The sequence below is a fragment of the Lytechinus variegatus genome, chromosome 5 (genome assembly GCF_018143015.1).
Source record: "Lytechinus variegatus isolate NC3 chromosome 5, Lvar_3.0, whole genome shotgun sequence".
NCBI classification, from domain to species: Eukaryota; Metazoa; Echinodermata; class Echinoidea; order Temnopleuroida; family Toxopneustidae; genus Lytechinus; species Lytechinus variegatus.
Window position 1 is genome coordinate 1,824,334 of NC_054744.1, and position 60,948 is coordinate 1,885,281.

General features: G+C 35.2%; 2 protein-coding genes and 1 pseudogene across 3 annotated transcripts; 1 reads left to right on the forward strand and 2 right to left on the reverse strand.

The window, feature by feature from the left end:
• LOC121415037 overlaps positions 1 to 10,708 on the reverse strand; it is a 24,054-nt pseudogene extending 13,346 nt beyond the window's left edge.
• Positions 10,709 to 25,832: 15,124 nt separating this feature from the next.
• On the forward strand, positions 25,833 to 51,229 carry LOC121415038 (mitochondrial import inner membrane translocase subunit TIM44-like). 2 transcript variants are annotated; one of them, XM_041608108.1, is made up of 15 exons: positions 25,833 to 25,938; positions 35,765 to 35,869; positions 36,691 to 36,786; positions 37,573 to 37,650; positions 39,148 to 39,228; positions 39,951 to 40,091; positions 41,092 to 41,161; positions 42,237 to 42,306; positions 43,394 to 43,479; positions 44,681 to 44,773; positions 45,730 to 45,854; positions 46,614 to 46,664; positions 47,256 to 47,345; positions 47,969 to 48,079; positions 50,323 to 51,229. In XM_041608108.1, exons 1-15 carry the CDS (start codon positions 25,906 to 25,908, stop codon positions 50,440 to 50,442), a joined length of 1,350 nt encoding a protein of 449 aa, XP_041464042.1. In that variant the 5' UTR covers positions 25,833 to 25,905; the 3' UTR covers positions 50,443 to 51,229. The 2 variants fall into 2 exon arrangements, with proteins under 2 accessions (XP_041464042.1, XP_041464043.1); XM_041608109.1 differs by having other exon boundaries at positions 25,843 to 25,920.
• Positions 51,230 to 56,961: 5,732 nt separating this feature from the next.
• On the reverse strand, positions 56,962 to 60,732 carry LOC121415039 (uncharacterized protein C9orf85 homolog). Its single transcript, XM_041608110.1, has 3 exons — positions 60,313 to 60,732; positions 59,017 to 59,136; positions 56,962 to 58,590 (listed from the first exon to the last, which is right to left on the reverse strand). The coding sequence occupies exons 1-3, from the start codon at positions 60,519 to 60,521 to the stop codon at positions 58,350 to 58,352; spliced, it is 570 nt and encodes a 189-aa protein (XP_041464044.1). The 5' UTR covers positions 60,522 to 60,732; the 3' UTR covers positions 56,962 to 58,349.
• Positions 60,733 to 60,948: the final 216 nt, after the last annotated feature.

Genomic DNA, 60,948 nt, shown 5'->3' on the forward strand with positions numbered 1-60,948 from the left:
ACCAGGGCCCCATCTAACAAAGAGTTACGATCGACCCGATCAACTACAACTATGGAAAGCCAGCAATGTCAACATCTAAAATACATGTTTGTTAAAAATATTTCCTAGATATGAAGGATATTCATACATTCATGGTTTTCTTGACAATTTAGTATGCTTCACTTTTTTTACAGGATGTTGTGCAAATAATAAAAAATTATGTCATTGATGGATTTCCATATAGTTGAGGTTGATCGGATCAATTGTAAATCTTTGTATGACCGGGCCCTGATTATTTCTGGGCCTCATAACACAAAGATTTGAAACCAACTACCAATTTAAAAGAGCAATTTTCATTGGTCAACAATGAGCCTGAAGAAAGACACTGGGCAGCAAGAACAATTTTGATTGGCCATTGCTGCTTTTCAACAATTGACTGCAAACCTTTGTGTGTATGGGGCCCTGTTTCACAATAGATCTTACCATCGGTACGAGCCTGTTAGATGATGTTATCATTCTACATGTCCATCCTGATTGATCCAATGAGGTTATATCACCGAGAGGACATCCATCAAAGGATGAGACCAGTTCACTTGATGTGGGCAAGGTACATGACACTGTCTGATAAAACAAGATGATTATTCAGTGTTTTCTGAAAATTGCTACATAAATCTCATGAGGTAAGGTACCCTCCCCCCCCCTCAAAAAAGTGCAAGTCACTATTCTGATCAAAATGAATTATTTTGACATCATACATGGTATTTTTTCATCTGGGTAAAATTTCTGATCAAAAAGCATCAGGTATCAAGTGGGCATGAAAGTATCCCATTTTATATATGATTATGAAAAAAAAAATTGCTTTCGAGTAATAGAATGAGAGCATATAGTTGTGCTCAAAAGTTTGTAAACCCCACCACAAAATGCACTCTTTCATGTGGAGTGTAGACAACAAAACTATAATGTTTGGTGGCAGGCCAAGAGAAACAAACATTATTGAATGTAATATTTTCTCACCGGATTTCACAATTAAATATCAAAAGCATGGTAGAACTTGAACACTTTGAATATGTAAATTTCTGGTCTTGTTGAATAGATTTTAAACATCACTGCTTGTATATGCTAAAAGGGACACCTACAATTGTGGAAATTAGCCAAAAGAAACACGAGTGCTTTAAAATCTGAACGAGGCCTTGATGGTGGAGAGAAAGGAAAGGTCAGGAAGTTTTATAGATGGCTGGAGCAGAATTAAACCTAAAATAGCCTATTTTTTATTATTTTGTTTCATTCAAAATCTCATATAGTTCTTCATCTATAGCATGCCTTAAATACAAGGTGGTTCATGAACCACAAAGTCTTGTCTGATTTACATTCAATAGACCTTTGATCCTGTCATCCTCATGAACATACATGTGGTATTACCAAAGTACCAAGTATGAATACAATTGATGCAGAAATAAAGAAACAAGAGTAAGTAGAACAAAAGCTGTATCATTATTTAAAAGACTAACAGACCAATGGGAAAAGTGATTACTCAGTCTCTTCCGAACTTTTTCTCATGAAAGAGAAAAAGCATTCCAATAAATAGTGACAACTTTTAACTTTCTTTGAGCCAAAGCATTAGAGTACATTTATTCATGCTACAACTTAAAATAGTTCAGCCACTATGCTTTTCAAAGCTGGTAAGTAATGGTGAGAGCTGGGAATCCCAGAAAAGGAGTTCTAAACTCATTGGCTTTCTATCTGAAATGGGATTGCAGCAAATCATTTCATTGGCCTGTAGTCTAGTTTAATAGACCATGGTTTATCTCTTTGCTTAAGTTATGGGAAGCCATAAATGTCAAAATTGTGTTTAAATCCTATATTTCTTTGTGTTTACTTTGCTCTTTCCCCATGCATTGATGGTGAATAAAAGTATGTTTTTTATCATTCTAAGACAATCATGAATGCAACGTGAGGTGGTAAATTGAATTTATACTGTCTGGGATTTGTGTCACAATTGGCTTTCCATACATGGAGTTAAACAGTAACTTCAGACCATAGTTTGAAATAAAACCAAGTTCATGATATGGGCCATTGGATCTAGAAGAGGGTAATTAAAAAGACAAGTGCATATAAACCTTTGGGATATCATTACTGGTGTGAGAGAAGAGGCAAGATGCATCGTGGGATAGGAAATCTTCATAAGGGTTTCTCTTCCTCTCTTTGATAATAGGAAGGTCATTAGAGGTCAACTTGATGGTCAAAAGCTGGATTAATACTGGAAGCACCTCCTTCAATCTGAAAAAAGATAAATGAATATGAGTAAAGCTTAGCTCAAGTAGTGAGCAATAATTTGAAGAGGGAGACTTCAAATCACCGTTCAACTTTATCAAACTATCACAAATATACATCTACTAAGTTTTTTCACAATTTATATAAACCAAGTGCTGTGAAATAATACAATTTACATGTAGACGGAAATTACCTTATTTCAGGTCTTCCATGGAAGTGAAATATTTTGGTTTATCTTTCTTATTTCATAATCAAAACATGGAGAGTGTCTTGTAGGAATCACAAAGATTTTTGAAATTACATTTTCATCACATAATGTTAAATATGTGAAAAAAAGAGGTATGAGGAGAATGCATACATAAAACGGCAATCTACTTACTTGATTACATGAGGGACCAGTTTCTGCAGCAATATTGGAATTGCTTTATCTCGTAACCATTCTAGAATAGTTAGACTAGGAAACAATTTACCACAAAGCGGTAAGAGTACACGCTGTATGTTGGTACTTTTTTCCTGAAAGAAAAAAAAATCTTAAGCATCACACATATTTCATTCTATTTTTTTCTAGGCAATTTATGAGGTATATTGTGAAATGATTTGAGCATGTAGTAGGTCCATGATGGGATAACATTATTGAACTGTCCTAACATATTTTTTCCCCTACACTAGGGCATATGGTCTAAAGAAGGCAAGCAATTTTTTACTAGCATTCTGTATATCAGTTCTATACAATATAATTGTTTTAATTTTGTTCATGTTTTTTAACTTTGAAAGTTAAGAGACAAGTATTACCCTTATTCTCAAATTCCATTACTATACCAGTGTTGCCCCAAAACAGCATGGTGGGTTATAATTCAACTAGTGCTGTTATCAACAGGCCAAATATCGACATTGTTATCGACATAAAAGGGTTTTCAATGCTACAGACATGTTGACATGAACGCACCCAAATCAACATGACAAGTTGAAATAAAGTATAAAGTTTACCCGAAATGTTAAAAGCACTTATCCAATTAAAAGGTTTATTCAGCTTAGCAGTGCATCAAATCAATAAAGAATGCAAGCAGAATGGCAGCAGAAATACATCAGAGTTGGGTGACCAGGTATACGCAAAGCTCTACCAGCATTCATCCATCTATATCGATGCATTCACTATGTGCCATGCTTGATAATACGCTGCTCCTCGATACATTACTTTTTACATAGACATGAGGAGCAGCGAACACATGGTTTTTTTTTTTTCATTTAAGTTGTGACCACTGTTACTGCGTGCTTATTTCATTTCACCAAGTCAGAGAAACTTGCATGTGGAGATCACATCATGGACTGCTGCAGAAGTAGTACTGATGTTATCAATATATTTTTATTATTTTTACTGTCAATTTGAGGAGCTTGCATTTGCAGCACATGTGTACCAGCATATAACAAATGATCACTGTAAGTTGCAATGGGCGATTTTAAATTGGATGCAAGTGTGATTGCCGACTGGTTTCATGATTGGTTAATAAAAACATTTACCTTCTTCAATTTTTCTTTCGATTTTTCTTCTATGTGGATTGATGTTCTCATACAGCAAACAATGCTTTCACCATCACAGACTGGTTCACTACTTCTGGCAGAAGCACACAATTTATGGGCATTATGAATGGTGACCTTTGACCCTATAGGAATGCTGGGAAGGTGCGACTTTCCATCATACTGGTAGGTGAGATAAAGCCTGTAAAGAACATTTGTACACATCAAATAATCAAAGACAATTCACTACTTGGCATAAAATATGTTCTGAAAATATATTATTTTATTTTATCATGTATTAGCACATTGAAAGAAGCTTGCTTCTGATACAAGCATAGCTTTTCTTCACAAGCACCTACATGATCTGTGTTTGTTAACTTAATTTTGATAGTCAGTTCTATCTGGTTAATTCCAATTTATCCTTTCTTCTATTTTTAATTTGTAATATTAAATGTATACTATTTTGTCATTTAGATGTATAAATCTTTTAAACTATTTAAACATTACTGTAGCTCCTGCAGATTGTATATGTTTAGTCTAATATATTTTATCATAAAACACTTAATAAATCTACCATTATCATTATCATTACAAATTGCTACAATTGTAATTCACATGCTTTTTGACATATTTGTAATGTTATGTTGCTTTGTTTTATGTCCATCAATAAATAAGAATACAATACAAATATTGGATCCCTTTTTCATAAAATGTAACAATAACTCAAACTTTGCTTAAAAAATATGAAACTGACATCGTATACAGAAGCCAATCAAAATCAACAATTCATGACAAAAATACAATAATATTCAGTTTGTAAGAAACCAAAGCAAGGTTTTGATATCAAACAATTCAAAATGGAATTTACCAAAAATATCTTAACAAGTGCAAAAATATCTGTTGGTATATCCAGAACTTGACTACAAAAAATGAAAAAGCAAAAATAATATTTAGTACTCAAAGCATTTTTGTAATGAGAGTGGCTGATAGTTCTTCATTCTCAATTAGTAATTATGTAGAAATATTGCTGACCAGTCACATAATTTGTGATCCATTCATATATTTTGTCTTCACACCTTTATTCTTAATAATGCTCTGAAATCATTGACATATATGATCTCCTTTGTAAATATCTATTCTGTATTTGTGTGATCGATTGGTTTGAGACCTTATAGAGTATAAATTCACCTATATCATCTACCGATATTATCCATTGTTTTACTCTCCTTGATACTTAATGCCTCATATTTTGAATTCAGGTTTAACTGAAACCACAGTCAAAGGCTTGACTACAGTGATGGGAAGCTTTTAATGTCAAGAATGTGTTTAAGCTTCTTGTTTTTACTAGGATCCTTCCTTGTTATGTTGTTTATCGTTTACTTTCAAGACAATATTTGTTAAGTTGAATGCAAATGTAATGATAAGTTGATCATCTAATTATAGAGATTCAAGTCATAACTGGCTATCCATAGTCAAACCCCAACTTAAGACCATGGTTTAAGAGTTCAGAATACAAGCCATTATGTTGATATTAAAATAATACTTAGATTGAACTGTATTCTTTATATTTACTGTCAAATAAACAATTATGATAATTTTAAATCAGCGTTTATGAAATGCAGCTGAAATTTCTTAGCAACAGAAAGCTCTCATACCATGCAGAGAAATAAATGTGGTTGTGATGATTTTTTCTTCATATGAAAATTGAATGGTTTATTCCTGTATGAGTGATAATAATCACATACCTGGCATTAGAACTGAGTTCATAAATCCCTAATGTTTGGTCTACACATCTGGTGATTGTTCCCTGTGCGAAAGAAAGAAACTTTATTTTCCCTTTGTCATAAACTCAGGCTTATATTTGTATTTTAAATGACTGTTCATGTATCAGGGGTGTGAGTAGTCACAAATAAAAAGATCTGAAAAAAGCTAAAGTGTTTAAAAAGTTTGAAATAGAAAGAGCTCCTATACATTAGGTACAGAGGAAAGCCAAAAATAAGCTGACATTAAGCTGAAAAAAAAAAAAAAAAGTCTGAAATCAGATAAAAATCTGAACTCTTACATCCCTGATGTATTAACTAACATCAGACTTAGTGAAATGCACAGGAAACGCCTGTAACATAACAGAGACATCTTTGGGGGTAAAAAAGTGAGGAATTATTTGGCCACACCTGCCAGGTCAAGAAAAAGTGAAATAATGACTATACTATAAGGAAAATTCAAGTGTCTAATATTGTTCTCATTGGATGATTTACATTAAAAAGTGTCAAATTTGCCACGAAAACACACAATAAAATGCCTTTAATCAAACTATCACTCAAAAGAGAACAAATCATGATTCCTTTGTAAAGTTACCTCGAGAGTAGAAATCTCTGTTTCTGTGGTAATTTCATCTTTTTTAAGAGGAATTATTTTTGAGAAAGCAGAAAGCAGCAAAATCTTTCTTGGTCTGTCTGTTCCCTGAAAAAAAGACAATCCAAATGATTTCAAATCACTCATTATTTTAAATATGAACAATGTCAATTTATAGGGCTTACAATGTGGTTTGACTTCATTTTGAAAGTGTGTCATCATTATTTATATTGTAACTCAATATCATTCAATCAGTAGCTTCATTATCAAATTTACAAAAAATTAAATAATTTTCAATTTTTCACATGATATAATACAAAAGAAGTAGTGAGTATGTGACATCATGGACTCACTCATTTGCATACCGCCTATGTGCATATAATTCATTGTGAAAAAAAAAGCCCATTGAAATGTCATAACTTTCTTATTTCACATCCTATTTTGACAAATATTTTGATGCTGTATACAAATATTTGTAATTATTTAAGTAAATTTATTGTCGGGCAGACTTCTGACTGTCACCTAAATGCTATTTTAGAATTTCACAACAAATATAATAACATGTATGGTTGAAAACAACATCAATTTCAGGGGCTTGTGCCATCACACTGGGTTATCGCGTCATGTCGGGCAATAGCGTAACCCGACCATTTGAGAAAAAGGCCCCCTAAATTCCCAAAATGTTGGGTCCAGTTTACCCGACCATTTGAGAATTTTGCTATACTTTTCAGAAAACATTGGGTAAACTGTACCTGACCTTTTGGGAATATAACGGGGCCCTTTTCATGAATGGTCTGGTTTTGTGATTGCCAGAACCAACAAGACAAACAGATATGATGACACAAGCCCAATATAAGTGTCAATCAAATGATTTTTTTAAAATCAAGCTTATTCTCACTTCACCGCTCATTGAAGTCATTTACAACTCATACGTATTTGATCTTTCCTTCAAGGTCATCAACCATACTGTCATTTCAAATCTATCTAATCCAACAAAGGGTTGAGGGACCGGGACGGTGAACTGCAAACACACCATTTGACAAGTTTTATTCTTTCAAGTCTGGCAATGTTTTGGGTACCAATCTAAAAAAAATCAAAGGGGTAATGGTTTACAGAAAACCTATATTATCGTGGACATTTGTGTATGGGGGGGGTTAATCCTTATATTTGTAACAAATAGTAATACCTTTGTAATAGTGGTTTGAGTGACATTATCAATGTCATAGAATGATGTGACATGAATATCATTGTAGAATGCAGATGCATCATCTCCCTGTAGTAAAAAAAAAAATGGTGATATTATGACATCACAATGGTAAAGCTCAGGACCTCATAAGCATGACACAAGAGAACCTAAAAGGGTGAAATATCTCCATCTTCATGATTTTGCTCCAGATGTCGGCTTTTGATTAAATAATAAAAATAGTGACTGGCTCTACTTTTGGGAACATCTAATACATTGCCATAACAAGTGCCATACTTCCATCAGCTAAAAACCTGGGATACTAGATTCTTTTGTGGGTACCCCCCCCCCCCCGGCCAGTCAATATCATCCAATAAATTCAGCCAAACCTCCATTCATCCAACTAGCATGATTCATTTCAACTTCCATATTATAAAACGCATAGTCACATAGTTATATTTGCTAAACAAGTAATAATTTGTAAACACATTAAAATGGGTTGAATTTAATACAAGTTACCGTATGACACAAGAAAATTTTATGTTTTTTTTATCATGAAATTGTACCCTTTTTTTGTAAGCTTTCATTTCATGGCTTCAAGCCTCATCAGACCTTCACCTAAGGGGGTGTAGTGATATAGTAAAAAAACAAATAAAAACAACCTTCGGGTTAATAGTGTTTTAATTCTACCTATAAATTAATATATTTTTTGCCTTGAATAATCTTGTCTTGTGTCTTGATTTGTCCTGCTTTGTTTTCTGTACTGTCAGCATATGAAAACCATGTGTACTTAATAGCCAACTTTATCAAGATATGTGGAAAATTTCTGACTCCATGAGCTTGCAAGGGTCTATTTAATTTGTGAGAAAAGAAGCAATATTTATTGTTGCCTCTCTTAATATCATTGTTGACGCTAAAATGTAATGCTGTTCCCTCTTCCCAAACTAAGTGAATACATTTCATTGTGGATGAAGAATAAACATTCAAACTCTTTGGCAAAAAGTTAATCTAAAATTTAAAATCATCATCATCAATGCTAAAACCTGTGCTTATGTACTTAATCTATTTAACAAAACAGGAGATATTAACATTTGTTTTGGCATGACTTTAATGAATTTATACCGGTTTTTATACAGAGCTAAACCATTTTGGGGCCCTAACATATGAGTATAAAATGAATAATAGGGTAGTTTTGTCATATATAGCACATAGTTAATAAAAATGCATACAGCATTTTTCATTTACTTTAATAGATAAAATAGCACTGTTAGGCATAGGTGCTGCAACCAAGGGTCATATCCCAGATTAAGAATACTTTTTGAATCACTATTTCCTCATATTCGATCAGACAGGGCTCGACATTAGCAGTGGCCTGGAGCAACCTAAATTGAGAGTTGGGCCATCAACTTTCTGTAAAAGCTCTCACTTGGTGGCCCGGTCGGGCTACCAAGAGTTTGATAAATTGTAATGTTTTCTATTTTTTTAGGGCCACCAAATTTGCTTTGCTGGCTACCAAATATATGAAATTGATGATTTTGGTGAACTAATCGAGCCACCAAGAAAATAAGTTAGTGTGGAGCTTTGGATCAGATATTTACCAAATGGCCAGACTCCTAAAATAAAAGCACCTTCACAGGACTAAACTGACACCCTATATCCCTTTCATACTCACCCTTGCAAGTAGAAATAGTTTTGAATCCGGGCCAGATCCTGTCTGGATCTCTGACAGGAAAAGTGTATTGCTATGGATCCTGTAATGTGCAAAGAAAATAAAAAAATATCAAGATTCATATCAGAATGAATCTGAAGAAAATTGAAAATCAGCTTTCTCTTGTTCATTCACCTGATAATTTCCCTAATGACTGGGTTTGGAAAATAAAGACTAGTATTTGGCGAGAGCTACCACTATTCACTACCACTATTCAGACTTTTTTTTTATTCTAATACTCAGGGGATCTTTCAAAGAGATGAAAGTCTTGACTAGAATTGCACTTAAATTCCAAGTTGTGTGTGGTATACACATGTACAATGTATAAAGCATGCTCTGGAGTTTAATATTTTTTCATGGCTCAGAGATATTCCAAGAATTATGGGCTATTGCACAAATTGAAGATGAGCGCAATACTGCTCTAACGTGCGTAATATTTTTTGTATTCTATGATAATGCCCTCTTATAGAGTTATAACCTAAAAAAAGTGATTGAATAAATCACATATATGTCACTTATTATTAACATACTGAGGTTTTTTACCCGACTGCTAAGAAAGCATGAATGCCTGTGAGCAAGCAACCAGGGGCCGAACGGCTTAAGGTCCTCTCTGAGGGACCTGGTAATGAGGATAAATGCCTTACCAAAGGGCACTAGCGCACCACTTGGGAATCGAACCCGGGTCACCGGAATCCGAAACCCTGCTCTACCGACTGAGCTATTGCGCCTCCTTATTAGGGATTTCATTTCATATAACATTTGGATCATAGAATGCGACAAAACATAAAAAATAACTCTTTATGAGGGAATTTACTTATCATTGTGCCTTGCATAGCATTGTGTACAGTGCACATTGTCGAATTCGCCCTCACTGATCAGTGTTAATAATAGGTGACATATGTAAGGGCACTGCGAGGTACCAGCATAATTGCATTTTACTTGCCTAACTCAGTTATATTGGCAACTACTGTAAGTCTTTATTCAAACAAATATTAATGAATGAATATTTCCTTAGTTAATACTATCAACACTGCCATGTAAAATTTCTTTAAGGTATACCTGTAAAAGGGAATATAACGTTGATCCTTACCTGAGCAGAGGACTTTTAGCAATCACACAGGCCCCTTTCACATCCATCTGTACGTATGTCCAGTTCTATGGCAACATCAAAACACACAGGCACAGTTTAATCTGGTCAAAAAGGAACGTTCAGTAATAGATTAATTTACTATTCTCATGGAAATGCACTTTAAAATGGAATTACATGTGTAGTACAAGTGCTCTTCTTAGTGGAGATTACCAGAAAGGAATGCCCCACCTGTTTCAGTACAATTTTTTAGGCCCACTGGTACTTGATCCCAAACCCAATGTCTGCAAGACCAAAACAATGAGTCAAAACCAAACAATTTCAAGACTTTCAAGAAAATATCATACATGTATAAGACATGTAGTAAACCACAACAAAGGTTACACTCTCCACCTCACAAACACTGAGCGACTAAAACAGTCATTTCTTGTGAGTACCTCCTTGGCTTGGAACCATCTCCCACCCGAGGTAGTGAACAGCACATCACTAGAGGTGTTCACGTCAAAGATTGAAAAGAGCCACCGGCGATATGACTAGGTATCAGCTGGATGGTAGCAAATGATGCATTTTTTTATACATATTTCCACACCCATCTGAGCATCCTCACGACTAGCACAAACTCAGACCAATCTGATAAAGATTGCTGCAAGAGGTACATGTATGGGTCCCCCCCTTTGAGAGGCACAATTAAAATTTGTAAATTTGTTAAGTAAAAATGCCATGATTTATAACAGAAGTGTGCCCCCCTTTGAAAGTGAAAACCTTTTCTTTTTCTTTTCAAATTTTTCCTCGGGGAAAATGTGCCCCCCCTTTCGGAAAATCCTAGATCCGCTGTTGCACTGGACTACGTCTTGTTTCACTGGCTCCTCGATGGGAGGAGAGATTTTAAAAAGTGCAAGAGAAATTTAAAAAGGGGAAAAAAAGGTTTAAAAACTCCTTTAAAAAACTTGGATTTCAGCTGTCTAGATTCAGACATTATATCCACAGTTGTTCAATGCAAATACTCATCAACTGTTGGGCTCAAATTTGTGAGTTAGCATTATCAATGCCAATATAGTTGTCGCAAATGCACATTCAACAGGTGTCAGAAGCCTTTTCAAACTCCCTTTTCCTAGCCAGTGGAAGAGCCTAGATATGACTGTGTAATTCTTGTTCTCTCCTTAATTTGTTTATGAATAGACCAAACCTTACTGCTAGAGTAGGCAACCCCTCACTGTGTTTGATAGCGATTGTGTGTGTGTGCAATGCATAGGGCCATGCAAGCAACTGTTCAGCAGACTGCAGATTTATAAGCATAGGGTACAGTATAACAGTAGCATCTTGTAGCAGCTCCTTGGCTGGTAAAGCCAGAAATTTGGTGCCACAAAATGTGGAGTGGCATGTCAGCCAGCAGTGGTTGGTACACTGGTTTGAGTTCAAGGTCAACACTGTAATTTGATGTGTCATTTTGCTATGTATTTAAGGAAAACTTTAACTATATTTAGAAAAAGAGATGTTAATTTGTATTACAATTGAATATGATCTCATTCTTGAAGACTGTGCTATTTGAAGATCAAGTTGAAGATATTATATGCAATCAACACTTAATATTAAACAATTTATTATACATTTGCATATCTTACTTACGTCATGAAGTGATTGTTTTAGAAAATGACTTAATATTCCAATATTTAAAAGATGAGGTTTTTCATCATTTGTGAAGACAATTAGTCCACTTATTACAAATGTTGAAATGTTTTGTTTAAAAACTTATTAAGTGAGATAACTGTTGATTTTATACAACATTTTATTAGCTTAATGTTTCACTTGTTCAGAGTTAGAACACAACTATTAGGTACTCAAAAACAAGTAGGCCTATATAGAAAACTTAATGACCTGTTTTGAAATGTAATCTCTGCATTTACTTTATTATAAAATATTTGATATAGAAGAAATTACATGAACAGTAGGCTATTAATCCTTGCGTATTCTCTTCAAGACAGCCATTTCTTGATGGTTCATCTATGTTTCCTGATGTTTAACTACGTTTCTTGATGTTTTCCCCCGTTTCTCCACGTTTGTCAACATTTATCTACGTTCTACGTCTTGTGATATTTTTACGGCTTCTACGTTTCACACTCTACAACTTGCTCTAATCCCCACAGGAAAGTCCAGAGTCCCTGGTTACCTGGTCTCTTGGTTTGGCCAGTTCATCGCATTTGTGAACTGATCTCCACATTGTTGTCCTTTGGTTGGCACTGCTCATCTGTTTATTCGACAAAGAATGATCAATTTAGATATTGATACGTAACGTCTGATACCGAATGAGCGAACCCTTGACTATATTAGAGGTGGTATACGTATACTTTATTAATGTTATTATAAACAAAACTTAATATTCTTTCCTTGATACTAAAAACTTAATGATAATAAAACTGAATTTTTTGTTGCGGCCTCTACTTATAACTTGCGCAATCTTCCAAATGTTCAACTTGATGTTGATGGTACACTCATTAGACCATCAGAAAAAATACGAAACCTTGGTGTCATATTTGATTCCCGCATGTCAATGTCGTACCATATCTCTCATATCTGTAGCACAGTCACTTTTTATTTGAGGAACATTTCTTGAATCAGAAGGTTTATTGACCAATCTGCCTGTCACAATGCTGTTCGTTCATTGGTTCTGTCTCGTATTGATTATTGCAATGGGCTCCTTTCTACAATTCCCTCTAATCAATTAGTCCGTGTTCAACTACTACAAAATTGGGCAGCACAATTAAATCTACAGGTTTCCCGCGATCATCCTTCCCAACCACTCTTTAATTCTCTTCACTGGCTTCCTTTTAAACAGAGAATTACGTTCAAATTACTGGTGATTGTCTACAAAACACTGAATAAACAGGCTCCACAGTATTTAAGTAACTGCCTTAATCTATATAGACCAACTAGAGCTCTTAGATCGGCCAGTGATCACCTTCGCCTCACATATTCATTAACTCGTACATTAGCTGGTGACAGAACTTTTACAGTGTCAGCCTCAAAATCCTGGAACAACCTGCCACTAATAATTAGACAGTCTCCATCATTAGCAATCTTCAAAAAGTTATTAAAAACTCATCTCTTTAATACTTTGTAGTTTTTAGAATATTACATCTTATTCATTGTAAGCGCTTTGGGCCTAATGGGAAAAGCGCAGTACAAATAACAAGTAATAATAATAATAATTGCTAGGTCACTACAAGTTAGATTATTCAAATGATACTAAAGTATAAATTGAATTAAAACAGATTATTTTAGCTTAATTCTTGAGTGGTCAAACGGCCTGATTAGATAAATAAGTCAAGAACAATCAAACACATGTGACAGGGGCGGCGAAAAGTATTTTTGTTTGGGGAGGGGGCAAAGCCAAAAAAGGGCACTTACATGTATATGTCAAAATTAGCATTTTGGTGCAAACAGATATCTTCACCATGAGATTATCATCTGTGTGAAGTAGTTGTATGTTTTGTAGTAATTAAGTTGAAAAAGCCTTTTTGAAGTGATCTATGATTGTTAATATACATGTATAAAACAGGGATATGCATATCCCTGTATAAATTTAGGCTTTATTTTTCTGTGAGCGAGCGTAGTGAGCGAGTGGTTTGGAAAAATTTTCAAATCTTAAGTTGTGAAACTCACTTTTTTGTCAATTATGGCGCTGTTTTGTCAATTACTGTTATGGGCATCCTCGCAAGCGCTAATTGCAAGCTCAAACTTTAGGACATTTCATTCAATAAGACATAATTTAATTTTCCAACTTTCCGAGCAGTTTTTATCATGAACGAGTTGTGTATCCAACTAAAATTGAAATTTTTTATATACTGACCAGAAAAGGGACCTAATAAGGACTTTATTTAGTGAACTTAATAAGTTACATATCTTACCAATCAAATACTACATGCGCAAATTTCTGATATTCCAACCTGAAAACTGGACATTCTAACGTTAAGCACTTTTTGTAACCAAGAACAAAATGAGTACCTTAAACAAATAATTGAGGCAAGCATGAACCAAAAATTTTGTGATTTTCTAACCTAAAATCAAAAGTAAAATATATTAGAATATGTTTTACACCAAAAAGGGCAGGCCTAAAAGTTAGACCCTATTTGAAAAGGGCACCTTTCATTTTGAAAAAAAGTCATTTTCATTTTGATTTTTTTTGGCAATGCCCCCCCCCAGGGCCCACTTCCACCACCACCCCTGCCATGTGAAAATGGGTGATTTCAAGTTTGGTGTTGTTATTTATGTTAATTGTTACTGTTAATACTAGTGTAAATTTTACACTTGAGATGTCAATAATGTAAACTGGATCATTTTTACAAACTCAGAATAGATTCTGGAGCTAGGGGAAGCAATCCAGATTCCAACACCGACATCAATGCCAGACTTAAAATCATCCAAGGCAATGGGCGAGAGAAGACAGAGAAGTACGAAGTCGGAGCAATAGTATAGGCAAGTATTGTATTACCGGACACTATCATATTTCCGGACGCGCATATTACTGTGTACGAAATCAATTTCGTTCCGTAAGACTTCCACAGATCAATTCAAAGAACAAGATTGCAAAAACAAGGCGAAAAAATCCAACTTTTACCTTATTTTTCTCTAAAATGACAGAAAACGCTTAAAATATCATATAACATAGTTTTGCATTAACAATTGATCCCAATTGATCTATTTTCTGATGGAAATACGGGCCTAATTATTTGCCGAATTTCAATCTCGTCCGCTCCATCGCTCAGATCGTCGACGGCTAGTTCTCAAGGTACTCGGTAGCCCGGCCGTGCGCGAGGTTTACCGTGATAGTGAGCCATTGACGATCGACAGCGCATCGATAGAACTTGATGACTGAGGGTCACGATATGAACGAGCATTAATACTGGAAAGTGCCATATCGAACGCGCGATAAAAAATGAAATTGGTTAGCAAACACAAATTTATTACAAAGATCTGTTCAGAATCGATATAAGAAAGCAAACAAAAACTTATAATTTACTCATGATATGATATATCATGAAAAAATCACACGCAATTCTTTCTTACATCAATATAATCAAGAATATTTTTACCCATCCAGCGCGCGTCCAGAATTATAATATGATGTAATTTGTCACGCACAAAAATAATTGCTTTTCGCGAAGGGAATGCGGCAAATGCGATGCAAAGAAAACGGTTGGAAAATATAAAATAATTTCGTCATATTTTCAGAATATTTGGAATAGCAAGTGATAATTTTTCTTGATTGAATTTCCTCTAGTTGTCATTTTTAAAGCACTGAAATAAAGGTGTCCGGCAAATAGGATACACTGCCATATAGATCTAGTGTTTATATTATTATTATAGTCTAGAGCTAGATGGTGAAAACCTGGCCCACATGGAATTGAAGACGTGGGACTAGGCCCACAATACAATTATACATACCGAATAATTCGGCAATTCGCTTGGCTGTAATATTTTCGGTTAGTTGAGCTATCAATCTTATTTCAGATGAAAACGGCAGTTCCCCTAACAGTAACACTGTAAAAGTCACTTCTTGATCCGGCTCAAGTCTATATTGAGGTCATTTAACATTAGAACTTGATGAGTCTCTTGTCAGTCTTGATGCCATTTCCCTGTTCTCACTCGATTGATCGCCCAGCTCCAGGCGCAATATGGACTTGTACTTCAAATTTACCGCGCGCGGATTCGGAGATGCGCGTACAGTACCACCGTGTATAATTCTCTTCCAAATGATATAGCCAAGGTATGGAAGCTTAATTAAAGTGCCACCGAGATGTTGAGATAATTACCTCGGGAAGTCGACATCTTGATAGCAAAAGATAAGATGACGAGATCCCATGCAGATCTCATCATGTCGACATCTCTTAGAAGAGATGATGAGATGACAAGATCCCGAATCTCATCATGTCAACATCTTTTAGAAGAGATGATGAGATGACAAGATCCCGGATCTCATCATGTCAACATCTTTTAGAAGAGATGATGAGATGACAAGATCCCATATCTCATCATGTCAACATCTCAGAAGAGATGACGAGATGACAAGATCCCGGATTTCATCATGTCAACATCTTTTAGAAGAGATGATCAGAGGACAAGATCCCGGATCTCATCATGTCAACATCTTTTAGAAGAGATGATGAGATGACAAGATCCCAGATCTCATCATGTCAACATCTCAGAAGAGATGTTGAGATGACAAGATCCAGGATCTCATCATGTCAACATCGTGTAGAAGAGATGATGAGATGACAAGATCCAGGATCTCATCATGTCAACATCTTGTAGAAGAGATGATCAGATGACAAGATCTTCGATCCATGATCATGTCATCTAATCATCTCTTCTTAAAGATGTAGACATGACGAGATCCAAGATCTTGTCATCTCATCATCTCTTCTAAAAGATGTTAACATGATGAGTTCCGGGATCTTGTCATCTCATCTCTTCTACAAGATGTCAACATGATGAGATCCGGGATCTTGTCATCTCATCATCTCTTCTAAAAGATGTCGACATGATGAGATCTGGGATCTCGTCATCTTATCTTTTGCTATCAAGATGTCGACTTCCCGAGATAATTATCTCAACATCTCGGTGGCACTTTTAAGCTTCCATACTAAGGGAATATGAAACCTTTGGAAATCGAAAGAATGTCTCTTCACTTAAGAGCAAAGGGGAGATCGATATTCAGATCAAGCATCGCTTCCCTGCCACTTATTTATTAAATATGTTTTATCATTTTCCGTACCGGTACTAGAAAATGAGTTTTCCAAGTAAAATTCCAACGAGTACCATATAGGCCCGAATTCACAAAGGTGGATTCTGCAAAATCCACGGATTAATCCACGGATTTTGTTGAGTCCACCTTTGTGAATTCGGGCCATAATGTCTTAATCCCACTTTAAATTGCTGGAATTACTTGTGGTCCTTTTTGGGGGGGGGGGGTGTGCTCCGGGGTGAATAACAACAATTCAAAACAACAATTGTGGTATTATTATGCACGACATATTATATCCTCTTTACATTAGAATTGAATTTCATTTCAATTAATATCTATCATTAAAGCTTGCACTATAAGCAATTAATCATTATGTTAAGCAATGCACTGAATTAGAGGGGTTATTCTTGTGGGAATTACAAGATAAACAATTACCGGACACAGAAAACAAATTTCCTTTCCCTCAAATATACAGTATTTATTTCTTTATAAAAAGCAGGGTAGACCCATCCAAGCGAGAGGCCTATAGCTGCTTTACAAGGGTGCCTATATATATATATATATATATATATATATATATATATATATATATATATATATATATATATATATATATATATATATAGATAGATAGATAGATAGATAAGTTACCGACCCTTGCTGCATGATCTTCATATATTCCTTGTGCAGAAAAAGATTGATATATTGTCTATAACAGGTCGGTGCACTATATCATGGAGGTAGTAAACATGAATGTACTATATATACCACGCGTTATAAACGCATTTAGAAACTACCTTTTTAAGGCACACCTCGTTACAACCGACCATCACTTGCTCTGTTATAATATGTTCTATTGTTAGATATGTTGACTCCTATACACATACAATCTTTTATAATAAATATTTCTCTCTGTATATATACAATTATACGGCAATTGTCAAAATAAGTCTCTTATCATATAACATGTTTTCTGTCTGCATTTCCTTAGATATGTTGGCACATTTATAACAAATCTATATATATTACATAAATATCTCTTTCTATAAATATATATCTTTATCTGGTATTTGTCAAAATAAGTCCTTTTATATCATATAATATGTTCTCTTGTTTATAATTCCTCAGATATGTTGACTCCTACACATGTATACATTTATAATAAATCTCTGTATATATATATATATATATATATATATATATATATATATATATATATATATATATGTTCTCTTGTTTATATAGTGTAAAATAATTAATAATTATAAGTAACCGTGAAGCATGTTTAGATTATTTTAGAGGCCATCATATTGTATTATTATATTATTGTATTGTATTTGTACTTTGTTTATATATTTATAGTCCTGAGGAAGATCATGCATTGATCGAAAGCTTGATTAAATGGAGAAGCAAGGAGCAACGACCACTTCGTAGTCATTTTTTCCTCTATATATATATATATATATATATATATATATATATATATATATATATATATATATATATATATATATATATATATATATACAAGGGTGCCTATATATATATATATATATATATATATAGCTGCTCCCTTGAGAGTTTGGATTATTCCCTTGAGATGTTTAGCATAGATCACCCCTTGAGAAGGGATGTGCGTTTGATTGATTGATTGCTTTTATTTCTGCATTCAATGCATCAGATAAAAAAAAAAGTACAAATGTAATATATAACAAATTAATTATATACACGTAGTTGTAGTAATAGCAATGGATCAATAATATATTTGATATTTAATAACTGTATTGCTCATTAAACAAAATAATTATGACAATGCAGGAGACAACCACCGTGAGCGTTTCAAGTGCTTTTCAAAAAGTATTGGAATAATTTCCAAGTTGAAATTTCTTCTTCCTCAGCCTTACAATTCGTTATAGCTTCCCATACTCATACTGCACAATGTCGTTTGGGCGAATTGCGTTTTTTCTAAACTCAACTCTATACACTTGAGTATGAGTTTAGTATGAACGGCATATTTACATTAAAAAAACGGGAGTGGCTGTTAGTAAAGGGCGCACGGGCCGGATGTGCCCCCCCCCCCCCGGCATTGATCCGCCACTGCATGGGTTTACAGGTCTGTGGGTGTCGCCGTGTATAGTAACTTAGTAAGTTTCACAAAGTATACAGAACAAAAAAATGGTCTTACAACAGAATCCATGACACATGCTCCGGCGACGATTGCTCCGGTGACAAATGCTCCCCAAAATGCGACATTTGCTCCGCGACATTTGCTCCTCGACATTTGCTCCGCCGACATTTGCTCCGCCGACATTTGCTCCGCCGACTTTTGCTCCGCCGACATTTGCTCCGCCGACTGTTGCTCCGCCGACATTCGGCTCCGCCGACAGCTGCTCAGCCGACAGTTGCTCCGCCGACAGTTGCTCCGCCGACAGTTACTCCGCCGACAGTTGCTCCACCGACAATTGCTCCACATTTAGCGACAAATGCTCCGGCGAAAAATGCTACCTGAACGACACATGCTCCGGCGACAATTGCTCCGCATGTAGGGACAGTTGCTCCACCGACATTTGCTCCGCATGTAGGGACAAATGCTCCGCCAATAATTGCTCCGTCCACAATTGCTCCATCGACAGTTTCTCGGCATGTTGCTTTAAAAGAATAAATATAAGACCTAAATAAAATACCTGCGACAAATGCTCCTCGAATAACAATTGCTCTGCTCACGATTACTCTACCGACAGTTACTAGGCCTAAAAGAAGACAAGACACTTGCTCTGATGACGTAAATATTTGTTACATCCTTTTGCGTTACATACTTTTTTGTATTGTTTTGTTTTACCATTCAAGTTGTTGTGCCACTTTATATCATAGGCGGATCCAGGGGCGAGGGGCCCGGGTCCCCCCTATTTGCGGAGCAAAAAAAGAGAAAAAGGGGGAAAAAGAAGAAAAAACAGGGAAAAGAGAGAAAAAAGAAGAGGAAGACAAGTGAAAGACTTGGAAAATAAAAAGAATCTTTCATATTTCACTATATAAAATTTTCGCTCGCACTTCGTGCTCGCATTGCCTGTTTGATTTACATAATTATCTTGTTCAATATGGAGCTTAAATATCAAGTTTGGAAGTCAATATGTAAAAGATATTTCGCCTCGGATATCGAACTTTCATTATTTTGTTTGATTTACAAATTGATTGTTTTAAAGTGATTTTTAAAAATGTTAGTTTTACGATCTGAACATTAATATTTTCTGCTCGTGCTGCACGCTTGCAAATGTTAAGTTATCAGTTACCTTTACCCATCCGAATCCTTAAAGGAGAATGAAACCATTGGAACAAGATAGCTTGTGTGAAAACAGAAAAATCAAAGAAACAGATCAACAAAAGTTTGAGAAAAATCGGACAAATAATGAGAAAGTTATGAGCATTTGAATATTGCGATCACTATTGCTATGGAGATAGCAAATTGGCAATGCGACAAAGATGTGTGATGTCACTTGTGAACAACTCTCCCTATTACTTTAGTATATATTTCACTTGAATTGCCTCTTTTATCACATCTATCCATAGATCATGTGTTCTTTCTACATGAGGGCATGTAATACATATTTTCTAAGAATACATCATGGATGAAGAGTTTGTATCATCATAAGAAAAAGCAAAAATTGACATTTTGAGGGTATTTTATAGTCCACCAAAGCGAAAGTTGTTCATCAGTGACATCACACATCCTTGTCGCATTGCCAATGGGAGGATCTCCATAGCATTAGTGATTGCAATATTCAAATGCTCATAACTTTCTCATTATTTGTCCGATTTTTCTCAAACTTTCTTTATTCTTATTCTTTGATTTTTCTGTTTCTACACAAGCCTATTTGTTCCAAAGGTTTCATTCCCCTTTAATTTCGTGTATTCCATAAAGTTTTCAAAGTATCCCTTTGCAGGTCTGATAGTCAAAACGTATCAGCTACCCAGGAACAAAATCCAATTGAAACCAGTTGGATTTCCAACTGGTTTCAATTGGTTTCAACTGGTTTCAATTGGTTTTAACTGGAATTTAACAATTTCCAATTGAAACCAATTGAAACCAGTTGCCAACTGGAAATCCTAACTGGAACCAGTTGGGTAAATGGATATGACTTCCAACTGGAAATGATTTCTAACTGGAACAAGTTGGGTAACTGGAAATCCTAACTGGAACCAGTTGGGCAACTGGAAATCCTAACTGGAACCAGTTGGGTAACTGGAAATGACTTCCAACTGGAAATGATTTCTAACTGGAACCAGTTGGGTAACTGGAAATCCTAACTGGAACCAGTTGGGCAACTGGAAATCCTAACTGGAACCAGTTGGGTAACTGGAAATGACTTCCAACTGGAAATGATTTCTAACTGGATCCAGTAATTGGGTAACTGGAAATCCTAAATGGAACCAATTGGGTAACTGGAGATGACTTCTAACTGGAAAGATGGGTAACTGAATCATTCTAATTGGAACCAGTTGGGTAACTGGAATAAAACTGGAACCAGTTGGGTAACTGGAAATCCTAACTGGATCCAGTTGGGTAACTGGACATGATTTCCAATTGGTTTCCAATTGGAAATTTTCCAGTTACCCAACTGGATCCAATTGAAACCAGTTAATTTGCATATTTTCTGCCAGTGTGCACAGATTAATGTTTTATGAGATTCATCATAATTTACAATTAATAATTTATAATTAAAAAAGATTCAAAGATAATTAGTACACCACTAACTGTTACCAAATTACATCAAATAAAAATACATATATTTGAAGAACTCAATATGAATATATACAAATGAAATTCTGTATTTTATCAATGCCCTTTACATTGGTATTAATAGACAAATAGCACTGCTTCTGTGTTGGCATGAGCAACAGTTAGTGCAAATGATAATTAATTTGTAACTAATTAAGTTCATTCCAACTGGAAGTTCCAATTGGATCCAGTTGGAAACCAATTGGTTTCAACTGGTTCCAGTTGAAAACCAGTTGCCTCCAATTGGTTTCAACTGGAACCAATTGAAACCAGTTGCCTCCAATTGGATTCAACTGGTTTTAATAGGGAAATTGGAACAACTGGAACCAATTGAAAACCAATTGAAACCAATTGAAACCAATAGCCAACTGGTTCCAGTTGCCCAATTGGTTTTAACTGGAACCAGTTGGCAACTGGTTTTCAATTGGAACCAGTTGTTCCAATTTCCCTATTGAAACCAGTTGGCCAACTGGTTTCAATTGGTTTTGCTCTAATTGGTTTCAACTGGATTTTGGTCCTGGGTAGCGCTGCACGCTCGCATTTTGATTGGCAAGTAATGTATGTCTCAATATTGATTATACAACAAGCTTCTTAAAATCCACATTTCGTGTCAGTCTATCAAAAGTTCCGGCTCACGATTTGCGCTTGCATTAATTGTTAAAATGTATTCACTCATTCATCTTATTCATAATTACCAAAGTTCTTGAAATGTCCGGTTTTCAGGCCATGATTTCGTGCCCTACTTAGGCATATTAGCTTAAGAAAGAGATAGAAGATGGGAGAGGTTGTAAAAGAAATAAGGAACAGAAGTCATGAATGTAGAGAGAGAAAAAAAAAATTAGTACAGGAGAAGAGAGGGACGGGGGAGAAAGTGGTTTTCAAGGAAAGAAAGGGAGAAATAATCGAGATAAAAGCGCTGATGGGAAATTTAAGTTCAGCCAAACTATTTCTTTTCGCTGAGCAATTCAATTAGGAATGTTAAAAATGTATAGAATAATGATAAAAACCATACAGCTTTGGAGAAGAAGCGTTGTTAGTTTTACAAAAAAAATAATTTTTCAGTGGATAGCATTTTCGACGGAGCTATTATCAGAGGAGCATTTGTCCCTACATGCGGAGCAAATGTCGGCGGAGCAACTGTCCCTACATGCGGAGCAAATATTGGCGGAGCAATTGTCGCCGGAGCATGTGTCGTTCGGGTAGCATTTATCGCCGGAGCATTTGTCGCCAAATGTGGAGCAATTGTCGGTGGAGCAACTGTCGGCGGAGCAATTGTCGGTGGAGCAACTGTCGGCGGAGCAGCTGTCGGCGGAGCAACAGTCGGCGGAGAAACTGTCGGCGGAGCAACAGTCGGCGGAGCAAATATCGGCGGAGCAAATGTCGGCGGAGCAAATGTCGACGGAGCAAATGTCGAGGAGCAAATGTCGCGGAGCAAATGTCGCATTTTGGGGAGCATTTGTTACGGGAGCAATCGTCGCCGGAGCATGTGTCGGGTTACCCTTACAACAATGTAGGCCTACTTTTTATTTCAGATAATGAGGGCATGCATACAAATATGGTTGATTTAAATATGTATATATTTGGCATTTATTCATCTTTTAAAATGAATTTGTATCTCCATTTCTTTTAGGCTCTTAAGTTCCTTACCCCCTCTCATAGTATATTGTCAATACTTATCACTATTATTATTATTTTCTGCTTACTTCGTTTTTCATGATATTTGTTACTTTATATTACCTGTTACGTTTATAATAATGGTTAAAATACGATAACTAAAAGTGTTAAGTACATCATTCTTTACTTTGAAAAGTCTTTTCTCCTATCTTCTTTTTCTTCTTCTTCTTCTTCTTCTCCTTCTTCTTCTTCTTCTCCTCTTCCTCCTCCTTCTTCTTCTTCCTCTTCTTTTTCTTCTTCTTCCTCTCCCTCTTCTTTTTTTCCCTTCTTCTTCTTCCTCCTATTCCTCTTCGATCCTCTTATCCCGTCCAGGTTTTTTTTAGGAGTACAGAGAATAAAAATTGCAACTTGTCAATAACAAACAAAAATAGAAAAACAGGGAAAAGAAAATATGAGCAAAAAGAGCGTATAAAGATTAAACAGGCTGAATTTGTTCAATGGAAACTCATTTGCTCACTGGCCGGTAAGAGGTGAGATGAAATAAAAAAAAATAATGGGATCATGATTATAAGGGTGCCTTAAATTATTTTAAGGCCATTAACATCCCATTATATAAACTTCCAAAAACGGAAATGGCAAAATAATGAAAATGAAAAGGAAAAGATTGTAGAAAGGAAATAATGTTTAAAACATATATATTTAAGATTATATTGGGAGGGAATGCAACTTTCAAACTTTATACCAAAAGTCATATTTCAAATTAGATTATTGCGTTAATGAATGTGATTGAAAGTATCCTACAAAAATAAACAAAATTATAAAGATATATTGGAAATAATACCTTCCTATATACATATAGAACATACCTAAGTCCCATTGTACACCAAACTATACGACAACTAGTATTATATTTCGTACAAATTATCCCCCTCTTATAATCCGAGAATATATGACCACCCAGGATGATGCTCCCGCCATTGTACTTATGGAATGTTTTGATTTGTTTATGCTCAGAGTTATATTCAAAAGTCATTTGAACCATATATTTCATAAATGGATGACCATAATAGCTGATGCAGCCGATGAAACATTTACAATAAGTTAGACGTATAGTATATCACGGCCAAATTATTTTAGTAAGATAGAATGACGCGGAAGCCGAGCGACCGCGTGAGAAATTTTGTGTTTTCAGAATACACAATCAGGCCACTGTAAAAGGATGCTCCAGGATGAAAATAATATGATTTGAACAGATAAAAGAAAATTCAGACAAAGTTAACGTAACACGGAAAATTTGATCGAAATCGGACAAGGAATAACAAACTTATGGCAATTTAAAGATCTGCACTATTCCGGGGAAACAGTTCTAGGCATGTCTTCATGAATATTCAATGGGCAAGCTGATGATGTAATATCACCACTTGTTCTTTTGTATTTTATTATATGAAATTAGGTTTATTTAATTTTGTTTCTCTAAGAACTAAACTACGGTTTAACAACTGAATATAGTGCATTATAGATATTCATTACTGCAACTTATTTCATTGTGATATACCATTCACACATGCATAAACAAATTAAACAATTATGATTTCATATAATAACATGAGAAAAAGAAAAGTATGCATGCGACATCATCAGCCCACCTAATGACGACGTGCTTTGAACTGTTTTCACAAAATATTGATAAACTTTGAAATTCAATAACTTCGTTATTTGTTATCAGATTTTGATAAAATTTTCAGCATTTTGCTTTGTGAATTTTACTACTTATTTTTCTTTTCAGCATAGTAGTGGCGCCCTTGGTTGCACACACACTGTGTAGCTCCCATGTTATCGCATATTTTGTTAAAATATCTAAGATTGTACTGTTTATTCCATGTATACAAAAATTCTACTTTACCCTTTTTTAAAACTTCACAATATAACATTGAATTTGTTACTTTTCACATGTTATTTTGTTCTAATTATCATTATTATTATTATATTATTATTATTATTATTATATTTTGTGTTTTACTTTGTAAAAAGAATTGCAATTTAGCCTTTGTAAACCATTTAGATTTAAATTTAAAAATAAACTATAATTTTTTTTTCAGCCAGAATTCTGAATCCATGCACGTAGGGCCTACGCTTGAAATAATTGTTTCTGTCTCGAAAAGTGTAGGGGGAGGGGGTGATTGTACATGCATGCCATCCCCCTCTCCGAACTTTAAGTGAGGGGATATTCAAAGGGTATTCAAAGGGGCACTCTAGGCTGAAAATTTTATGTGAATTGGTTGATAGAGTTTACCTTGTAAGATGATAGTCAGAGCACTTGACGACATGAATTGAATTAATCAGTACCTACATACCATACGCATGCAGCGCTTGGGCGCGGCCATTACTTTTCTTTGTGGTCGCGAACATTTTCGGGGCAAGAGCAATTTTTTTTTTTTTTTGGGGGGGGGGCTTCAGTCCCCAAAGCCCCCCCCCCACCCTCAACCCCCAAAAAAGCAAACAGCAACGACAACAAAAACCCAAAACCGCGCCTGTGATCATTGCTGCAACAATATAGTTGTTACAAGGCCAGGGAGTGATTCAGGATCGAAACAGTAGGCCTACACTTTTTCAGAAATTCTCTGCATCAAATGACGTCATTTTATTCCAGGCATACGGGTCCATTGCGTCATTATCCAACATGTCTGCGTCCATGGTAAGATTGAGCCGCCAGGTAAGTCGTCTCTTGCATTTGGTATTTCTGTTAAATTTCGTCCAAAAAAGTTTCATATTTATATGGGAAAAGAGCACGATTGGTCTATATTAACGTTTTACTAAAGGGATTTTGAAGAATAATGTTGAGTTCTGGTACTTGATCCCTGAAATTGGTCGCACGCGGAGGGTGGAATTATTCCTTAACATTGTCCCATGTACTGATATCTCTGTTGGTAATTTGCCGGCCAGATTTCGTGCCTGAGCCAGCGGCAGCGAGGCCGAAGGGTACCGGCACTCTAGGCGACACCCCAATACTTACCCGTGTTAAAAAACTGAGACTCCACTAACGCGCGTTTGGGCCGCCCTAGCTTAGAACTAAGTGATTTATAAGATTTTTTTTTTAATTGTACCCATTTATAAGATAGGTGTGAATAGTAAAATAATGTTTAATCGGTACTCACCGGTTCTTTTGTTGCATTTCCAGACCACTTCTCACAATTCTTGGCAAATAGTTGCGGTAAATTCAGTCGCCATAGACAGGCTAGTCATGCATCTTTATTTATAAATGGAGCGCCCTTTACGATAGTTGTTAATGCCGCGGAGAAATCGTTAGGCATTTTGGCCTGTGTTCAAGGCGTTCTTTCTGTTCTATTTTTTATATTGGAGATTGTGCATTTGTTGAATAGCGCCGTCTACGTCAGGTATGAGATCGAGCGTATACATCTCTATGAGTGTATTACACTCTTCCAAAATAATTATGATTCCGACCTAGAATCACGGCCGTCACTAAAATGAAGGGAGGTACAAGTAATCCCCCCGTAGCGGACCGTGACCCGGACGAGACAAAGCGTTGGGGGGGGGGACAGCAATGTCTGTGAAATGCTGTGCCCCCCATGCTTTCTCTCCTCCGGGTCACGGTTCGCCACTTAATCCCCCTCCATGGCCTAAATGCCCAAGGAGATGCGTCTCTTTATAAAAATTGTAGGGGGTACAATATCAAATATCCCCTACTATTTTTGGTATTTTATTATTGAAAGAAATATACATAAATCTAAATTTGAATGAAACATGTATTTTGCACCAGACGACCTGACTATGGGGTGATAAACCTTTTTCTAGCCCCTGGCCCCCCCTTTGGGCAGAATTTTCTGCCCTTTCGCCCCTTTTCTCCCACTATTCTGGATTTTGTCGGTTAATTTGCGCGGCCGCCGGGGGCTGGGGATTAGGAAAAGCGATGAGACGAGAAAAAAAATCGAAGAGAAAATAGGACAGAAAGGAGGTAGAGAAAGAAGAAAAGAGAGTAAAAAGAGAGCAAGCAAATAAAAAAATTAATAGAAAATTTAAGGGAGGAGAAAATAGTGAAAAAAGTATTGGGGTTGGTGAGATTGTATGTATCCGTGTAAAAGAAATACTGAGTTTGAGATGTTGTCCGTTTCAGCAAATTAATGTCTGCCTGTTTTACAAGAGCGGGGTTTGTTGGACTGTTTGCAAAAAATGAAAAGCTGATGGAATCGGAAAATGTTCCAATTGCTTCATGTTACCGATAGTGATAGCGGTTGAAGGTAAGTCGCACTCTGACGCTCTAAAACCAGCGGGGGTGGGGTGGCGGACCTGCCCCCTAAATTTGATTGGGGACGATCGCGCTAATTTTTTTGTTGATAACATTTTGTTGTTGCTTGTCAAAAATTATCGGTCCCAACCCCCTGTAAAGCCTTCTTTTGCTTGTACAAAATTTTTGGTGGTCCCCTAATTTTGCTGGCTTCGTCCGAAAATAAATTGTGTTCTTTATTGTCTTTTATATTCATTTTAGGAAAAGAATCCCAAATTTTCAATTAATGAATTGTCTATGTAGTTATCCTGTTTATAAAAAAATACTTAGAATCTGCGTTTCTCTTTATATGACTTAAGACATTGTATATTATAAAGGTTATAGGATAGACCCTGTCTATATAAATTGTATGCTCGCATAAGTCGGTTAATTTCATATCCATTTTGTTATTGATATAAAAAAAGTCGGAAAACGTAATTTTTTTAGCTCGCGCGTCGAGCTGGTATAATTTTATCTGTGATATATATTTTAAATGATATTCATTCTATTTTACGCTTCACAGCAATATATTAAACGTTGCAGCACGCGCTGCGCGCCCGCATGAATTAATGATACTTATCTTGTTTATTGGATAGATCTGGTTATCAGGTGAATGATTTAAATTACCGTTACACACTGAAACTGTTTTGCAATTGAAAGGGGATTTTTTACCCTGATAATTTTTTTTCTCACTAAGAAAAATCATTAAAAATCAGAAATTTTATTTGAACAAAATTAGAGTTAATAAATTTTCGTATGCTTGATTTCTGTCGTCATAAACGAGCTAATGCTCTATATTTTCCAATTTTAATGATCTCTAATGACTCACCTTTTTCTTTTTGGAACGGATATGAAGTTCTATTGATATATTGAAGGTACAGTGAATGTCATTAGCATGTATTTATAGAAAATGACATTTCCTTTATTTTTTTAAACATTAATTGTTTCCGATTTGAAGGAAAAGTGCTCGCATATATAGGCCTACGTCATCACTCAATTATCACTTTTTTTATTTTCTTTTGGTCAGGAATGGATTTTCCTTAATGCATACCAATTTCTTATACCATTGTTTATGCTATTTTCATAATAAAGTTTTAATGAATTCAAATTTGCACTACTTATTTTATTAAAAGACAAAATAACAAAACAACATCTAGTCATCATCATCATCATCATCAACGTCATTATCATGGCCATTACAACCATCATTATTCCGCCACCATCACCATCATCACCATAACCACCATCATCATCATTGTAATCAATCAACTTAATACAAACAATAAAAACACGTTAGTCAATTTCATGTGCTTCTTTCGTTGCAGTGGTCTGCTGTTATGGCTTGCGTTCGAGCAACAATGCTTTTCTGCAATTCACTATTTTTAATCCAATTTTATTTATGAAAACAAAGTTTTCAATTCAAATTGTGCTCTCTTTAATGATTTGCAAAAATAATACAGACCTTTAAACTATTACTCAGCATTTTTAAAAGTATTTTGTACATTAGAAATACATGGAAAAAAATCGCAGACATAACAACGAACGACACAGTGTTGCTTGGATCAAAAAATAATATGCATCAACATGATTACACACATTTTTTTCCTCATTATGCAAATAAAACACCTTTTCTTTAAATTGGGTTGAGAAGAATAATTGCTCTTTTAATATGAGTACATTAGGCAAAATTTCATAACATAAGATCCTCTTGAAAACTAATCTGAACCCTTACAAAAATATAATTTTTATTTAGACTTTTCATCCAGTGTCGATGATATACGTGCTAGGTAATCCAAATTGTGACAGTAACAACACATTGTACGAAATTGAAAGAAATGCGGGGAGGCAAAATAATTATGTGCATAAAGAAATGATTAACCCAAATGACGCATGAATATAAAATTCAAAAGAGAAATCACAGCACAAAATATATTTACTTCATAATTATGTCCACATCAGAGTTCATTTAAATCTTTGTGTTCGTGTCAATGTACTCTAAAATATAATTCACCTACATATGCTTTAATAATAATCTGTTAGGGCCTATATGAAGTAGGAAATAAATGTGAATAGAATAACAGCATATCCACGAAATTGGAATTAATTATTAAAAACATTTTATTTCAGAAACACCATAGAATAATGTTTTATTATTAAAAGGTCAAGTCCACCTCAGAAAAATGTTGATTTTAATCAAATAGAGAAAGTCAGTCAGGCAAAATGCTGAAAATTTCATCCATATCGGATTTGAAATAAAAAGTTATGACATTTCAAAGTTTCCCTTATTTTTAACAAAATAGTTATATAAACATGCTAAATGAGAGAGTCGATGATGTCACTCTCTCACTATCTCTGTACTTTTTTATTGTTGGAATTATACAATATTTCAATTTACGTTTAGGACCTCCTTGCCTGAACCACAAAATGTTAAAATAATGGAATTTCACGTGTTCAGGGATAAATGAAACTTCATTTCACATGACAATGTCGAGAAAACAAAAATATTTCATCTTTCATAAAATTAGATACAAAAGATATAGTGAGTGAGTGATGTCATCAGTTCCTCATTTGCACACCGACCGAGATGTTCATATAACTGTTTTGTGAAATGAAACGAACTGTTAAAATGCCATAACTTTCTTATTTTACATTCGATGTTGATGAAATTTTAAGTGTTATGCTTGTTGAATTTTTCTCTTTTTATTCTTTTATACTTGTCCTTTAAGGGGGATACTCTAATCGAAACTCTTAACACTTTATCTTAAAATCGCATTTTTTGTAAACTTTGTGAACAACGCAAAATTCATAATTATCTCACTTTATAAAGACAAAATGTAACAGCCCATGCAATTTTAAGCATATACATAAGGCATTTTTATATACATGAAGCATAAAAGTAGCACCCATAAAATGTTTCACCGTATTATGCACAATGAAAAATTGTGGGCTAATCATATTCCAGGTGCTAAGGCAGTGCTTCACACAAAAGAAAAGTCTGCGTTCACCATTTTCAATCCTTAAAGGGGTAGTACGTTTCACATACTCTAGCAGGGACGATATATAACACAAACTTTCTTATCATGTGGATATGAATTAAATTCAACAGTCTGGTTAATTAAACTGTTTTTGGTAGAAGTTGTCCTTTGTAACTCTGTCAAGTAGAATACCGCATGATTATTTGATATAGAAGAGGAAATATCTAAACATAATAACGTCTGAACCCGCTGGGCGGAAACAAGGGCCATCAAGGCCAGAAGTTTTTTACTTAACAGTGTTAGGGTTAATTGTTCATTATCGGGTAAAGACTTAATGTAGTTCAAAACAATTGACACATCCCACATACTACTGTACCTAGGCTTAGGGGGATTTTCATTGAATATCCCTTCCATTAAACGTGCGACTAAAGGGTGTTGACCCACTGAATGCATCCCAATGGGTGAATGGCAGAAGATAAAGCAGATCTGTAAGAATTAATTGTGGAATAAGCTTTGCCTGAAGAATGTTCATGGGCAAGGAAGTTAAGTGAACAGGGATCAATTTGTTGTTTACAACACCAATCACACCATTGATTCCATGCAGATTGATATTGTTTAGACGTTCCTTGTCTCCAAGATCGGGCGAGTAAGTTGGCAGCTGATTTTGAAATGCCTGCTGCATTCCATTGTCTGCCGAGAGTATCCAAGCGGCTAGGTGCAGACTTACTGGATAGTTGTTGGGGCGACGTAGTTTATTGGGAGAAGGGGTGGGGCAACCAGCATGTGGAGAAGAGAAGGGAACCAGGGTTGTGCTCTCCACATCGGGGCTATGACGAGGGCCAGTCTTGTTTGGTCTGCTCGAAGTTTGAGAAGGATTCTAGGGATAAGGCAAAAGGATGGAAAAATGTAAGGAGAAAAGAATTCCCACGAAATGGAAAAGCATCAATAATATATGCAAATGGGTCGTACTTCCAAGAAGCATATTTTGGAAGTTGTTTATTTTCAGATGATGCAAACAAAGCAATGTCAGGGGCAAACGTGGTATTGATAATGCTATTAAAAATACAGGGGAGCAGGCTTAATTCCTAGTTCATGTCCCTCCTTGAAAGGACATCAGCAAATGAATTATCTTTCCCTGCCACGTGAGAGGCGGAAATCCAAATTCCTTATTTAATGCACCAAAACCAAATGCGTAACGCTATATGTCATTTAAAAAGGGTACATTACCTCCCATCTTATTAACATAAGCGACCGAAGTGCTATTGTCAGAGAAAATACGAATATGGATATCCTGACATTGGCTACATAAGGTATGTAGTGCTTGTTCTATTGCTAGCAATTCAAGAGCATTGATATGCAAATCTTGTAACCCAGAAGACCAAAAACCTTGAGAGAAAGAATTATCTGAATGACGCACAGCTCCCCAACCTGATGTGCTTGCATCAGTGGATATTGTTATTATGGAAATCATAAGTCTCACGGGCCGGATTGAAAAGCTCCAAGGGCCGGATCCGGCCCGCGGGCCGTAGTTTGAGAACTCCTGTCCTATACACAGTAGAGCACTATTAGATATTGCAGTATATCACTACCTACTTGCTTACCTATATATATATATATATATCATTCATATATTTCTATTTCAATCTGATAAGCGGATATTTTGAGCAGGATTAAAGAACGAGTTATGTATCGCTATCATGCTTGCTGATTTTTGTGTGTCATTGCATTGATTGCAATCATATTTTATTTTTGCACATGCTGAATTATGGGGGGGGGGGCAAAACGATATCCCCCAATATTGCTAGGGCGATCGCCCCTGCCGCCCCCATGATCGACACCTCTGAATATTCTATTGTATATCACCATGAATGACGAACACATAGACCCCAACAAAATTATGTTTGATAAACATTCAACCTTTAACCTTAAATTAGTAATCCCTGTCAGCAGGTTCAAAGTTATATAGCAGGGTGAAAACATTTAGTGTGAGATGCCATGGTGAAGTAATTTAAGATTTCATATATATAAGTGGGTAGGCACCATGCAAGTAAAAAGTAAAGTTTCATAAATTATGACAAATATTTTCTTATGTAATAATTATGTGACACAAATTTTTCTTATCCCAATATGTTTCTCTCCCTCTTCTTCTCATTTCCCCTAGTGTTTTTTTGACACCCAATTCTTTCTAATTTTTTAATAAAAAGGGTGAAAAAAAAACACGAGCAAGACGAAAATGGGGGAATTGGCGAGGACAAGTAGCTGAGGGACCCCCCCCCCCCTCTCTCTGTAGTATGACACTCGCATACACAATGTTTCCACTCTTCCCGAAATTCAGAAAATTTCAAGTTCATGAAATTTTTGCTTTTTCCAGGAAAGGTTCGGGAAACGAAAAAATTCCAGGAAATTTCGGGAAATCAGAAAATTACAACCAAACAACAATTAAACGTAGAAACTATCAATTTCAGGTAACATTTACGTAGCTCAAAATTTTCCGCTCTCGCTCCGCGTTGGCATTTGAAATACTAGTAGATGATTTTTTTAAAGAGGACGTGAACAAAAAATAATGCTAAATAACTTGATTTGGGCAACCTAGGCCGAAATTAGGCTCGCTGTATTATTGCCCGATTTTTGTTTAAAATCAAACTTGAAAATTCCAGGAAATATTTATGAACGTGAGCAAATTTGATGTTGACGACGGCCTTGATGTTGACGACGGCCTTGAGGCCGTCGTCAACATCAAGCAAGTCGCTCATGACGACGGTCTCCTGCGTTCTGAAATTGAATTAAATAATATTTTTCATATACTTTTTTTATATTCAGAAAGAGATCGTAAATGATACGTGTGTCTAAAATGTATATACATGTAATTGTAAAATCTATGTAATAATTGATTATGTTGTATTATGTTGAACATGTTGAACGCAGAAATAAATTTCAAGCAAACAAACAAATTTTGGCTTAAGTTTCGGGACATTTATTTTGGAGTTGTGGAAATACTGCATATACAAGAGAAGAATCTTACTCATCAAAATATTGCGTGCTCAAAGCGCAAGCTGACATTGTTTAATAAAAAAAGAGACACGAATTAATTAATCTTATTAATCACTCATGAACTTACCAATCAAATCATAGTGGGAATTCATTAACAGCATAAAATGCTATCTCAGCATTATAAAATAAGGCGAGCGCAGCGCACCGAGCTAAAACTTTGTTTATCCCGATAAAAAAACTTGAACATTTTAAACCATTTTCGGTAATCATGAAAAACATTGAAATTTCATGGGAGTTCAACCGGGGAGCTAAAATCCAGACAATGAATATTTTTTTATTAATAGACTTTAAAAAATGTAAACCCCATTTGATATTCGATTGAAATTCGCGTTAAACAGCTAGTAAAAGCGGGAAAATAAAGTACTTTGTTTTCTCTACCATCATAATTCTCTTTCTCTTTAAATCTTCCTTTTTGGGGAGAGTATTTTGGTAAAAGAAAAAGATAATTGCTGGCTAGTGGGTGGCGAAATTTGAAACGTTGTTAGTCGAAAATTCAAGCTGGCGCTGTTTAACTTCAATTTCTTTCACCTAAATTCGCGATGAATACTAGCACTATCAAATATATAATTATTAACGTCTGGCGAAAAGAATAACAAACCGATCAGGTGACGAGAACGCGTATCACTTGATCTATATTCAGCTGCGATCGTGCGTCAGAAGGGAAGAGCACCTGCCAAGAAAATCAGGAAAAAGTCGTCAAAATGTAAGTTTCCCTTAATATCTTTAATTTCATTGTTGTTGGGATCAAACTATTAACAATTCTGAATTATAATTTGAAAAAAAATTGTTTAAAAAGCGCGTACTTGTCAAATAATATCGAAATATAGTGTGAGTCAAAGATTTCTAACCCCGCATTTCCACTGATGTCGCCTATGAGGTCCATACATGTAATGTTTGGACCTCATTGGTACTAGGAGTGGGCACCGGCTACCGCTCAGGACTCGGGGCCCGCTTCTTAATGTACTTTGCAAACTGTTCAAATACCAGTCGTTCGTTGAAATATTGTTGTTTTTTGTTGATGTTGGCCTAAATGAAAACGACAATTCAAAAGAATATATGAATAATCAAGACATCAAAGTTGGTGCTTATTATCTCAATATCTGATTAAATTTTAAAGCACCGTGTCACTTAAGTACAAATGACCTTCCTCTGATCATGCGTAGAATCTTTTGATCATGCGCAGAAAGGAACTACGAACTGGCTTATTGCCAATTTTGACCCCATGGCACACAGTTTTGCAAAGGGAACATCAAGATTCATTAAATAGACACTTCAGACCATTACAAAAAAAGTTGGTTAAAACTAGGGTGTCTGAAGCCACACTGAAAAGTGTCAGCATAAAACAGGCTGATTTAGGGGAAAATATGGCACATGTTTTTTGGGAAGTTCAGGCTACTAGAAAAATGTGATCTGAATTGATTATGAACTTGTGTTTGGCATGTATGGAAAGAGTAAATTCAGGGGCTTCTTTTGACAGTAAGGACAAGTTTATATGATCATATTAAATGAGGATTTAGAGATAAATTGCAAACCCTTATTTGAGATTGCCATTTCCCCATGCGTTTTCTATGGGAAAATGAAATTTCTGTTTTGCACAATTTTTTTCACTTTGTCGCAATTTTTCATTGTGATCTGGTTTCCAAATCTTTATAAAAATCATACCATCAGAAAGAGCATAAAAAATCCTATTTGACTCTTTATGGACAAGTTTTTGGCATTAATAATAAATTTACAACAGCTCTCGGAAGCTAAAAATTTGGATTTGTGTGTGTCCATTTCTTAACTACACAGTCTATGGCAGAGAAATGCTGAAAATTGACCTACATGTAATATCATTCTTCTTTTTTGTAGCCAATAATTGGATTTTTTTTCAAAAATATTACATTTCTGTCAGTAAGAAGGTAATTTCTCTTCGAATTCACAAAGAAAATGTGACATTTTCTTGAAATAAGAAAAATAATTCTTTTCTCCAGACACCCTATTAAAACATATATCATGATGGTGCATGGGAACCCCCATTTCTGACTCGACTATATTCATTGACAATAAGAGTGGCACTTTGGGCAGTCACCAGGCATCCATAACAATGTGTAGCTCTATCCCCTGGGATTGTCTGTTTGATATCATAACAAATTCTGTGATATGTGCTTATACAACCAATTATATAAATCATTAGGAGTAGATCCGCTTTGTCATCTTATTATGTCTGGATGTTTGTTTATTTATACTAGGTTCGCATTGTTTCAAGATGTCAGAGGCCACATCCCTTCCTAACTTCAGTCAATCATAATGGAGACACATTCATAAATGACCAGCTGGATGTCAGGTTAACTCAGGTACAGTATGTCACTGCATCAGATTCATACCTATATGAACATTTCAGACTATAAAACTTTGCTTAACAGGCAAAATAGGTAAGGCTAGGGGAAGGGGGGGGGGTGTTCAAAGCCCACCAATTTCTTGGGGTTAATGCTTAGCCCACTTTAGTTTCAGGAGGTACATGTATTCTAGTGTTATTGACCAGAGAGCATGAGCATTGCTGATTCAAATTTATCATCATTATAATATAACTAGGATCAATTAAACAAACACTTCAGTGACAAGAATGAAAATAACTGTTGCAGTAACACAAAAATATTTAGATACAGGATGCACATGGATTAGTTGCTGGGCATCAGGCAAAGTTAACCCAATATCTGTAATCCACAGACCGCCCAAACTTATACCCCATCCAGGTGAATCAAGTGTTGTATTTTTGTGTGACACAAAGAGAGTGTAAATTTGCATTTGAAATAACATATGAAAAAAAAAAATCACTCAAACATTCCACAGAATCTAATGGCATACAAATCATATTGTTGCTTAACACTTTTCCTTGTGAGACCCTACACCTCCACCTGTATGCTTATGATTGAATTTAGATATGTTGTGGATGAGTGGATAAGTCTTTGGACTATGAACATGGGGTCTTGGGTTCAAATCCTCTGGCAGCACTCACATCCTTTGCCATTCTCCACCCTGGTGTAATATATGGATACCTGGTAGGAAGAAATTTCTCAAATGCCTTAGTGCAATCTAGGCAACCCAGCTAAAGCTGAGGATATTAAAATAACATTATCATGGTGAGCATATTGTTTTTTGTTTATCTTCTATCCAGGCGAGATGTTACGCCCAGCAGTCTCAGAGGAAAGGCTTTATTTCTGGTTTCATTGATAACATCAAACAGGAAATGAACAAAAACAAAGAGATGAAGGTATTGGAATCATTTTAAAGTTATAAAAATATTTAAGATATCCGCTGTATATTCATTGTACCTAATTTCAAACTGTTAAGAACTTACAGACAAAGATAAATGCCAGTGGTGGTAAGGGTTCCACAATTAGCTTGTAAATAAATCAATAAAATCACAACCCAAGTGTTAGTGTGTGTAAATGAAGGATATCTTGTTTCAAAGGAATCTGAAAGAAATTATAATAATGATGAAAGTTATATTTATAATAATAATTTGTATATCTTTTATGGCTGGTCAAAATCAAATACCAAATATTTGCTATATTCTGAGTCTTATTTGTTGATATGTCTTCCTTGTGAGTTGGATAGTGGTTATTCATGTCATTCTTCTACTCTAATTATCTAATCTGATCTAGAAATGAACAAATGAATACAATACCCAAATGAAAGAAATTCATTTCGCAAATGCAACTGCTACAATTTCTTGACAGGAAGGTGTAAAGCTCACAGAAGTTTTTTAATCATTCCAAAAAGTTTCATTCAATGAAAAATTTTCCCTGAATCTGAACCCATTTTTTTTCTTCAATCTAACACTTAGTGTGATGTCTTATGCACAACTTCATCTGTTATTCAAAGAAAAATTACATCATTATTGTCTTGGCATAGTTTAAAACAATGATGATGACAGATTGAGAATTTCTTAATTTTCTTTGGATTAAAGAGACAAGAAAATGTTATACTCATTTATTATGTGCTGTGTGATTTAGGTGTGATTTAATTTCCATCACTGAATAACTCTTTTTGACAGGATAATATCAAGAAGTTTAGAGAGGAGGCAGAAAAACTTGAACAGTCAGATGCCTTACAAGAAGCAAGAAAGAAATTTGTGAGTTTGATTGATTTTTGTCACACCCGTATAGCAGAGCGAGACTATATGTGTCGCTCGTATGATGGTGGCAGTGGCGGCAGCATCTTCAACACTAAAATCTTAACCAAGGTTAAGGTTTTGAAATGTTGTCATAATTTTGAAAGTATGTGGATCAAGATCATGGAGCTTGGACATAGGAGTAATCAAATATCACTGTTTGTCTTGCATCACATGATTAAGGTCAAAGGTAATTGAGGGTCAATGAACCTTGACCACTAATGCTGGAGGTATTTGTTGAAATGCCTTCATAAGTTTGAAAGCTTATGGATCTAGTTCATGAAGCATGGACATGAGGTTAATCACCGATTGTCTCGTAGTCGTCTTAAGTCACATGATCAAGGTCAAAGTTCACTTAGGGTCAATGAACCTCATATTTTATTATCATTTGAATGTTGTTTTTGTGAATAATTATTTGTCATAATAGTTTTCAAAGTCAGCACTTATAAAGCTCCCTTACAGTATAATCTGATAATTATTTTCCAAGCTGTATACATGTACTTGTATGTAGAGGTAGGGGGCGTAAGTTGTGACACTTTGCATTTTGCATGTTAGAATTGATATGACTAGTACTATTGTAGAAATAAGTACCTTGCCTTTAAATTTGATTCTTGGGAAATGTTTTTCACCTACATATAACTTTCTACCCCCCACACTGAAAGTCATCGTGACCTTTGAAAAAACCGATGTCAAATGGCTCAACTTGCCCCATATATGGGGTAAGTTGTGCCACCGTCTGGGGTAAGTTGAGCCACAAAAACTACGTACAAAATGTATGGGGGAGAACCAGCATGTCAATTTCTTGTTTAAAGTCTTTTCACTTGCTAATTCTCTATAAATACTAACATCCTTTAAAAGGAACAGAGCAGTCATGTAAATTTGCTCCTTTCAGGCTGCATTTCAATCGATTTTTATGGTTTGTTTGTTTTTTAAGATACATTACCATAAGAATTACCATGGCTCAACTTGCCCCATGCTGTTTGGCTCAACTTACCCCAGTCCAAACTTAGTGCGATAATTTTGTATCCACACATTTATTATGCATCCATCATATAAAAGACTATGACAAGAATGAAGATCCATACCTGGACTAACAATGTTGTTATCATGTCTTTACTATATTTAAAGACGTGTGTGTGTATAAAGCACTTATCTATTTCACACTCTTTTACTTTTTTGGCTGAAATTCATACTTTTCCCTCTAAAAAACTACTTTTTGTTTCAAAGTTGAAAACAATGTGGTAGGGTTAGGGGTTATGCTATGGGTCATCAATACATGACACCACCACAATGTCTGACTCATTCATTATTGGCCTGGGGCTGGTGGCTCAACTTGCCCCTATGCTCAACTTACCCCACCTTCCCCTATAATTTTATATGAAAGATGAAAGTGAAATTCCACGTACTTATTGTTAGTAATTGATGCTATTAAATATCATTTGTTGTATAATTGTATAGGAAAATTTAGAGAAGGAGACAGCTCGAGGATCAGCAGCAGTTAGACATACTTTTGATGACATCAAGGAAAAAGTATCGAAGGTATGAAGAGAGTTGGAGAATGAGTGTTATATCATTGTACCATATTAGCGCTCCTAAAAATGTCCATTCTGGACTCTTCGGAAGAACAGCCATTCGGATAAAGAGGGCTATCCAGCTCATATGGGGGGGGGGAGAAATTCAGCTGAGTTACTGAATGTACATTCATTTCTTATGTGGTGAATCAATATTATTCATATGCCTCCAACCAACGTGATTTGCTGGATTTTTTTTCATACAAAAAGTAATCCAAGTACAATATTTATCAGAATGTAATTTCTAATTGACTATTGTATGTATATTTGCTTTGGTATGGATTTCATGAAAAGTGCTTATATAAGACTTAGTTATTGTATTGGTGTCTGTAAAAACAGGTCACTATCTTTGATTATTTCTCCTAACTTTTGGAATGTAACTTTTATTTGAGACAAAGCTTTTTGTCATCTTTTTATTGTAGCTTTTAAACAGTATAATTGCAATTTAAACCTCCATTTCAAATCAGTTGAGGTACATAAGTTATGTGTGTATAGTGTATTCTTGATCTGGCAATTGCCAAGGCATAAATTTTCAGTCAATAATCCAAATAGTTCTTTATGTTTTCTAATTCAAGACATCCATCTTCATCAACTGCCATCTTCGTAGAATGCCATTAGAATATGAAATGCATCAATTGTGAAATGACTGCCTAGTTTTTTTTTCTCAACTTGTTTGTTGATATTATACAGGGAGTAGAAGAAGCTCAGAAGCAGGAATGGGTAAAGAAAGGAATTGATGACCTTTCAAAGAGTGCTAAAGGTGCTGCAGAGAGGGTCAGTAAATCAGGAGAGGAAATCAGTCAAAGTGCTGCATTCAAGACTATTTCACAGGTTTGACATTTATTTCCATTACATTTCTTTATTACATCAACTTCTTTGTAAAAAGTTGTGGCACATAATAATTTTTTTTCTTTGTGTAATCGTTAGTCTTGTCCTTTTAGTATTTTTTTTATATTTATGTATGTATTTCATATATCCAAAGTTGTGACAACAGCTCAAGCATTTGCTTATGTTGTCATACCACTGCATGTCTGCAACCTTGGTATAATCAGTTATGTAAATGATTATAATTATACATCTTTTTCTGTAAAATTTAATGTATTATATTTTGTGATGGTCACACCATGTACATTGTCATGACATGCAGAAATGAATTAATAAACAAATAAATAAATGAATAAATAAATTAAGGATTAAATAAGTAAGTAAATAAATAAATGAATACTACCTAATGCTAATGAATGAAAATATTTACACCTCGAAAATCACCATTGTTTAAAATGAAAGTCGTCATAAACACATACCTATTCCATATGTCCTGAAAGCATATCTTCCCCTGAATATTTGATCCCATTTTCATACGTTCACTCTGTGATAATCAGGAGGTATTCTTTGCTGTGATGTAAAATTTGATTTGTAGAAGGTAAGACATATCTGCAATGAATGAATCCAGATGCTATTGAAGCCTTAATCATACAAGAATACAAGAGATTGAGTGTACTTGGTAAACTTCACGGCAAAGTACTTTGTTTTCAAAATTTAATGTGATAACACTTTAATGCTATAATTGTATACTGTCGTTTAAATTTGGCATTGTAATGAGATTGTAAATTGAACCTTTCAGCCCTTACTGCTGGTCTGTTTTTATGTGTATGTAATGCATGAAAGAATAAATGAATGAATAAATAAATAGATAAACAAATATTTTTTGGGGATGTATATCAATATGTAAGGACACATGGAATCCAAAAAGTAGTGGTTGTTAGTCATTGTGAAATGCATTATTTTTACACAGTGACCATCTTATTTCAATGACCTACTTGTTTCACAGAGTGTTAAGGCAGTAAAAGAGGAAATAGATGAGAGTACAACATCCAAGGCAAGGCCTTACAGGGCACCAAGTAAGTCATTATATCATCATCGTAATGATATCATATACTTTTCTGTAAGGTTTTTGATGTGAACATATTACCCCAATTCTAAAATAACTCCTCTGGCTTCCTGTGTCAAGAAGAATTGAATACAAGATCCCAACATAAGCGTTCAAAGTCCTCCATGATGCAGCACCGATACATCAAAGGTCTTGTCGTGAAGCAGGGCCATTATTCGTTATACGATCTTCCACATCTAACACCCTAGATATTCCGCGTAGCCGGACCAAGCATTATGGAGATCGGGCTTATAGTCATGTGGACCCAAGCATATTGGAGAAATCCTAATATTTTCCGTATATTTATGTTATGTTTATGATTTTGATTATGTCCCATGTTTCTGTTTATTTTATATGTAGCGCCTGGAGCGATGATTTATCAGAAAGTGTGCATTAGTACTATTTTCCTACATTTATTTAAAGCTAAGTCGGTAGAGTAAGGATTTGAACTTTGGTAACTCAGGTTCGATTCTCACTTGATGCACTAGTGCCCTTTAGTAAAGCATTTATCCGCATTACCAGGTCCTTTGGAGAGGACCTTAAGCTGTCAGTCCTCTGGTTGATTGCTAACAAGCGTTCATGCTCTCTTAGCAATCAGGTAAAAAAATCACCACCGACATTGTGACAACATCTGTAAGTGCTTTACAGATATATTACAAAATATGTGTTCTTTCTCCACTCCCTAGAGAGCATTCCAGCAAGATTTCCATGCTCGATTGCTAGACATACTATTTTAATATATTTTAGGAATTCATATTTATTATTTTATTGAGAAATTGTTTTCTTAGCAAGTCAATGATTTTTACATTCTCTTGGAGGAAACAAACGATTTGTAACGAAGGGGATATGAAACAGTGATTTCAATGATGCATTGAATGCCTTAACCTTACCATCTTTTTGGGTTATTAAACACTGAGTGTGTCCTCATGTGTCTGAATCCAAGTCCTCGAGGAATTAATTCTCATGGACAACTTGGAGTGAAGACTGCAACGATCTTATTCAAGACAAGATTCCATCTCAGCAAAGATCTTTTGAATTTATTTCAGCTCGGTTACGAAAAAGAACAGAAGGCTTAAATACAGAAGATGGAATGACAAAGACATTTGAAGCCAATGAGTAAGTTTGATAAAGGTTTTCTTCCCAATAGAAATGCAGTAGTCAAAGTTGCTGGGCAACATAGTTATATAGAATAATAGTGCCATATTTGCTCAATGTACATGTATAGCCAAATTTTTCTCAAAATGCAGATATGTGTCACAACTTTTTTCTTACCATTTTCAACATGATTTCCCTACTGCAAATTCTTGTTAATAACTTCTCCCAAATATTTAGAGCTTTTAACTTGTTGAACTTTTAAATCGTCAATTGAAATTTCAGTTATTTAGCTCCAGTTACATTTCTTCGGGCATTGTGCTGACCCAATAAACATGGCCGGACATTAAACTGGGATTAACTATCAGTCTATTATCAGATAGCCAATTGGATAAAGATCGTTATTTAAATTATGTACAGCTTCCTCTGGGCCTTTTGTTAATGTGAATATGCATGCCAACATAAAGTGTGATTTCACATCATTTAACATACAATCAGACCAAATGTTTTGGTATCACACATACTAGAAGTAGTTAGTTTTAAATCCAAGATTTCTTGGGTGGTCAGATTCTCCTTGCACTTACAGAAATCACCCTCACCCCTCCCTCTACTTTACTCTATTTAGTGCATCCTCCTCCTTTAACCAAACCCTCCTACTCTCCTCCACCACCTGCTTCCATGTCTGCTTCTGTCGCCTCTTCCCCTCTCGCATAGTTTTATTAAAAGAATAATATGTCCAAACTAGCCAATAGTTTGGTGGTAAGCCATTGAAATTGAGGAATCACTTTATACTTACAAGATCTACTAATCAATGTTTTTTCCACTGCAGGGGTGTGAGAGTTCAGATTTTTAGCTGATTTCAGATTTTTTTTAATTTTCAGCTTAATTTCAGCTTATTTTGGCTTTCCTATGTACAAATAGTATGGGATCTCTTTCTATTTCTTGCCTTTTTCAATACTCTTCAGCTTTTTTCAGATCTTTTTATTCGTGACCACACACACCCCTGCCACTGTGAGACAACTGATTATTTTTTCTTCTCAATCCATCGCCACGATGAACCTCTTCTACATCATCTATTAATCATTGTTCTCACACTTCCTTCCTATTATAGAGATGCAACTGGTGTGGTACTACACAAGGATTCTAAATGGTATCAACAATGGAAGAACTTCAGTGAAAATAACCAAGTATTTAATAGTAAGTAGTAATTGTTAACATCCTCTTTCTTGTTTCTTAGAATGATTAGTTAAATAAGAGAGAATCACCTGGATATGAAAACCAAGTTTCAGTTATAGCCATGCTGTAAAGCAGAGCCACAAGGCCAAACCTCAAACTGCTATAGGAACACAACATATATTATTTTGTACCTATTTGTTGATAAGGAGCTGCAATTTAAATTAATTCCAGTTAATAGAATGTCAATGATGTAATGATTCCTAAAAAAATGTAAGACTTTCAATCACTGGAGTCGTCGCTCTCAAGTCGGTAATACTCCTTCATTCTCATCAATCTGGCTTATTCAGCATTTTTCCAAGAAACGTGCTGGTAAAAATGTTCTTCCCTATGGTTGCTGCAAAACTATGGAATCACCTATCTGTTTAGTGAAGATGACCTCTGTTGACCAGTTGAAAAGAAAGCTATTAAATTCCATCTTTTTTACTTATTTAGTTGCCCAAACTTACAGTGCTTTGTAACTTAGAGGAAAAGCCGCCATATCAAAGTACTATTTGATTGGATTGGAAACAACAATATTTTTAACAATAATATTGAAAACAAAATAAAGAAATGAAAGAAAAATACAGAAAAAAACTAAGCAATGCTAGGAAGCAGTCATAATGCACAGATTTAAATGAATGCACTAAATATTCACTATTAACAGTCTGTCCTGAAGGACTCAATGTGTTGAAGTGTATCCCTGGGAAGAAAACCAGAACTGCATTAAAAAGGAAGGAATAAGAAGCAAAACAAGCACAAAAAAACAAAACAAATAAATCATCCTGTTTTTAGATGGAAGGAAAATAAATCACTTAGATATTATTGTATTGAGATACATTTTAGAAAAAAGGTGCATTTCATGATTATCTTTGAAAGGCAACAAAGAGGGCATTATTTTATTAAGTTTTAATCGCTATTGTGAACTATTTGTATTTAGATGTGTGATATTATATTGATCCTGGCATGGCAGAGATATAGATTTTGACTGCATTGAGTTGAGCAACCATCTGACTCTTATTTATTGTGCAAAGCTATTGAAATACACACACAATTAGGCCTGGTAATAAGTATGTGCCGTAATAAATCCCATTTTATGTTGTATAGATTTTATGAGATCATTTATAGGTGGATAGTTTCAAACTAATTTCTTGTCTGCTTCTTTATTTTTTTGTTTTTTCTACAGAGATGTTTGACCTCAAAATGCGTTATGATGAAAGTGATAACATTATGGTTCGTGCTTCAAGAGCTGTTACAGACAGAGTTAGCCAGCTATTAGGTAAGAGTACAATGAGATTTATAATATTATGATTAATAACAATAATAATCCGATTTTATATAACGCTTAATACATCGGAACGACACGTCTAAGCGCTTTACAGATATATTATTACCCTGGTCATCGGATTAAATCGGTCATTCCTCTACACAATGTATGCAAATCCTCCATTCCTTTTGGAGTATTCCACGATTAGGGCATCTAGATCTGTTAAAGACTCAACAAGCTATCAGTTATTCGACAGCTGTAAATCCATAAACATATGAACAATAATTGTTCGTCATAGTTTAAGAACTAAATTGTGCATTGGATTGCAAAATTATTTTCACAAGGTAAAATTTCACATAAATCTTTTTCCAGGGTTTTGATCAAATGTGCATACAACTTTAAAATAACCAAGATATTTTCGTATGCATCCTATTTTTTTAATGGAAATTGTAGCTGATAATATTCCAATCATAAACGTCATGAAAATTAAGGATTTTACAAGTAACTATTACGATTGGGTTGTTAGAAAAAAGTCATGATTTATTGAGCAGACTCGAGAAATTTCTGTTTTCTACTTCCATGCTATTCCTTATATCTATTAATATTATGTAGTAAATGTTATTATTTAGTTAATTTTTTTTCTATACTTTGTACTATTATGATTGTATTTTAATGTATACATTTCATAATCTTGTGTAATTTCTTAAACTGAGATTAACCGTAACCAGGCCGGGCTTTTTGGGTGTTAGCTGGCCTTGAGATCTTGGTTGCCAATCCACAAAGGCCTTAAAAATTTGCATGATAATAGTGTGGAATGTATTATCTGCAAGGCTGTATGGTTAACTTTTTTTGGGGGGGGGGGGGGTCCAAAATTTGCATTGGCCAGGTATTCAGTTTGTGCAATATGTAAATTCTGAATTGTAAAAATATTAAATAAATGAGTTATGTATATATTTTTCAATTATCAGGAGGAGTATTCTCACCCACTGAGATGTCTGGGGTCCTGACAGAAATCATTAAAATAGATCCTTCTTTTACCAAGGAAGGCTTTCTTAAAATGTGTGAGCATGAAATTATACCAAACATTCTAGAGGTGAGTTGAGTTGAATTGAATAGCATTTTCAATGCTTTGAGAAATAAATTCAAGCATTTTTATCATTAATAATAATAATACTTTATAATAGTGTCATATTTAAACCTTAATAGCCACTTCAGTTCAGAAAACCAGTGGGCCCTGTTTAACATGATAATGTTATTGTTACAAGGTTGAATCTCATTGATCTTTAGAAGCAGGGGGCTTATTCCCCCATCCATTTTCATACACGTAACTCCTTATTTCTTCCCTTCAAGACTTGAAGAATTTGTGCTTTTAATGCCATCACAGAAAAAAAAATTATGCCTCGGCCCACTATAGGTGGTTGCCGGAGGCATTTAGTTTTCAGGTCATCCATTCGTAGATGAAAATATACCATTTATGGTGATAAATGGAGAGCCTTTTGAGGGATCATCTTCAGATTTAGCTCATGTCTGCATATTGGAAAGATGATGATGCATCATTGTTTGGATCATGGAGTAAAAGGTCTCGCGGGTTGTAATACCCTTGCCAAAGAAAGTTTAAGGTGATATGTAGGAGTGAGCTTACTGTTGGTGATCAGTCCGTTGAACTACTTCCTCACTTTCTGCTCAGTGCTTATGGGAGTTTTAATGAAACTCAATTTAATTTTATTGTTATGCCATTATCATTCATGATCTTTTTATATACTACCTGCAAGTAAAGGAATGAAAATGAGTTATTTTGCTTATGCCAGCCATATTTGATGACATGATATTCTGAACCTTATGTTACCTGCAGGCAATGATAAGAGGAGATCTAGAAATTCTAAAAGACTGGTGTTATGAAGCTGTGAGTATTATTTTTAACTATGTTCCTCAATTATCATTAAGTATTATTTTTCTTTAACCCCCCCCAAAAAAAAAAACCAAATGACATTACCACGATTTAATGGAAAAAATTAACATTGATTTCACTTTAATAAATTTGAGCTTCAAGTTCCCACTTATCACCTGTTTCTATGATATGTTATCAAAATGAACCAATAAAATCATATGATTATTATTGCTTAAAAAAAGTGAAATATAAAGGGACTGGAAATAACATCTCAAGAGCTAAAGCCGATTTGGACTTTACTTCAAACACAGGGCTTGCCGCAAAGTAAAAAATATGATTTTAGTATTCCTGACATTATGCCAAACTCTGAATGAAATAATTTTACTTCTTGGAACTTTCATAGTTAATGCAAAATCCCATTTCATGAAAAATTGCATTGCAACAAATCGCATACTGTGAGCCGGGCTTAAATCTGACATTTTTCTGTCGTCCCAAGATATTTGACTGAGGCAGAGTCACTTTAATAGAATCATGCAACAAAAGTAATAATAATTAACAACCGACAGGAACATCAGTGAATAATATTGTTCTTTGCTTTATTTTCAGCCGTACAATCAGCTAGCTACACCAATCAAACAAGCCACAGCCATGGGATACAAGTTTGATTCCAAAATATTAGATGTTGACATGGTAGAGGTAATTAATTTTTTCTTACATCTTAAGTTAATGTCTTTCTCATTTTTGTAGTTTTCCATAAACTTCTGAAACCATGCTTAAATGGTAAAAAATTATAAACATTGAGACATTTTCAAAAATTCAAAGGCAAACATGAACTGCATGTGTTAATCACATTCAGCTTACTCTATTACCTAACATCATTTATTTCAGTCAATATTACTGATGAACAATACTGAATAAAGACTTATGATTTCAGAATTACCTTGAAAATTCAAAATCTTTGATACAAGTCTGTTGATTCCAGATAACTTTTGACCATTTTGTAGTAATATAGGCCCTTACATGCATTATAGTGATCTGCAGCTGGTGAATTTCTGACCAATCCATTTATGCGTATTCCAACTCAAATGAGCGAAATACACAACACGTGCACTAAGCAATGCAAAGCAATACGTATTAATATTATATGGCATCATGTAAGTTGCATTTTAATGCTCAAACTGATTTTTGTTTCCTCTCTTTTTAATTTGCATGCAAATAAGTGGTTGGTATGTATAAACCAATCTAGTGCATCCAATACATTTCAATCTATTTGACATTGAATTGCTACAACAGCTAGATTTATTTTGTTTTATTCTCAGCTCTCTATGGGTAAGATGATGGAGCAAGGTCCTGTGTTAGTGATAAGCTTTGTAGCACAACAGATTATGGCTGTTAGGAATGCTAAGGGTGTTGTAGTCGAAGGAGACTTGGTAAGACCATCTACTTTTCTCTAACTTAACACGTAACATGTAATTACAACAGTAAGGGGGCCTACATTTTGCAAGCTCTGCTTTTCAGTTGGTCCTCCCTCCCTTTCAAATTATTTATATATCTCGATTTGATGATTGTCTATTGTAATTTAAGAAATGAGATTATATCTTACTATGTCAATTGTATCATGATTGTAAATATAAAATTGAAAGTGGAAAATAAAATAATTGAATTGAATTGAACTTCAGAAGATTTCCTTGATGATTAAATAATAAATGTGATTTCACAGTGCACCATGTATTCGTATTTTTGTTGGCATGTGTTGTCCTAAATAGAACCACCCAAAATGACATTTTGACAAGTATGTTTTTATCGTCTTCGAGAAGAATGAGCGGAAGATTTCTGGGTCCCGTTTCTCAACACCTGGACAAGTTAGTCATATCTTTATCCACCAACCACGGAGTTAGTTCCAATCTTACTAAACCTGTTTCACGAAAGGCTTCCTAACTAGAATACCTTTATGTCGATACTATCGGTAAAAAGAGCATACGAGACGTAGCCTTAGTAAAAAAATTTTGAAATAATTTTAAAAAAGAAAAATTATGACAAAATTGCAAATATTGTGATGAATTGGGAAATACAACTTTTCAAAATAATAGCACAGGTAAATTATGCATCATACATACTTAAAATATGAAGTCTGGAGTATTCAATTGCTGAGAAAATTAAATTATGAATAATTCATTCATGACTAAAAAATCACATGTGGACGTTGAGATGGGTACCCCCGGGATATCCAATGTTAATAGTTTACGAAAGTAAACCATAACGGTTTCCTTTGTGAAATGATGATAATTCTACGGTCTTTTATGATTCCAAACATCAAAATATAGTTTTACATGAATTTTTAAATCGTTGACACCGAAACATACAATTTTCCTTTGTGAAATGATGATAATTCTACGGTCTTTTATGATTCCAAACATCATCAAAATATAGTTTGACATGAATTTTTAAATCGTTGACACCGAAACATACAATTTGACAAATTCTATGCATAAAGTAGAAATAGAATTTATCCAAATGTTAATAGGGGTCTGAAAACAACAAATACGAGTCAATTTATGGATGACCTGACGTTGTAGAATCTTTATCGATTAAATTATTTTACTATTTCAAAATGAATGGTTTTGTGGCGTTTTACCAACAGTTTTTATAGTTTCCTTGTATTGCAATTATCATTCAATGCATTATCCCACTTGTTTTGTGATGTAATTTCAAACTCTATGATTGATTACGTATAAGATCATAATTTTAAAATTTCTCGGCACTTTTGCATGTCATAGTCTACCCATGTGATGCCACTATGTCATTAAAAAAGAAGTTATGACAGGTTCGGAGGTGTCATAAATATTTGGTGAGGATGTTGTACCCGATCTTGGTAAAGAGAGCTTCGTGAAACGGTTAGCGGACAAATAGCTCACTATCTCCGATTTAGCTAAGAAGTTAGTCTTATGACGGTGTTGGGAAACGGGCCCCTGAAGACTACAAGAACATCCTTATAGAAAGATGCCTCCTAAAGAATACATGGTGTACCATGAAATCTTCACATTAATCCACACTCATCTGAGGGTGCAACTGCTCTCCTTATGATTTTGTTCAATAAGTAGGTGGAAAAAAGGGGGGAAGCGGAAAAAAAGGAAGAAAGTGAAAATAGAGAGTTCTTTGCTCTTTAAGTAAGCATATACTACACATGTAAACTATCAGAAGAGAAAAATTATGTCGGCTTGAGGCCGTCTAGCCCTCCTGTAAAAATACCCTGGCCTACCTCCAACTGACATATGTACATATTTTCCTCAGTATTAATAATAATAATTAACATTTATTTAGCGCTTAATACAACAGTTTCTAAGCGCATTAAAATTAACATTTATATAGCGCTTAATACAACAGTTTCTAAGCGCATTGGAAAAAATAAGTAGCAAAATACAGTGAGAGAGAACAAGAAATGGAATTAAGAGGACTGCTTTAAAAGATTTGAGGAGTGTTTCAAAAGATTCGACAGTGGATGCATTACTGGCACCAATTATGAAATAAATACACTTTCTTGTACCAGTAACTTTTTTATCAATTCAGTTCCTCATAGATGGTCAGACTTAATCTTACTAATTATTATCAAGGGAAACAACAGAAAGAGAAATTGATTTTGAATCTGGTCATGTTTGTGTTTGTTCCTCTGCAGGAGAAGGTGATGAGGGTAACATACGTCTGGGTTTTATGTCGAGATCAGGAGATCCTAGATCCTTCATCAGCCTGGCGCCTTTTAGACATGTCTGCTCATTCTGCTGAACAATGGGTCTAAGTCATATAGGACTTCTTCTGTACCTCAAATGCAGTATTTGCAGCCCAGCCAGAGAACGGGTCCAGATGCAGCCACCCTCAGAGAATTGGTCAATATAGTGAGCTACATACCAGCTCCCAAAACTGAATTTGATCATGATATAGGGGGTTTCCTCATGACATCAGCAATGGAGAACATAACAATTAGAAAGCTGTGCATTAGATCATAAAAATTATGATTGATCACATATTAATGCACAGGTGCTTATTGTTTGCCTTACAACATGGCTTGTTGTGGAATCCTCTACACTGAATGAAATAGGAAAGTGACTTCATGTAAATTTCACATTTCCATGAGTAATCTTACAGTGCATACGTTAATATTATTCAAGATGAAGATGATGATGGTGCCAGCTGCAAAAATATTGAGATTATCAAATTAAAATTAGTATAATTATATGGTTGGCCGAGTGACACTAAAATGTGATACAGGAGTGTAGCATTGCAGATTGTTCTACCCAATTCAGCCAGGTTCTGTGATTGACCGAATTCTGTTTCATTTTAGATGAAAATCAATGAACATAGAGGGCGTCAACACGTGATCATTATGAGGAAGTTCCTCTTTGCTAAAACTTTCTACCCCCCCCCTCCTTGTGCCTGAGTTGAGGTGGTTTGCAGGGTTGGTATATTTGTTTGTGCAGCATCATTTAGCAGAACGTATCAACCTCGCAAATAACGGAATATGTTGATATGTAAAATCATATCATACTTATTTTTAGATCTTTTTTTAAAATACATAAATGAGAAAACAAGTGGAATGCCTCTGGCCGTCTCACCTGCATCACGCGGTTCAATATAGCAGCAGTGCTGACTTTGAATACTACTCTAACTCGCACAAGATGTTCAGTGATACATGGTTACTCTTATGTCCACTTTTTATGAACTAGACCAATAAACTTACAGAGATTCACCAAAAAACCCCAACATGGCCAAAGTTCATTGACCTTACATGACCTTTGACCTTGATCATGTGACCTGAAACTCAAACAGGATATTCAGTGATACTTGATTACTCTTATGTACAAGTTTCATGAATCAGATCCATAAACTTTCAAAGTTATGATGGTAATTCAACAGATACACCCAATTCGGCCAAAGTTCATTGACCTTTGACCTTGGTCATGTGACCTGAAACGTGCACAGGATGTTCAGTGATACTTGATTACTCTAATGTCCAAGTTTAATGAACTAGACCAATAAACTATCAAAGTTATGATGGTAATTCAACAGATACCCCTGATTCGGCCAAAGTTCATTGACCCTAAATGACCTTTGACCTTAATCATGAGACCTGAAACTTGCACAAAATTTTCAGTGATGCTTGATTACTATTATGTCTAAGTTTCATGAATCAGATCCATAAACTTTCAAAGTTATGATGGGAATTCAACAGATATCCCCAATTCGGCCAAAGTTCATTGACCCTAAATGACCTTTGACCTTGGTCATGTGACGTGAAACTCATGCAGGATGTTCAGTGATACTTGATTAACCTTATGTCCAAGTTTCATGAACTAGGTCCATATATTTTCTAAGTTATGATGACATTTCAAAAACTTAACCACAGGTTAAGATTTCGATGTTGATTCCTCCAACATGGTCTAAGTTCATTGACCCTAAATGACCTTTGACCTTGGTCATGTGACATGAAACTCTAATAGGATGTTCAGTAATACTTGATTAACCTTATGGCCAAGTTTCATGAACTAGGTCCATATACTTTCTAAGTTATGATGTCATTTCAAAAACTTAACCTCAGGTTAAGATTTGATGTTGACGCCGCCGCCGCCGCCGCCGTCGGAAAAGCGGCGCCTATAGTCTCACTTTGCTTCGCAGGTGAGACAATAAAAAGGGCACAAAATCTCCAATCTAAATGAGAGGGGCTCTTTCCCCGCTTCTTTACTTTTCATGTGGTCTAATCTTCCTTAGACCCAGGTTACATCTGAAAAGTGCTGGCCCGGGCCGGCCCAAGTCTGGTTGCATCCTTGACGACAATTAAGGTGGATTAGCTTTGCAAACGGATGTGGTCCGTAAATATGTACCCGTTTACATCACAGCACATTCATTTACCCATTCATTCACTTTTGACAAATGGGGGCAAGCTACTGCAAGGTAGGGTTGCGAGGTGGTCTCGGGTAGATTCACGGTAACTTGACCTGAGGTTGGTTTGATACGTTTCCATCCGTTTTCTTTCCTACCTGAGGCCAGGCCCAATGCCAGCTCTCTTTCCAGATGTAACAAGGGTCCAAGTCTCCTACTAACCATTGAGTCTATTTATCATTTTGCCTAATTTCCACTTATTATCAAAGGGTATTGGTGACAAGTTTGTTATAAAGGTAGCATCATTTTATCAAAAGCAGGGATTTCACTTGCTATCCTGACAACCCTTATTATGTAAAGGGATTGAAATGAAAACAGACAAAACTTCAAATTTCATTTTTTACTTTTTCAGTATTTTACTGTTTTAAAATGAAGTCCTGCTTCAGATTCCGTTGTGGATGATAAAGAGATAAAATATTTTAATATTCTTATTGTAATGCAAACACCAAATTATACTGTTGCATTATTATTAAATATATTGTGAATTGTACAATGTGTGTGAACATAGTGTTCCTGTTTGGATTTGTTTTTAAAAAAAAGAGAATGAAAGTGACAAGGAGAACCAGTCATGAAGAAAATGATATTGTTAACATGTGTGTGGTCACTGGCTTATTGTTAAAGGGGAAGTTCACCCTGACAAAAAGTTGTAAAAACGCTAGAAAAAAATCATAAAACATTGGTGAAGGTTTGATAAAAGTAAAACTCCATCAAAGATTAATAAAGTTATAAGAATTTCAAGTTTTTGATTTGTGATGTCATATATGAGCAGCTGCCCCTTATGTCATATATGAGCAGCTGCCCCTTATGTCATGTAATATAAAATGCATAAATTTCATTTTTTTAATGGTCCATGGTGACTAAAATATTTTTCAATCAGGAGCAGGTGTGAAATGATTTGTCCGTTGGTATATTGAAGGTGCAATAAAACCATTTTTAAAATCCTTGATGGAATTTCCTCAAACCTTCACAAGTATTTATTTTCCTGCTTTTCAGTCAGTCGGCAAGCCCTGAAAAAGTAGCTTCTTTTATCCAAGTGATATTCATGTCTATAGGGTTTTTGCATTATTAATGAGCTTGGTGCGAACCAAAACACCTCTTTTTATTCTGCCATTGCTGCTCTAAATATTAACCAAATTTCATGTTTTTGGTATCTTTGTAAAGAAGAAGAATCATTCTTTCAGGTCATGTGTTTGGAATTTTTAAAAATGTTGTAATATAGGGAAAACTTTTGATATAAAACATGAAACAAAATGATTTTTTTCATGCAACAAATGTTGTTTTCACACTTGATTTCTGTTTGAGCACAAATGATTTTTAGATCATAATAAAGCTGAAGATCTACGCTTTAATATGATATAATTTGTATAAGAAAATGTATCTTAGATGGGTCAGCAGCCAGCTTTTCATAGGCCAAGTACATTTAGCAGCTCAAAAACAAGAATACTGCACTCTGATTGGTCACAGAGACCACACACCCACGCAAATTCCAATGTTCCCCACACTGGGCCTCTGCAAGGTCACACTCACCATGTGGTAATCTCTTCAAATAACCCGCGCCTGTTGTTGTGAAAACATTCAGCCAATCAGAACTCTGGATTTTATGTTACTCAGAAATTTTAGAAATCTCGTCTTGTATCTTGATGGAAAAAGCTGGCTGCTGACCCATCTAAAAGATGCCACATATCAAGAGTGACATTGTAAGAAAGTATAGAGTTTGAGCTTTCTGATGATATAAATAATGTTGGTACCTAAAACACAAAATGTTGCACAATTTGCAAGTGAAAACAGAGGAAGAAAATTCTGTTTGATGCATCTTTTCTGGTAAAAAAATCACTTATTTATCAAAATATTTTATTCAAAAGAAATAACCAATATGAAAGAGTAACATTTACTCTTCCCAATGGTACAAAAATAATCAATTTTACTCCAGGAGAAAGTGGTTAAATTCTTTGAGAAAAAAGTCTCACAATTCACGAGATTTTGCAGGGACATGAATTCAGCCACGAGAGGACTTGGATAAATCTTGCCCATTTGCTCATTAACACAGGGGCTTGCCGACTGACTGTTTTACAATAAACTTTAAATCAGAGTGAACTCCCCTTTAAAGTCTGGATAAAGCTTTGGCTAATATGAATTCTACCATTGCAATATTACAAAAGTGTAGTAGTATTTTTTTTTACAGCTGTTAGATTTCCAATTAGGCATTTTTTTCAGTTGCTGCAATTTAAGTTTGGCATAGCACCCTCTCTTTGTATTTTTTTTCAATTAAAAAATAGCCCTTTGAGCAAACCCTATACCAATGTAGTAATTTAATATTAGAAAGCTGAAGACAAAGATTACATGTATGTTATGAAATTTTCAGCCCATTTTGTGCTTGAGAATGGGTTTTATTAAAAACCTTCACATCATAGGGTACACACACACATTCATTTAATCTACAGTGCGTATCAAAAAAAGTTTACACTTAGAAAAAATCCTGTAAAATTTTATATGTGTAATATCCCGAGTATTTTTCCACGTTTTAACATTGGTACAGGTCCCTTTAAGCAAATGACGATATAACTGTCGAAAAATATTTCCGCTTGAGTGAGCACCACTTACTTTTGAAAAGTTAGTGAAAAATGATTTGCGCAGAGCTTTGAAATATTTTTGCGAATAAAAGTAGACCTTAATCATGAAGAACACGTGGTATTTAGCCAGTAAAATTGATTTGAAGATATCTTTTACCTTTTTAAAATTGTTTCCTTGTCCAAAACACTTTGAAGAGTGCATTGCGCCCCACCCCTTTCCCCCACACACCGAGGCCATCGTGACGATATTTGCTTTACACTGAGCTGTGATTTACATGAAGTGGCTTAGGCTTGATTTTCATTTTGTTAATCATTGTGAAGCTTGAGGAAAGTGTGGAGAAACAAGTATTAAATGAAAAATAAAATGTAAACCCACTTTAAATGATAAAAACTTAGTACAAAAATGCTGGAGATGTCTGATATAAACTTTTGGTCAGATTCGGTTATGTCCTGAGATCCAGCTGGCACAAAAGGGTAAGTGTTGTGCTTACTAAGTGTTGAAATTTCAATTTGGGTGGCAAAATTGTTACAAATGCTTGAATGTATCCATTTTATTTCTATTTACTAAAAGTGCAAGGGAAATGTATGAGAAATGTTTTGCAGGGTAAGTTTGATTTCGCCCTTTCCCCTCAACACAGCGTGAAAACGAGCATTTCTGCGCAAACAGATTTCTGCGAGCTTTACAAAAATGGACAGTGCTCACGCAAGTGTAACATTCTGTCAAAACTTTTACTTTCATTGGATAGATGAGACCCGAACTCAAGATTATATGTGAAAAAAATACCCACATGTTTTATATTTTTTAATTCCCAGGGCTTTTACAAAGTGTATACTTTTTTTTGATACACACTCTAGTACGGTAATGAATTGGAATAGTGACATCCACTTTGGGGGATTTACTTAGTCCAGATTGGACCTTGTTGTTTGGAAGTGCCCTTTCCCAAAAGCTAACATAGAGGGCACATGTCTCCCAATCTCTAATCAGCGACAATCCACTCTTCTTCGCTCCCCTTGGTGGGGAGCGAAGAAGAGTGGATTGTCGCTGATTAGAGATTGGGAGACATGTGCCCTCTATGTTAGCTTTTGGGAAAGGGCACTTCCAAACAACAAGGTCCAATCTGGACTAGGATTTACTATAACTAAAGATGGGCTTTAAAGGGGGGGGGGGGGGGCGAACTGACCCTACCTGTGTGGTCTCTCATTGACCGTGTGTTCAGCCACTAGTCCAAATTACACCTTTGGAGATTGTCCCTTGGACGTTGCCATGCTGATGCAGTAACCTTTGAGATGACCATTCATTAAACAGAGAATAAATAAACCTGTAACTTAAAGGGATGGTTCAGGCTGGGGACATTTTTATCTCAATAAATAGAGTAGAATTCACAAAGCAAAATGCTGAAAATTTGATCAAAATCAGATAACAAATAACAAAGTTATTGAATTTTAAAGAATTGCAATATTCTGGTGAAACAGTTCAAGGCATGTCTTTATGAATATTCATTAGGTGGGCAGATGATATTGTATATCCCCGCTTGTTCTTTTGTATTTTATTATATGAAATTAGGTTTATTAAAAATTGTGCTACCAAGAACTAAAACAATTGGATTAAGTGCACTAGTTATTTATTGCCGCAACTTATTTCATCATAACGGAGACACATCATTCACAAATGTATGAAAAAATAAAACATGATTTCATGTAATGAAATAAAAAAGAAATTGGATGTGACATCAGCCCACCTAATGAATATTCAGGGCAATGTGCATTTAACTGTTTTCACCAATATTTAGAAACTTTAAAATTCAATAACTTCGTTATTTGTTATCCGATTTTGATGAAATTTTCAGGGTTTTTTTTTTTGGCTAACATACATGAAACATTATTGCAGTAATAAATTTCTCGAATAGTAAATTAATTATGCCTGGTATCATTCAAGTGGGCCTATAGAGCACCAAAGTGTGATGTCATCAATTTTCACTTTTTGCATTTCAGTGTTTTTTTTTATATATTTTGGTAGGGCATGATACCCCCCCCCACAACCCAAATTTGGTGGGAATCAGTCTGTGGAACCAGGTCAACAATAAATTGACTCCAATGGGGCTTATTCATGAGGTCGTATATCAGGCCCCAATGGACCGATTCTAATCAAATTTTGGAATTGGGGGATTTTTCTTCATGCTCTACCAGAATATGGTATCAAAAATGATGAAATGCAAAAAAAGTTTTTGTCATGTCATCACTTCAGTACCTAATATGATATGGGTTAAGGAACCTGGCCAAATTTGAGCTGCTGAGAAGTGTTTACACAATACAGGGACTGACAAGAGGAAAGGGTGAGTGCAAATTTGGATACCAGGTGGGTGTTTCATAAAGCTGTTCCTAAGATATGAATGAATTTACGCACGACTGGTGATCCCTTCTTGTGCTTAATGATATCCCTGTATATAATTGATATATGACCTAAGAACATGTTCCAGTTGTGCATAAAGTTGTTTGTAACTTTACGAACAGCTTTATGAAACACCCACCAGGGCGGTATTCTGAACACTTCCTTAATTCTATCAAACAAATACATTTAATGAAATTACCTGGTGTAGTAAGTGCAGGATTAACAGACTTTATGCATGGCTGATCATCAAAACAATAACAAGTTTTAAGTGAACAAAAAATGTATCCTAGTATAAGACATCTCCATTTAATGAAATTAATTCAAGCAATATTTCAAAGAAACAGAAAATTGTTGATCATTATCATTATTTGAGTTCTCATCAAAGGGCAGATATGTACCTTTTTAGAAAGGTACATGCTTTCTTTACTTCTTTTTTAAATTCATTTTTTTCTCTTTTTTTTTTTGGGGGGGGCATCCTTTCTTCAAATAGCTTTTACTCAATCATATATGAAGAATGCATCATATGAAAACAATAGCAGGGCCCGCTGGGAGAACTGTTTTCGGAAATCAAGTGGATATCCTGGGTAAATACATATACCTATATTATTATTATTATTATGACTTAGAGGCTCTAAGCTTACTATATAATCTGAATGTTGAAAAGATGTGCAAAATATGCGATAAATAAAAACTGCTTTAAATATACTCTAAAGCTGCAGATTTACATGTTAATACATGGATACATAATCATGAATGTTTCTGTGTCCACATCTGTTCTTGAATGAATTGAATCAAAACATTTGGAGTGCCTCATGAGGCTGGGATCCCATTTAAATGTACATTGCTACATCTGTTAGCTATAGTTTCAACTGAACTCTCTATATTATCATTGTCCAATTCTCCTGCTTCTTCAAAAGCTTGATGCCTTGGTATTCTAGAATGTTGTTGAGATCCTGAAGTCTTCTCCTGTGCTCTAAGGTAAGCTCTCATTTCTCTCTCAGATAGACAGGCTAGCTCTTCTCTTGCTTCTTCCTTGTTATCAAGATGATTGCTGACAAAAAAAAAATGAATTACAGTGTTTTAATGAATATATTGTAGTGAGTCTAACAAATATATGAACAAATCATCAACAATATCATCAAACATCAACCATCATTATCATCGCTAAAACAATAGTCGCCAATTTTCAGGTATCTCAGATTTTTTGTTTTCATTTTTCAAATCAATAAACAAGTAATAACCCTGGTTCATTGCTTTGACCCCACTTTTGACCAATAAGATGACTGGATCATTTGACTTACCTCTTTAGAATGTCCAATAATCCAGTCCTCTGATCAGTTGGTGAAAAATGGGATCACTTCTTTATTGTCTGGAAAACACTGACCTACAGTGTTGCTACCATGGTCAACTGTAACAATCAACAGGTAAAACACCTGCTGCCCCCCCCCCCCCATGTTGCTGAATTTTGTTTCCTTACCTATCACCCTCTTCCTGATCTACTTGCATTCCACATTTGCCGCATACATTTTCGGCTTCTCTGCAAACTGCACAGATGATGTGATAAGCATCCTTCACTCTCTTCTGTTGACATTTGGTGCTAAAAGTGTTTAAAAATATAACTTTGAGGTTTTAGGACAGAACTGTCTATTTTTTAGCAAGCAACATCTACATTTTTACTTGGTAATCGAGACATGCTGTGGCTGAAAATGAGTATAAATTTATAATTGGCTATGTAAGAGTCTGCAATGGCGAGGGAATTGAAGGGTGCATAAATCTAAAGTTCCAGTCAGGGTTAGGCTCAATTACAAAGACCATATGTAATTGATCAATTGAATAATTAATCACATATTTTTTAATAATTGTAATTTGTAAATAACTGACATTTTTAAAGGGAAAGTAATTGTAAATGACTTCAATTACTGTCAATTTTATTACATTCAATTACTTTACTCACTTTACTTACTTCATTCATTATCTAAATTACTCTGGATTACTTACATGTATTCGGGGGGGGGGGGCACTTCCATTCACGAGTGGATACCATGCGCGAACATGAGATCTCAAAAAGCACCCTAAACACTAACCCAGAAGCTTACCGTGTATTTACCCATACTCACGGGACAAGGGTAGATTATGGTCAAAATATCTAGCAAGATAAATTGTGAAAACAGAAATTATGCACTAACATCGATTACATGTATATGGATGAAGGACTAACAAGTGGTAGAATCCTGACATCGATGCACAGACTGGAACCTCAAAAAACCAAAAAGTTCTCTCCTTCTACCCCAGTCTCGATCGGCCACTTTGTTATGATTCACAACAAAAACGGCCGATCGAGACTGGGGAGGAGAGAACTTTTCAGTTTTTTTAGGTTTCAGTCTGTGCCTTGACGTCAGGATTCTACCACTCGTTAGACCTTCATCCATATAATCGATGTTAGTGCATAATTTCTATCTTCACAATTTATCTTGCTAGATATTTTGACCATAATCTAGATCTACCCTTGTCCCGTGAGTATGGGTAAATACACGGTAAGCTCCTGGGCGCCAGACCGCTACGCGGTCACCTGAGGAAAATAAATGAATTGATTTTTTCATTATTATTTTGATTCTCGTATTCGGCATGCTCATTTACAGAAAACTGTTCTTGCCCTAATAGGCCTAATTTAGTAATTAAATTAAAGTTTTTTATTCAAGGTGGTAAATAAATCATTTTAACTTCCCCTGAAATTGAAACCAGTGAGCCATAAATAAGGAGATAGAAAACTTACCATTTCTTTGGTTGAGTCAAAGGCTTGTATTTCTTGTACTTAATTTTCCATTCAAGAATCTCTTTACATCGAAGACACACACCAGAAATAATCAGTTGATTGATTTCTTTTGTTTTTTTGCTGGTGTCGTGCATTGAGTTCTTAAAACCTGTTTTATTCACATGTTTAGGAGGCTTGCTCTTCTTAACATTACCTCTTTGACTGCTCATTTTGTCTTTGTTTCTAAATTAATTAGTTAATACAGCTCCAACAAGTAGTAAAGTGAAGGACTGAAACGCCTGACTGATGATCGAGTGATGTAAACGTCCAGCGCACCGAACATGTTCTGCGTGCCTCCAGCATATATCGCGATACACTTGCCACACACCGGGAGCGGGGCGGCCAGGCCGGCCCGCAGACACTGGCTGGGCTGCGCAGGCAGGAAAATGGATTGCATCAAAATGTGCAATCCACTATTACTCACACTGCGCTTGCCATAGGCGTTTCCTTATTATTATGGTACGCCGTTTGTATAAAACCAAATTTTCTACAGAAAATGCAAACCAGTCACTGATCTGGATGATATAAATACTATGTTTTTTGTCCTCAGTTTTGTTTTACTTCCATTCAATAAATAATGTAAGATTTAAAAATAAC

What these genes read in the sequence shown, in the direction of transcription:
- LOC121415039 (XM_041608110.1), bottom strand. Translation starts at nt 60,521, where the DNA reads ATGAGCAGTCAAAGAGGTAATGTTAAGAAGAGCAAGCCTCCTAAACAT. An exon ending in TTGACTCAACCAAAGAAATG is followed by an intron (nt 59,137 to 60,312) that starts GTAAGTTTTCTA and finishes AAACACTTTTAG; the next exon opens with CACCAAATGTCAACAGAAGA. An exon ending in GATCAGGAAGAGGGTGATAG is followed by an intron (nt 58,591 to 59,016) that starts GTAAGGAAACAA and finishes TTTTTTTGTCAG; the next exon opens with CAATCATCTTGATAACAAGG.
- LOC121415038 (XM_041608108.1), top strand. Translation starts at nt 25,906, where the DNA reads ATGTCTGCGTCCATGGTAAGATTGAGCCGCCAG. An exon ending in AAGAAGCAAGAAAGAAATTT is followed by an intron (nt 37,651 to 39,147) that starts GTGAGTTTGATT and finishes ATAATTGTATAG; the next exon opens with GAAAATTTAGAGAAGGAGAC. An exon ending in CATTCAAGACTATTTCACAG is followed by an intron (nt 40,092 to 41,091) that starts GTTTGACATTTA and finishes CTTGTTTCACAG; the next exon opens with AGTGTTAAGGCAGTAAAAGA.